Genomic DNA, 70,784 nt, shown 5'->3' with positions numbered 1-70,784 from the left:
GAGTGTCTAGCGCACCACCTTCCCTCCAATAGCTCCACCTGCTCTGAGGGAATTCCCAAGCGATTAGTAAATGAGAGCGAGCATGCGTGCGCCCGAGGCATCCACCGTAGTTGATCCTTGTGGCTATAAATTGGGAAAAGTGGTACAATAGTGGAGGAAACATTCATTTCAGGTCACCTGCTCTACCACTTGTTCATTCTTGTTCTTGTGCGCTTGTCGTTTCCTCTTCGCCCATCGTGATGGATCATGGCAAGCGTCCATGGGAGGAGTCGCCGAAGGTCGGTGGGCCACCGCCGCGTCTTTGAGCCTTCCTCTACGAGCAAGGGTAAGTTTCTAAGTGACGTTTGGAGATTAGGATTAACTTGTATTGATCATTGGTGCTTTTCTAGGGACGTCTCTCATGCCGCAGCGGCGGCCGAAGGGTCGGCCCATGATGGCCATGCCGTGACCCCATCGGCGGGAATTCCGTGAGCTCATCCAAGCGGCGGATGAAGCACGGCAGCATTACTCTGATGCTACCTGTGAGGTGGGTGGTTGGAGCTCTATCTTGACACCGTTGGGGTGGCCCTTGCTGCCTCAGAGAGGGAGACCACTGCCACATAGGTGGCGAGCGCCGATGCCTAGGCCTGCATCATGGGTAAGGATCTCCTTCGTCTTGTGCCTTGGTTGATGCTTGTAGCTTGTAACCTTCACATCTTCTTGTTGCCATTGTTGGAGGAGTAGCTAGCGGCTACCCTCCATGAGACAGAGGTGGCTTGCCTCTGGGAGATTATCGTGGTGGAGGACCTCGAATGAGTTGTGGTGGTGGGAATCCGGTAGGGAGCCGGTGTTGCCCTCACCGCCATGCAGCTGCGCACCGGCCAGGACCTCCACCGAATGGAGCTTGGGTTCCTAGACCATGCCAGGCAAGAGGAGTGCGTGGAGCTAGTCGGTGACTTTGCCGCTGTCGCGGCCGCCATCGTGGCCACCGTGAACATGGAGGACATCCTCTGCGGCGGCGGCCAAGGGCCTTACATTGTACCTAGGGTCCTTTGAAATGAATAAAATGATCTTTCTAGTATATGTTTCTTGATTTTGTTTTTTTTGTGCGCCACTGGCTTGCCATGCTTGCCAATGATCTAGTCGTTCAAATGCCATAGTCAACGACCAAGGGCCTTAGGTTGTACCTAGGGTCCTTTGAAATGAATAAAATGATGTTTCTAGTACATGTTTCTTGACTTTATTTTTTTGTGCGCCACTAGCTTGCCATGCTTGCCAACGATCTAGTCGTTCAAATGTCGTAGTCGCGTGACCTTGCCCTAGGATCGACCCATGAGGCTTAGCCTAGTGCGACTCCATTTTCATGAATGAAGTGTTGTCACAAGACAGATCTGGCAGCATCGCACCCTCCTTCGACCTCCTTTCTTCACGCACGGGTGCGAGGCCTTGTCTGGAATTGGCTCTTGGGGTTCGGCTTCATGTCCCTAGGTCAGCCGACGCATGGTTCTTGCAAAATATAAAACTGCACATTTCGTATCCCAAGGAGTCAACTTTTCTCAAGTTTGACTAAGTATATACAAAAATGTATTGATGTTTAGATTAATCCCCCATTATCCTCTGGGCTTGAACTTGCTTGCATTTTGCAGGGCTTCCTCCATGGTGGTGCGGCCCTCGGTCATGGGGCTTACCCTCGGTGGCGCCAGAGAGTCGTCCCATCGTCGCTCGCCACTACCAATGTGTCCCTACAGAGCCCATGTCGCCCTCTGTTTCTTTAGTGGGTGAATCATCATAAGAGAGCAGATCTTCAAGGGAGGAAGAAAACCAAATGTTATTAGGGAATTACCACCAGGTCCAAGCATTGTACGCATCCTCCAATCAAAATGTCATGATGTTGTGCATTGAGCTGTCCGCCACATGCATCGTACTCAGCCTTGCCGAGAATGCGGCCTCCTAGGCGCAGGCCGACAAGGCGGCCATCGAGGCTAAGGTCGAGCACACAATGATGGAACTTAAGGAAGTGAACATGTGGGTCTAGAACCTGCTTGTGGACGCGACTGCCGCCTGTGATGCCACCTTCCCCATGGAGACAGCGAACAATCCGATCGCTGTAAAGGAGCGCCTTCGAGCCCTGCCGACCTGTCTTCAGGCAATGATGTTCAAAGCCATACGTCAAGGGGATCCCATGGCGCTGGCCGCTACCCAGCTTCATTTTGGCATAGTGGTGAACGTCCGGGAGGTGGAGCAAGGTTTTTCGCCGGAGGCTGAATACACTGAGATCATTGATCTAGTCGAGGAACTCGAGGATGCCGCCAATGCCGTCTTACCGGAGGTGAACGTGGAACGAATCCTACATGGCCACCTCGACCACCCTTGATCTGTGTGTACTAGTAGTCATGACTCAGTTGGATTTTGATCATGCCTATTCATACCCTTTGTTGCATGACTGGCTTAGAGCTGTGGGACATCACTGCTCATTAGTAGTATAAAGTCATGTTAATCATCTATGCTTAGAACTACTATGTCTAGGTACTAGTTGGATGACATTGAGTAGTGGGATGGCACTGCTCTCCTCTTACTATGGTAGATAAAGGCATGGTTATGTAGTTTGAACTCGTATCATTGCTGTAGTCCACATACATATGAAGTCTGGTTTGCTATTATATTATCTTTCTAGTACCACTGCTCTCTTCTTATTATGTATCTAATGTGCGCATTTGTGCAAACATTTTGGTTTCCCTCCTGCATTCACTTCACTCTTGGAAACCACGCAAGCATTGCTTTGTGCCTCAGTTTAGTGAACCAGACACGTATTACTAGTAGTCATGAGTGGCTTTTATCTATGTTGAACCCAAGTCATCTTTTTTGCATGTATGAGTTAAAATTAATTGAACTTGCAAGAACCATGCAGCGACTAGTTCATACGAACAAGTCTCACCTTGATCTAATGCAGAACGGAAGAGCCATAGCTATTGAAATTTTACTGCACACACAAGAAAGTCCGCCTATTGTATGTTTGAGCTCGTAGGACAATATACAGTGTCGTTAGTTTTGAATGTCGTAGCAATCAGTTTGCCCATACACTGTTGTGACTGCTTGGATTGGGCAACAAAGCTTTACTGGAGTTGTTGAAGACCGTGATTCTGGAGAAATCTTTGTGCTTTGCAGCACTATTGCGGATGTCCATCGGCTCTCTGAGTATAGTGTCAACGTCAGTGGACATTGTGTCATTTTCAAACTCATTCATCGTCTCAACTTCATCGGAAGTCCTAATGACCTCAACTATCTCAACAAGACCAAAAAGATTCGACGACATTGAGATTTTTGTGTGCTTTTGGTCCTATTCGTTGTCCACGCACCTAGTAGTGTAGGGACGTAGTGCAGTAGTTCGAAGTACTAGAAGCATGCGGTAGTTTGTAGTGTTTATGTCAATGGCCTTTGCATGTCAATGATCAGGGTCTGTTTATTTTGTTTGAGTCTGTGACAGGTGTCAACTTGTCATATTGGTGGAAATGGTTACTTTACTAGTGTGTCGTAATGGTTTGCTAATATATGAAGTCTTTGTAGGCATATTTGTGTCAAACTTTGTTAAACTTGCAAGAAACGTATCTGCACATGCAAGAAAGTCTGACCTCTATACATTTGAATGCGTCTGACAGTATACTGTATCATATGGAGAGGTTCCTTGTTTTGCTCTGATGCTTGTTACTGTGGCGTTTACTATTTTAAGTTTGACTTTAGACAATTTTAGAAATTTATTTATTATAGAAATCTATTTGTTCTTTCCTCCCCAACAAAGAAAAATCAAATTCCATTCTGGGAGAACTGTAGTCACTATGTAGTCCGCATCACAATCCATAACAAAAATCAATAATATTCTGTCCAAACATCTGCAGCGTGGAGTAGCAGCACGCAGATATATATATATAACTGAAACTAGAGTAGCAATTTTAACCCTACCTCCATTACTATAGTTAATGGAGCTGCAGCCATTACAATTTGAGCTAAATCAATTCTAACCATTACACTTACAATCAGTACGTGAGCTCAGCTTCTTCCATAGGAGACAAACATAGATTAAAAGGACAATAATCACAACAGTTTTGAAGGAGAAACAGGTTGGAGCAGCTGTTAGTTTTTGAAGACAGAAGTCATTATCAACAGCCAAGGGTGGATTTGAGTTGGTTCTTGAGTTGTAGGCTGCAATTCCATCTTCATAGGAATTGTACTTTTTATAAGAAGCACTAAGAAACCTATGAACTTGATCCTGTCAGGCAGGCTAATTGTAGTAAACTCCTGGACGACGGCCATTGAACATAGCATAGTTGGGACTCATCTAAAATCTTCAAAACACAAACTGTCTGCCTCAGTTTTGACAAGCAGCAACAAGTGTTGCATCCTAATACATCCAACAATGATGTAGACATCATTGGCACAAAAATATGGCGTCATATATGTTACATGTTTAAAATACCATAAGGACTCACTGGTGGCACTGGAGCATACAGAACAGAAATATAGAATCAAGCAAGCACTGCACGGAAAAATAGGTTAAGGTACAAGCAAAGGGCCTATTTGTTTGCCACTTTGCCTAGACAGATATGTATAATCAAGCAAGCACTTGAAAATTAACAGGCCTAGTTGCACATAGGCATTTTGAGCAAGAACATTGAACATATGCAGAAAATCAAGACATCAGCAGAGAACCAACCAGTGCCATCTTCTAATTCTTTTCATCATCATTGGCCTAACAAAATCTCCAACAACTCTCAAAAAAGAATTCTAGAACATAATTAGTATTGCTGAATAGTGGACAGCCATGGGACAACACCCATGCACTACCAACGCAAGAATGATACATGTATACATCATATTGAAGCAAGGACCACATAATGAAGCGAATAGGAAAGGGCAAGAAAGGAGACTTGCGGATATGTCACCTCTGCCGCGGCACACACTCAACGTGGACGCCAAAGCCGCCATGCTCTACCGGCAAAGCCCCACCACCTAGCCTCCAAAAGCATGCCTGAGCCACCACAGTAGACCAGGGATCCACCGCCTACGCCTCCGCCTTCACCACCACCGCAAGTTCAGCGGGCACAGATCTGTTTCCACTTGCAGGGGATATCTAATTTTTGTCAACATGTAGGGCATCCACAGAGAAAATAGAATACTATAACGATTCCAAAGAGGTATCAACACAGCAAGTCATCTAGCGTAGTGGTAAAGATGTTCCATACCTTGGTCTAGGTCCCCGATTCGATCCCCTCAATTGTCTCTCTTTTTTCTGAGATTAACCCTGGTGGGACCCATGGTAAAAAGTGACAGCAAGCCATCCGGTCCCACAAGGACCACGAGGAGACTTATGATGAAGTGGCGTTCATTCTAGTTGTTAAAACCGTTCGTCACAGATGACTGATAGTGGGACCCACACCTGACCATGCGGAGGCTTATGATGAATCGTTGCTTGTCACATATGTGTGATTTTGTTCAATGACGAAGTCCTGGTCATCACAGATGAGCGACAGCGGACCCATGGGGCCATTGGATGGAGAATGGACCGTGCGGAGGTTTATGACGAATTGTCGTTCGTTACGGTTCGAAAATCGTTCGTCATAGATGGGTAATTCGTTCAATGACGAAGTCCTGGTCGTCATGGATGAGTAATTTTGGGACCCACATGTCCACGTCGGAAGAAGAAAGGACCATGTGGATATTTATGATGAATTTTAGTTCATTACGGTTCAAAAACCATTCATCACAGATGTGATATTTGTTCAATGACGGAGCCCTGGTCGTCACAGTTCTAAAACAGGTCGTCACAGATGAGTATGAACAATCGCACGCGTGATCTATGATGAAACCCTATGTCGTTCAATGATGATTTCTTGTGAAGATATGTGATTTTGTCATAGATACGATGGGTCAGAGGATCGTCACCAATGATTTATGATGAACCAAAAAAATTTGTCATAGAAATCGATCTTCTATGACAGTTTTGGATTCGTCATTACGATTTTCGTCATAAAAGAGCAGATCTCTAGTAGTGTACCGTAGTTCTAGTACAGCAAGTTGCCCAGGTTTTTTATTTTGCTCTCATCAATACCTAGCTTCTTAACCATGTAATCTAGTGTGATTGATGACAAATGCGAAAAGGTATAGGCATTCAGTTCACTGAAAGTTTAGAGTAGAAACAAGCAGCAGTCAGTAACAACAGGAGAAGAAGAACCTCACCTTCAATGTTCTTCTTGACGTGGACTGCAATCCTAGAGCTCAGCGGGTACAGGGTGTGTCGATCCTAGAGCATGGTACATATATTTAATATAGCAAATAATTCCAATGCATCACATAGATACACATAATACTGAAACAGGTAGATCAGAACTCAAGCATAAATGTCTTGGTACAAAAGCATACCAGAAATAGGATTATAGAACTAATTCAACAACAGAATGGAATCTAGATTAACTAAGCCCACAAATAAGGAGTACTGGGTATTAGAATTAGATATGTAATGAAACCATAGAGAAAACATGGTATTAATATCAAGCAATCTAGCAAGATAAAGATAAAGATCAAAAATCAAAATGGGTTGCATACCGAGGAACAATTTAGTGTTGCAGTAACTGGAGAGATGAGAATCGCACAGGGGCAGATAAAAGAGCTGGTTCAGCCTCAGGCATTGGTGCCGCAGGAGGTACAGTGCAACTGGGAATGAATCATGTAAACCCAAGGGCCGAAAGGGCCCCCAACTCACGGGCCTAATTTACGTATTGCATATGGGCCATGTAAACAAAAGAATCGAGTTGGATTGGATTGGCTTGTAAAAAGGCTGGGCTATAGATATGGCCCGAGTCATTGCACGGATCACCTGAACAGGGTCGGCCTGAGGATCTTGGAAACAGATTCTACCTTTGGCGTCTCCATCGCAGAGTCGTAGTTGTTTACACCAAAATTTGGAAGAAGGGTCTCAGGGGCTCGAGAGCTCCCAAAATCATGTCAGCAAGGGATCAATTGTGTGCAGACTAAAAACAGTTGATTCGGATGCAGCACTAGAATCGGCTTTCTTTAGATAGCGCCAGCAGATAACGACAGAGGCTACGATCGGCGCTGGGACGGGACATGCTGGACTCTACAAAAGGGAAAGATTAGAGTCCAAGTTATCTTAAATTAGGAATGTTTTCATTTATGCCAAAAATTGTAACAAATCATGCTTGAGTAGGATTCATGTTTAGACTCCGGGTATAAATATCAAACCCTGGCTATTGTAAAGGACACAATCAATCAAATACAAGTCAATTACTTTTTTCGGCTCTGGCCACCCCTTAGGAGTAGGAGTAGAGTAGATCTCGGCGAGTTCTTCAGCAAGTACGGCTACATCAATCCGGTCGACCTCCACTGCTTGTTGTAAGTACCGTCATGGCTTATACATCTGTTCGTACGGCTGCATCGATCCGGTCGACCTCCACTACGACTCCGGTATAAGTTAGTTATCGATTCTTGTCTAGTTCAAGTATGGCTGCATCGATCCGGTTGACCCCCACTGCATGAATTAGATCAAGGTCAAGTTATCGGCTCTACCTTAGAATGACAGTCTTTGGTAGATTCATTAAGTTACCGATATTGCTTATTGCTTTCATCATTTATCTAATTACAGCAATATCACTCTGTCCGATTGAGATTGATTTGGATCGGCCTTATATCTTATTTAACCCATCGTTTGCTAATCTAGAACTGACCTAATCTACACCCTAAACGATGAGTTATGTTTTTATCGGCTGTTTTATATCAATCTTAATCGTGCATAGCGTGCGGTTAAGGCATGTTGCATCTTGAGTAGATATATTGGCTAGCGAAAACTGTTCCATGGCCCGTTCTCATGGCCTATGTGATTCTGCCTCACACCCCACTATTAGCACCGTAGAGTGGGGATCGTTATTTAGTAGATCTATTCCTGGTAAGGCATGACCCTAACTGTACACTATGCCTGAATCGGCTGTTTTAGCCGATGTCGAGTGCTTTCACGGATAATTCGCATCACGAGACCGTTGAAGTAAAGATAGGTTGAAAGATGTGTTAGCCCCATGATCTTATTATTGTGTTATGGCCTACATGATTCTGCCTCATGCCCCACTAATATTAGTAATGAGTTAGGGTCGTCAAGTCTATCGTTATTTCTACGGCCTGCATGATTCTGCCTCATGCCCCACTGGTCATAGCGATAGATGAGATCTAACATGTTCGCTATATTTATCTTTATTAAATGGTTAAATGGTGGTGAATTGTTTCTTTATATAAAAAGGGGTTCGGTTATTTGTAATCATTGGCTCAGCATAAACCGATCATTGTTGATATCTTATTGTCATTGATTAATATTTGTTTAAATAATGACATTTACCCTGAATGATAACCGATTCTTCTTATACAACCCAATCAGCTTTAACCGATTTATTCTCATGAATATGCTGGAATCGACTATTTAGTCAATCTCCTTTCATATCAGCTTTTATAGCCGCACGTTCAGGACTGTTTGGCAGCACCAGCAAGTTCTGCCCTTAATTACTGATAAATTTTCTCTCCTTGTCAATTGCAGGGTCAAATTGACTGGCACGCCTCGGGAGGATTGCGCAGGATCAACCATCCCTGCGCTGAAGCTAGGCGGATCTGCTCCATCGAGCGGACCCTTCCGGCTTGCTGCGTGTGTCCTTGGCACAGGACGAAAATTCCGTGTCGACAGCAGTCGAGGGGCGGCCAAGCGGGGCGGGTCCTTGGGAGCTGAGGGGTGGCGGCGGCGTAGGTTGAGGAGGAGGAGGAGGAGGCGGCAGCAGCAGCAGCAGCGATTCGGTGTCCAAGATGCTTCCATCAGCGGCATCGCTTCTCCATCCGTCGCCATCGCTTCCTTAGGGCGGCGGTAGCAGCAATTCCTCAGGCCCCATCGCTTCTTCATCCGTCGGCAAGATCCGTCCTCCGGTGCATGGGGCGCCTCTCCGCTGCCAAGTCCGCAAGGTAACAACTAATCCATCCTTCTGTCTATCTACTTGCAGTTTAGTCTTTGCTGTAGATCGAGTAAGGGCGCTGGGTAGATTGTACCAAGAACCTAGCGCTCCCCAGTTAGTTGTGGTGCCTAGATTCAGGGGGGAAAGTAGACGCCTTCCTCTTTGCTGTATCTACTTAACAAAGTTCTTGTGCATGTGGATGAGTGAATACTTGAATGCAGAGAGTTTGTTGTAGGGGGGCTCTCTGTCTGCTTGAGGGCATGGTTATCTATTGATACAGCTCGTCATGGTTATCTGTTTGCAAGTCATAATAATCAACTTTTATTTTTTTTCTTGGATTCATCGGATTGTATGGCCAGAAATTTGTAATTTTATTTTAGCATGTTGATTCATGTTCAATCCTAATTAGTCCTTTTAGCTACTTAATTAATCCTTTAGCTACTTCTGTGTACTATGAAACACATCCAGCATGTTTAGGATTCTACGTGCAAATGTTCTGTGTAGTGCCCAACGTCCAGCATTGTTTTTTTTACATCTACAGCATTGTATTTGTTTTCTTTCTTTCTTTTTTGACATCGGCAGCATTGAATTTCTGTTTACATGCAAACGTGCATGCATTGTATTTCTGCGCAAATGCAAGCGTGCGTTGTAGCCTGCACAGGGCCCAAGGGTATTTCTGTGTATATATACGAGCGTGCAATCTGTAGCCTGCACAGGGGCCCAAGAGTTGAAATAACGGATCCGGCCCTAGGATTTAATTAGGATCAGGATAGGAGTGGGACTTTATTCTCAAGGGGACAAGCTGGATTAGGATATAAAGCTGGCCAATGGATTAGATCAGGATCGGGCCATCCGCTTTAGAAAATAGGGTCGAGGTTGGATTAGGGGCGCTCATTCCCAGGCGTAGATGCAGGCGCAAGGGAAGCGGTCTTCTGTTCACCATGAGTGTTGGTCTGTTCTCTCGATTTCACAAAACAAACAATCATAAATCTCCTAGGCAGCAAAGATGCAATAAAAATATTTCACCCTGCATGCAAAGAAGTTATTGATGACAATCAACAAAAATTAGTGGTGACAACTGACAATCATAGAAAATTAGTGATAACCTTTGAAGCTAGTAAAAACTCCAATCGCAATTCGTAATACTGTGCGCTCATGTCAGATCCTCATCTGCATCCACAGTTGACCTCCAATTGGAACACCTCACTACCTCAAACTTACCTTTGTAAAAACCTAACTCATCAAGCACAAAACCCAGTTAAAAAAGCCATTGGAATGATGCAACTAATGAAAGAAGAATCCATCCCAACCACCCTGCCTCACAACAAAATAGGATAAAAAAACTATCAGGATAGTCGTAGAAACATCTCCAGTTTGAATAAAAAGACAACAACGATAAATGTTTTATTTTGAATCATCACGCATAAGGACCTTTTGTCATACAAGCCACCACAAACAGGGAGCACTGCCACCGTCACTTGCCCCATGTAACTGTCGGCCACCAGGGAGCACTGCTGCTGATGTGGAAGCAGCTCCCTCAAAACCTGTGCAAGGGAAGCTCACGGTGGTCATGCAGGGAGCTCGGCAACACCTTGAGTTAGTAGGCCGAATGTTTGGGTGCCTCGGGGCCGATGTGTCCTCCCGACAATCTACCGCACATCTCGTTTTGAGATTCGCGGATACAGATTGCTCATCGCGATTTTATTTGTCGCAAACACTACCATTACGGTACGTTATATCTGCTCCCTTCCCGGCCCCGTCACATACAGTAGCTGATGTCTATTTATTGTGTTCACTGTTCATCCTCTTCGCATTTGGCTGTCATTGTTCTGGTCTGCTCTGCTTCTTGTATCTTCTACACGAAGCACAGCTCCTGCCTGTATCCCCCTGCTCGCATTTCGCAAAGTTCGTTCACAACTGCTCTCCCTCACTCCGCCGTCTCTTAGGGATTCTCTAGATCTATTATCTGTTGGCATAGTTTCTTCGATGAGAGGTAACCGTAAGAGGATGAAATTGGTGCCTGCCCCTGTTCGCAAATCTAGTGATGGATTGGGTCCCGTTTTCGGCCAGAATCAGCCTCAGATCTCATCCATTGAAGGTCAACAGGTGCGTAACCTAACTGACGGCCTCGAGCTCGCAAGCTGTTATATTTCCAAGCTTTTTTTATCTTCGTCTATTTTCCTTTTTCGCATCCTGTTTTAGGCTTGTTTCTCCAATCCTGTCCACCCAAGGAGCATGGTCACAGTATGCTGGTGTAGTCAAATTCAATTTTTTGTAGAAAGTGTTGTATAATCTAATCAAATACTGCATGCTTAATTTCATTTTGGTTGGCACAGTAGTAGTTGTATAAAATCTGTTTGCTCTAATTTACGAGTAATCGAATTATATGTTCTCCACCTATGAAATAACTGATCTTTTGAGAGTACATTGTTGATTCTACCTAAACATGTTCCTCTTCTATGCAAATTTTACTTCAAATTATGTTTAACCGTGGCATTTTAGGTGTCTTCCATCTGGACACAGATGATATATTAGACATCAACTCATCATAGTATTTCACATATTTTTTCCCATATTGCAGTATGAGTCAACATTTCCGGTGGACACTTCAATGTTTGAGTGTGGTTCTTTTGCGTCTTGCTGTTCAGTTAGATTAATCCATGAGGTGGTGACCAAGTTCAATTCACAGAAGAGGGATCTCGTGAGGTCCATTGGGTTTCAAGGTATATTGCATTTCCGTGCTATCAAGCAGTTTAACCAGAAGTTTTCATTGTGGCTTATCAGCTGTGTCAACGAGAACTCTTCGACTCTCAGTATCGGGCAGCACATTAGTATCAGATTCTCCAAAGCTGATGTTGGGCATGTTATTGGAATACCCTCGTCAGGGAAGAGGGTTTTAGATGTGCGAGTTTCTAAGAGAGAAGCAAAAGAGAGGGTTCTGCAGCAGTTTCTTGGATCAGAATTCAAGGATCAAAGGAGTATCAAGATAGTCCAGGAAATAATCGAGCGTCAATACGGTTCTCCAATGACAAAAGCAGAGGCAGACACGTTTAAGGTTGCTTTTGTTGTCTTTGTAGTTTCGAACCTTTTATCTCCATCGGCAAAGTATGATTATGCATCAATTGACTACTGGAATGCTATCCATGACCCTGATGCAATCATTAGGTATGATTGATCTGAATATGTCATTGTCTGGTTGCTTGAAGCGGTTACCAAACTGAAGCAGGATGTAGCAAGCAATATAAAGTTCCCTAAAATCACCGGTTGTTCGATATTTCTTCAGGTTATGAAACTCAAACAATATTGTGCTGTTTATAATATGTTGTTATCTTTATTCTGCACCCAAACATTTATGGTCTTTTCACTTTGACCTTACATATTATTATCTTGCAGGTTCTCTACCTGGATAGCTTAAATTTAGAAGGTCTTTCAATGGCTCACAATACAAGAGTAAGGGACTTTCCATATGATAAGAATTATGTTAGACACAGCAAAGCAGATGACGGCCTCCCTATTGGGAAGGTTTGGACTTGCAGTTTCTAATTATTTTTGCTCGTGAATTACACAGAACTGAGTAATATTATCGCTAAACGTTCGAGGGATAGTTGCAATCAGTCCTCCACACTACAACTCGTATGGCCCTTGGGTATAGACCAGTTATATAAAATCTATTGTTTGATGCCCCAAAGTTAGGCTAACATGTATTATAACATTCCTCTTAGTTTCGCATATGTCATTTTTTGTTATGTTTATGTTAACTTATGTATATATTAATAAACCGTTGACTTTGTTTTGCATAATATTAAATAAATACACTTTCAGCTGCGGGATCCCTCGGAATGCATATATTCCTGGGCTATGGATCACCCACCTGCACACGACGACTCTAGAAGTGGATGTTTGCTTGCGATCTGGGAGTCTGCAGTAGCGATGGTCCATCTATTGAATATTCCTCTGGAGGTAATTTCACTCAATAGTTTCACAGATTAGCTCGGACTGACTTTTCACGTGACAGACATGCGCACATTATGGTGATATTGAACTGTGTTCAGGACGCTGTTACTTGTATTGGGCTACACGCATGAATGTAACACTGTTATATATGTTTTCGATCTCTAAAACCAGGCTGCTGGTCCTGTGTTCGTTGCTGCAGCCGATTTCTCTAGGACCAAATAAATTCGGGCCTTTCTGTCACTGGTACCCAGGCAATCAAATTCATGAATGTGCTTGTTTCAATTATGATTCCCAGGCAATCAAAGTGTCTTTCTGCCTGCACCACTTTCAGGTGGATCGTTCCACGGTGGAGGCTACTCTGCCATCCATTGCTTGATATCATATACCGTGCTATCATGAGCATGGTGAGTGAGCCATGCAACTTTACGACCAATTCCTTGAATTATTGTTTACACTTCCTGTCTCTCTTTATATCTATATATAACCAGTTGCCAAATTCAACTGTTTTTGTGCCCTCATTCATTTTCTTTCATGAAAATAGCCCCCATCTGATGATAGTACCTTGGAGCAGCAACTAGTTCTACACCGACCTATCGGATATATGCAGTTCACCTTAATGTTCAAAACTCCATGTCACCAGTCAAGGACGTTTTACCAAGGCGACCATTTGCGGCCTCAGTTCAGACTATGCATGTGGCCAGCCTTTGCCTATATAGTGGTCAACGTCTGGACTAATGATCTAGAACCAGATATGACGAGTGCTTTGTTAACTATATTGTAATGTACTGAGTGTTAGTGGACCATGTCGTTATCTCTTTTATTGAACTTTATGTCCCAGATTTGAACCCTATGTAATTTTCATCCGCTGCACTTTAAAACTTAAGCATGCTATTAATTATCTGTGTTGGTCAGTTTCCAAGTATTTGGTTTGCTTGTTCTCACTGCAACTGTGAAATGTGATATTACTAAATTTGAAGCTTCAAGTTTTTAAACTGGATAAACCAGCAGTCTACGTTGATCAGTTCATTGTTTGAGCATTTTTGGGCGATGTGACCAGCTTCTTTGGCTTTTTGTTTATTCATTTGTTTTCGAAGCTTGTCATCGTACTATCACATTGACAAGCACGTCATTTGTTGTAATGGTCACCTTATTAGAGCTTCATTCCATTATCTGAAACTACTCAGAGCTATTTATTTCGATGCTGTAGAGAAGTCACATTACTTACAGTTTATCAACAGCATCGCTAATCATATGCTTCGGTTCTACATCAAGATTGAATTGAAAGGATAGGTGCGGCAGAAAACCTGTACATCCCTCCTTATTTTGTTTCTCGCATCCAGTAGTAGTCTATTTTCTTGTTTTACTTAGGGATTGCACGTTTTCTTATCGACAGTTTATTGGGGGTGACACCCAGAAACTGATGCGTGATTTCTGTACCTTCCATGCTCTGAGGTTTGTTATATCCAATCATCCAAGATGCATACAGATAATGAACAGAGACCTATATGGGATGAGTGAGCCTTCTTGGCACAATTTCTGATTGGCATTGCTTACTTACATGCATAGGCAGTGCATTTCAATGGGGGTTATATTCACACACAAATGTGATTGGTCTGGGTCATTTTTATTTAGATTGTAGTCACGAACGACAAAGTAAGATACTAGTGCTTCACTGCTAACTGATACATCAGCACTACTCTTGCTGCATAAATAATCAGATGAGGCATCATAGTTAACATAAGAGAGTTAACAAATTGTTTGTCAACATAATTAAAATTCCTATACCAACATGGCACTGCATACACCATATAATCATTCGAGATCGGTCGGTTCAACTCGGTCTATTTTTTATTTCTATAGTCGCTGTCAGATTTGCACTATGTAACGTGCATCAAATCAGAAGCCCCGTTCGGCTGACCTTAAAAGTCGGTTTGTTCGGCTTCTTTTTTCAGCTGGAACAGTGTTTTCAGCCAAATTCAGCCAAGCGAACGGGGCCCCTTGTTCATCAGGCTGACATGTCGCGTTCTTTTCATCATCATCTGTTCTCTTTGCCTTCTCCAGTTTTGAGTGTTTAGTCCAACACCTGAGAGATGTGTCTCTTGGCCTGCCTGTTCTCTTTGATCTCGGAAGGCATGAAATCGACAATACCTGTGTGTTATTACCATACTTGTCTGACTCTGCAGATGCTTCTACTCTTCGCAGTGGAGCTTGGCTCCGTACATTAGGCACGATGCTGTCTATTGCACAAACAGCTTCTGAGAAGGCGTCGTCATCGACAGGTCCTTTTGTTTGGGACAGTTCAAGTGCTTTCATTATCAGCACACGCCTCTTCATTTCATTTGATTGCGCTGTTACCTGTTCCGTTGTTGAATATCCAGAGCTCTCAACCGAAAGGTGCTCCGCTGTTTCTTGTCCACCTTATGTGTATGTTGCCTTTTGGGGGCTCTGTCATGTCCAAGTGAACCAGTTACATATGTTCAATTAGTACGTGACGATTGTTTCTGCATTCAATATTTACGCGACGCGAGTCAACGATTACTCTTGCATCGACAGCAATATTAGTTGGGTCTGAATGTTACCTTTAGGACATGCCTGCTTGGCAAACCAGCATGCTCATAGAGGCCGCAGCTGCAATCGATTTTCTCAATTCCTGTTAACTCAACTCTGAACTGCATTGCATCGTCGTTGTCGAGATCATTTGTGTGGACTGTGGACTACCGTAAATCTCTGACCATTTACTGACTCATCCAGTATAGTGTAACCACCAGCTTCATAAAGCTCATTGTAGAATCTCTCATGCATTTCTCTTGTGTAAATAGCTTCAGCGTGTTTCTCTATTGGTACTCCCACTCTCTTTCGCCTTGATTTCTGCACTTTTTTTTCAACGCGAGGTCGAACCCCATTTCCATTTATAGAAAAACGGAAATACAAGAGTTTGGATAGCAGGAAGAATATAGAGAAAAAAGACAGCAACAGAATCTAGAGAACCTGCACTCTGTCTCAGAGTCAGATAACTACTAGAGTTACGGCTGGCCTGAAAGCCAGACAACCAGAAAAAGCAAACAGAGTTGACACTTTATTACAGTTTCATCCAGCAAGACCACAAGCGGTCGCATAAAGTTTTTGGATTTGCAGATGCCAAAAGATCTTGATCACACTTTTCTGAGAACGCCTTCATGGGTTTGGAGCACCACCATCCTGCTGATCTTCAGTCTTCAGCCGCTTCTGCTTGTTCCCAGCCGAGCCCATAGAGATGAAGATTTCTGTCGCCACCTTGAGCATGGTGTTAACGCCACTGATGAGCATCTCTCTATCTGCTTCAGCATACAACCGTGTCCAGAACCGCATTACAAGATGGACTCGTTACTCAACTTAGCATTGTTGGTATTACTGACGAACGGTGAGACAAGTAATTGCTAAGTTAATTGGTCTTAATGCCAGCTGCATTCATTATTCAGTTTATTATCTTATATTTATGTAACCCCCCACATTTCCCACATCTCTGATCATGTCACATGCTATCTGATCGATGTTGTGTATATGCGTCCCCTTTCATCTATCACTCACTGTGATTGGCTACAACCTGTACTCCATATTAGGTACTATCGAATGATTTCTCGTATCCTCATATTACTGCTACCAGGTGAGTACGACGATATACTATTTACAAAACTGCATGGATTGATGTTTACTACTACGCTGTCATATGGAATTCAGACAACATAGTAATTGACCTTATACTCTCCCTTGCCAAAAAAAAATCCGGTATCAACAGCAGTTAATAGAAACACCACAATCTGTAAACCGCCCCTCTCAATGAAGTCTAAATTTTTATTTTTTGGCAATGATCATGAACCTGATAAAAAAAAGGGCATACCCAGTGCAGAGAGCTCCCGCTCTGTGCGGAGTCTGGGGAAGGGTGACCATGAACCCGATAAAAAATAAAAATCTGGTTGTTGCTATGTACTTATTCCCATTAGTATGTGTTTGTATTGTTACCTGCTTAGTCAAGTGATTCTCCCATTCTTCCTTTTGGTTCCTGTCGAATTGGAAATCCTTGAACTTTGAAACGAATATATGCATTGGTGCTGATCGTTGAATGAATCTCTTGAGCATGTGATTAGCACTCTCACTCCTTTGTGTGCTTGTCATACCTGCACAGAAAATATCCATGAAGTAGGGTTTTGCCCACATACCTCGCATTTTGAATGCACGGTTCATGAACTTGTTTTCCTCGTGTTTGTACTCCACCACAAGTTCATGCCATTTCTTCTCAAATGCACTTGGTGATATCTCTTCTGTTATTAGCTTGTTGAACTTCTTCTCACACCCACTCTTCTTGGAGTATGGTGTTCCTATTTTTTGCTTAGCCTTTCTTAGGACATGCCATCTGCACCATCTGTGCCTTGTACCTTTCAGTGTTGACTTTATTGCAGCTGCCATCCCTTGACACTGATCTGCTTCACAATGATATCATGTTAGTGTAAGCTAGGTTATGCATATGTTAATTTCTAGCCGAAAATTAGCAAGGTATTTCAGAAGTACATAACAGAGATTCAAGTTTTATATCAACTAACCAGTCAATATAGTTTGAGGTTCCAGTTCCCTCAAAAAACAAGTATAGTTTGAAGTTGTGATGAGGACATCCCAGCTCGTTATGCTCGATCACATGAAGATCATTCACCTTCTAACACAAGTGATCATAATTACGGGCCACTTACACGAAGTTGTGCGAAGAACATACAAGAACAAGTGAATTCATTCCTAGCTGAAACTAACTTTGATATATTTGAGAATGTTATACTTCCTAAAATGTTCTACATATGTTTTACTAAGGTTTACACAAGGAGTTACTGCTGGACCAAAGGAGACAAGATGGTGTACAAGGAAGCTAAACCAACACACCATCTGGCTGACTGCACAAACCAGCAGAAAGAAACAGTCATAACTCTTGATAACTTAAAGCTTTGGAGGTCCATGAGGACTTGTTGGAAAGCTTATCTAGTTAGCTTTCAAATGAAACCAACAGCACGTCATTTGGACGTTGCAACAAGGAGTTATGACCATATTAGTACAGACTGCTCCGAAGCCCAAAAGTCTTGATAGGGACGGGGTTTCCGATCTTCCGTCAGGTTTAAGATAACTCTCGATTTGGTCGGAAAGCAACACACCGATCCGGCTTCAGATCACAAAGACCCGAAACTTGCAACCTTAGCACCACGTCTCCTCTGGTTATCAACCGTGTCACAGTCCGATTGACCTCGCCAAGAAGGCTAATCCCTGCTACGAATCAAAGAACACAAGCAAGAATAAGATAAACGCAACTCAAGTAAAGTGACAATTGCAGATGTATGATTAAGATCTCGAAGGTGGGGTTTCACAAACCGATAATGGCGACTATTCAAAGACAGATTGATGTAAAGCAACACCCCAAACCCTAACGATGACAGCAGCTATTGATTATATGGTCTAAGGGTTGTCGCTCTCCCTAGACGCGCCCCCTAACAGGCTCAAAGACGATACACGGCCCAACGGACCAAAAACGGTGACGCAGCACCCTAACAGATTCTGGATGCTAACTTGTTTCGATGATTTCTGTTGACTCTGGTGGAATTTGTTCCTCAAACCAAAGCCATTGGTTATCTTATGAAATTATCTTTCCATCCATATGTGGATCATCGAAAATGGAGTCCGGATGCATCCTGGGCGGCCGTTTTACTACAGATTGCTCCTGGAGCCCAAGATGGACTTGAAATTCACATGGATTGGGCCTCCAACTTGGGTTGGACGCCCTTGCTGACCTCCTAAGGTGGTGTCCAAGGAGGAGGACATCCAAGGGCTTTCCTGGTGTGTTCTCCATCTCCTTGGGGCGTGCTCCAACTTGGGCTAGGGTCCCAAGGATGAATATCAAGCCCATGACGACGTCGTAGCACCCGGCAGAAATAGTAGCAGATTGTCATGATGATTTGAAGACCTTACCTACGTGATACTGAGGTGGGACCAGATCTATTTGAAAGCTTATCAAACAAGGTTTCCATCAAGTGCTCATTGACCTCAGTTGCACTCCAGATGGATGAGTTATGGCCTTTCCAATGAAGCATTGTCGGGCTACCGACGAACCGAAGGTTGGACTTTGATGATCTTGCACTTTGAGACACATGTGTACCTACAAGCGAATAAAGACATGTACATGTGGAACCAAGTGAATTGTACTAAAAATCACTATGCAAATATAGGAGCGAGCTCACCTTATAATCAATGGTCATATTCAAAGGTGTCATGTCCTCATCATCCTCCCCTTCTTGACTGCAAACCGTCCTCGGTTTAAACTTAGTTGGAGGACAGGTTGTAGGTACTAGCCAACATTGCTTCCCTTCTTGAAATTTAACCTGCTTCTTTATAACAAAACTTGGGAATCTCGACATGACATGATTATATCTATTGCAGCCCTCTAATTGATCATATTGTTGCACAACAAAAGGAGATTTCAGATTTAAACAAATATAGACTCGGTGTACCATATATTCTTCTTTACAATTATATTTTCCAATAAAGTGATATGTACATCTAGATAACCATGGCAATTCAGCGCATAAAAATTTCTCCCTCAAACTACTTAGAGCACACAGAGTATCAAACTCAATATAACCCAAAGTATTTAAAGAAGACAACAATTTTAGTTCATCTTGTTTAGTGGCAATTGGAAGCAATTGTTTATTTTTAGCATAAGTATTTTGTTATGAAACAAAAGAATCAATCGCATTCTCTAGTTGTGGCATAGGTATAATGAAAACACTATCACACAACTCTTCTTTATCACAATGATTAGCTGAACAATTATTTCGTGACAAAGGTAAATCAGATTTAGCGTCCACTAAATGTTGCTCTATTATAGCATGAGTGGTGGACAAATTCAGCACATCATCACCAAGTTCAACAATATCAGATTTTGTAGCAAGCATAAAAGAATCTTTCAATTTAGGTACTTGGTGAATTTCATATTTAATATCAATCTCTTTGTTCGCACTAGTAGCACTGTGTCTATTAGGTTGTATAATTTCAGCATGGATTAAAGTTTTACCAGGCTCCTGAACCAATATGGGTCGTGGTGGTGAAGACGCTACTGCAACGGTGGAAGTGGGCACTTGCCTGCTTATCGTGATCTCGACCTTTGCAAATGCTTACTCCATCCTTGCTAATACCTGGTTGGTCTGGTTGTCGCCAGTGTTGCTTTGGTTCTTTTGCTGACATCACTGCAATTCTTTTTCTGCAAGCATAGCAAGCTGGAACAAACGGTTGATAGTATAAAACTCTTTATGATAAACAATATCCTGAATTTCACATCTCAAACCACCATAAAAGCGAATAATTGCATCTTCCGTGTTCTCTAGTATCCCACAACATATTCTACACCTTTGAAACTCTGCATAATATTCCTGGACAGACATATTACCCTGTTCTAAGCGCTGCAATTTCTTATGTAAATCACATTTATAAGAAAAAGGAATAAAACGATCACGCATTGCTTCTTTTAGTCTATCCCATGATTGAGGTTGTAGATGCAAATTCCCTAGTTCTTGCCACCAAAATTAAGCAAAATACTTGAATTCACTAGTAGCTTGTTTAACTCTATGTATCTTAGGAACTAGGTGGGAATCAAATTCTTGTTCAACAGCCATCTCCCAATCAAAATATTTTTCTCCATCATACAATCCAACAAAGGATGGTATGGTAAATTTGCCTCTCGTACCTTGATGACTATCATCTATATGTGATGGTTGATTGTTGTTCATTCGGTCCATCCTTGCAAACATTTTATCCATGATTTCCTGTAATTCAGTCTTAAATAGAAACTCGTTGTTCGTTATTGTTAGAAATCAAAATAAATCCCTATCAACTATTATATGTTGGTAGAAACACACTCTCACATGTCTTACCAAGTTCTTACAAAGTTCTTACCAACGCAAAGCAATGGATGGTACAACCAGCGACTAATTCGTGATATCTGTGAGGGCGTGGTACCGAGATTGCAAGGATCATTTTTGTACAGGTCTAAAGTATATATGTGGAGCTTGGGAGGCACACAAAAGAACAAATATATGTGTATGTGGCACACAAGTCAGAAACAGATAGCAATGTTGAATAAATGTCCAGAGCACTTGTCTTAGTTGCTGGCCTATACTTGTTCCTAGTACTGTTGTGACAAACAAGGGAGTGAAACAAGTATGAATGGTAGCAATGGAAACACAGACAAGGCAAAACGGCACCACAAACAATAGAGCTTTTGGGTGTTCCTTATGTGCTCCTTTTCTCTTCTCTTCTCTTTTGTTTTACTTTTTTCTCTTTTCTTTTTTTATCCTTTTTTTTTGCTTTTGCTCTTTTGATATTTTTTGCTCAGCAAGGAGCACACAAGAACAAACCACAAAAAATTTGAGCTCAATTGGATAAAAGATGTGGCCTATAGAAAATTAGAATCGTGCTGCCAAATGCATGTCAAAACTTATGGGCCCAAAAACTCAATTTTCCTAATCGAAATTCACAAATCTAAATTTTGTGAACCTAGCTTTGTTGGGATAAAATGAATCTAAAATTTTCTAGCATTCTCCATAGATATAAAATTCACCCCGCTTCGAGTTTGGATGCAAAAATTATGACTGTTTTGAGGTAGACAGTCCAAATAAGGGTTTATATATGTGGACACAAGATGCAAGCTGATGGTGATACGGGATGACGGGGGTGGATGGATCAACACAAACTAGAAAATAATACGATCTAAACCAGCAACAAGACCTTGACCTAGGACACAAACTCAACACGACAGACTCTGAAATTGAAATATGCAAAGGCTACAGCATAGATGGTTCTAGGACAGGAAACAAATATGGCGGTGGACTATGGGACGAAGGCAAAACACTCGAACTAAAGGATAGATGTGAACCTGATGGTATACCTGAAGCTCTGATACCACTTGATATGGACGGGGTTCCTGATCTTCCATCAGGTTCAAGATAACTATCGATTTGGTCAGAAAGGGACACATTGATCCAGCTTCAGACCTACAACCTTAGCACCATGTCTTCTCTGGTTATCAACCATGTCACAATCCGATTGACCTCGCCAAGAAGGCTAATTCTTGCTGTGAATCAAAGAACACAAGCAAGAACAAGTTAAATGCAACTCAAGTAAAGTGACAATTGCAAATATATGATTATAAGGACACCCCAACTTGTTATGTTCGATCACATGAAGATCATTCACCTTCTAACACCAGTGATCATAATTACGGGCCACTTACATGAAGTCGTGCGAAGAACATACAAGAACAAGTGAATTCATTCCTAGCTGAAACTAACTTTGATATATTTGATAATGTTATACTGCCTAAAATGTTCTACATGTGTTGACACAAAAATGTGGCAATGTAATCAACACACAGCAAGCCGAATGATCTGATGGAGCAAGCCCGAAGATCTACTTAGCTTCAACATGAGGCCAGTTGGTCTTGAGGAACCAAAAGCGTGCTAGTCAATTTGACCCTACAATTGACAAGGAGGAAAGATTGATCAGTAATTTAAGGTGGAACGTGTCGGTATTGCTCCAGACAGTTCCAAATGTGTGGCTTAGAAAGCCAATGAGTAAGGTTATCGGCTAAAGAGTCGATATATCTGGCATGTCTATGATCGAATATGCCAAAACTATAACAATAAGCTATTTCTAATAATAATTATATGGAGCATAGCAACCGATTATCATAGATCATGATGAATTCACAATAGTTGGTTAACCAAGACAAAAATAAGAACAATAATCACAACTATATGTAATGATATAATAAGTGTGATATGAAGGCATGAGCTAATCGGCTAAAACAGCCGATTCACGTTATTCTAGCGTAGCAGAGTTAAACATGCAAGCAATCGACTGTTTGATATAAATGAGTCTATAAATAACTTGAATCTAATCTATTATCATCAACAGTGAGGTTCAACCGGATCGATGCAGCTATGATAATGATAACAAACTAATGCCAAAAAATCTATAAAACCATCTATATGTCAACAGATTCATGGAAACATGTTATATATGTGAGAGCATAGGAAATCGGCTAAAATAGCCAATGCAGACATAGCAAACAAACATAGTGCATATCCCAATCATGAACAAAACCATCAATCAATAATTTCCAATCGAAAGTCTTATCAGTGAGGTTCGATCGGATCAATGCAGCTATGGTGGTGTCATTAGATCAGATCTTATTAACTAATAAATCTATACTAGATTAAAACATGCCTTTAAATGCATACTATGCTTGATTAAGATAGAGGCAAAATAGCCGATCTAGCAGAATAAGCCATCAATCATAAGATTTTATACATGACCAAGCTATAAGACGACCAATTGAAGTAATATGATGTCGATCTATCTCTATCTTAATCAGGTAAAGTGTGATATTGTTATAATTAATAAAACATTAATTATAACAAGATCGATAACTAATGAATCAACCAAAAATAGTAAAATAAGTTCAACCAATCATGGCAAATTCGATAACAGGAGATTTTGTATTAAACAATAAGTTATTTAACACAAGATCTATAACTTTGATCTATATTATAGCTCATAAGAGATCAAACAACTGATACAGCCTTACAAACAATGATATGGATAGATAACTAACTTATATTGCAACTCGTAAAAGATCAAACAGCTAATGCAGCTTTAGAAGCATGGTACAAGTCGTGATGGTACCCATAAACAAGCTGGAGGTCGATCAGACGATGAAGCCATGCTCGCTGAAGAACTCGTCGAGATCTATAGTACTCCTACTCCTAGGGTTTTGGCGTGAAGCCAAAAGTTGTATTGATGTGTTGGTGTCCTTTTACAATGACTGGGGTCTAATATTTATACCCAAGGCCTAAACACGAGTCCTACTCGAATATGATTTGTTATAAACTTGGAATAAAAGAAAACTTCCTAAAATTAATGATAACTAGGACTCTACTCTTTCCCTTCTCATAGAATCTGACACGTCTTCCTCTTGATGTCATCACCAAATAGGAGTTGATGACATCACCACAAAATAGCCGATTCTGATTCAGATCCCAAATCAGCCAATGTGAGCTCCACTTAGTCGATCTTGACAGTTTTGGAATCTTGACTCTCCCACGTTATCCTTTCCAAAATTTGGTGCAAATAATATGTTTTACTAAGGTTTACACAAGAAGGAGTTACTGCTGGACCAAAGGAGAGAAGATGGTGTACGAGGAAGCTAAATCAACACACCATTCGGCTGACTGCACAAACCAGCAGAAAGAAACAGTCATAACTCTTGATAACCTACAGCTTTGGAGGTCCATGAGGACTTATTGGAAAGCCTATCCAGTTAGCTTTAAAATGCAACCAACAGACCTTGCAACAAGGAGTTATGACCATATTAGTATAGACTGCTCTGAAGGCCAAAAGGCTACTCAAGAAATTATCTTGGTACAACTTCCCATGCAAAAGTGTATTATTATGCAACATTCCATGGCACATACTATATATACATGGCTGGAAAGATAGTCAAGTTAACTTTCCAATGCTACAAACGGCTCATCATTTCGACTTCCCATGAGGGAGTAATGATCCAATTAATGAACAATGGGCAGAAGTTGAAACTGTTGCGCGAGTCTCCACGTGCTCTATGGTTTCCAGTACGGCTGCAACGTTTTGTGTGGATTAGTTTCGGATTGTGGTTCTACGGTCATACAGAGATCGAGTCGAAGTCTTCATGGTTTCGGTGCCTCTCTCCCCGTCGCTTTGTCGCATCCAACCTTTGTCAGGTATAAAGCTAGTTATCCCGCTGCTTGCAGCAAGTTATCTTTGGTTCTTCGACCTACTATCGTGAAGATCAGACCACCCTCAAGGAGGTTCCTTATCATGTTGCTTCCCGCCCATTATCTCTATGAAGTTTATGAAGGTCCACTCAAAATCTTTAGTTCTTTCATGGCTGAGCAGTACACCACCAAATATTATCGACTGGTAATGGTTGTTTCCACCTACAAATATTCCAAACAATATGTTGTATAGATTTGTCCTGTAAGCAGTGTCAAAAGTAACAACATCTCCAAAGTGATGGAAATCTATTTGATTTTTTTCCCGTGCACTAGAGCATTGCTTCAATCCTCCCTTCTTGATCAGTCTTAATTCGGACTTGCAATTCCTTGTCTTGTTCATTCATCTTGCCCAGTACGTCCTGTTGACACAAAAATGTAATGATGTGATGAACACACAACAAGCCAGAAGATCTGAACGGAATGAGACCAGAGATCTGCTTGGCTTCAACACAGAACCAGCCGATTCTAAAAACCCAACGACGTGCCAGTCAATTTGACCTACAATTGACAAGGAGAAGAAATCTTATCAGTAATTTAAGATGAAACATGTCGGTGTTGCTCCAGACAGTTCCAAATATGCGGCTAAAAAGCCACTTCAATAAGGCTATCGACTAAATAGTCGATATCCAGTGTATTCATGAAACAAAGATCTTTATATTAAGGATGATCAGTTAATGTTAAATGATGATGATGTAAATCAAAATAACCAATGCCCATGGATCATAGCATATTTATGGTGACTTATTAATCGAGACAAAAATAAGTACAACACACCCAAATACAAAATTTAGAATATCCTTCCTTAAGATTCCAATATATACTACCAAATAGTCGATTGATGTAGTCTTTGATTACAGAATTGGTAACCAGCAAAGAAGCGATATAAAAAAACATCATCGGCTAAATGTAACATGATCGGTATAAAGCGTCGAGTCGATAAGTTTGATGAAAAGAGTATAACATGCGAACAAATCGACTGTCTAATATAAATGAATCTACAAATAGTCTGAATCTAATCTATTATCATCAACAGTGAGGTCGATCGGATCGATGAAGCTATGATAATGATAACAAACTAAAGCCAAAGAACCTATAAAACCATCTATATGTTGATAGATTCATGAAAACATGCTATATGTATGAGAGTATAGGCAATTGGCTAAATAGCCGATGCAGTCATAGCAAACAAACAGAGTACATATATTGACCATGAACAAAACCACTAATTGATGATTTCTAATCTAAAGTCTTACTAGTGAGGTTCGACTGGATCGATGCAGCTATGGTAGTGTCATTAGATTATATCTCATTAACTAGTGAGTTTATTCAAGATTGAAACATATCTTTAGATGCATTCTATGATTGATTGGAATAGAGATAAATAGCCGATCTAGCAGAATTAAGCCATCAATTATAAGATTTAAAGCGTGACCAGATCAAAGGACGACCAATTAAGATGATATGGTGCCGATCTATCTCTATCTCTATCAGTTAATTTGTTATAATTAATAAAACATTAATTATAACAAGATCGATAACTGGTGAATCAACCAAAAACAATAAGGAAAATCCTATTAATCTTAGCAGATTCGATAACTGGTGATATTGTATTAAATAAGTTAGTTAACGCAAGATCGATAACTTTGATCTATATTATGATTCGTAAGACATCAATCAGCTGATACAGCCTTACAAATAATGATATGGATCGATAACTAACTTATATTATAGCTCATAAAAGATCAATCAGCTAATGTAGCTTTATAAGCACAATACAAGTCATGACGGTACTCATAAGCAAGCTAGATGTCGATCAGTCGATGCAGTCCTGCTTGCTGGAGAACTCGTCGAGATCTACAGTACTCCTACTCCTAATGCGATGGCGAAAGCTAGAAAAATTGTGTTGATTGAGTCTTCGTGTCCTTGTACAATAACTGGGGTCTAATATTTATACCCAGAACCTAAATATGAATCCTAGTCAAATACGACTCATTACAATTCTTGGAATAAAAGAAAACTTCCTAACTTAAACATAACTTAGACCCTAATTTTCCCTTATTTGTAGAGTCCGACACATCTTCCTAACGCCATTCAAGCATAGCCCATGGACGCCGTCTGCTGACGTCATCTATAAAATAGTTGATTCCGATATCGCATCCAAATCAGTCGATACCGATTCACATCTAATTGATTCATTGATGATACAATCTTGGAAGCTTCGAGTTCCTACGTTCTTGTTTCCAAATTTTGGTGTAAACACATGCTCCCAATTTTGGGATAAAAATGATTTTATTCCAAAATTTCTATTTATCTATTCATAGTGTTGCAACTGCTCATTCTGAAGTATACGTGCGGCTCCTGATTTCTAGGGCCGAATTCTATATAATACACCAACAGTATCATTTCTAACTTGCTTGGTCTGCTTACTTTTCCCTTCTTTCTCGAGCAAGCTTCAACAGTCTAAGCCACCACCACCAAAGCCTTAACCCTAGCAGATCTTCTGCTCTACCAAGCTGTTGTTCAAGCCACCTTTCTACAACCTTTCTCAGATTCAGATCCATTTCGGCTGCAATGGCGACCAGCGACCACGTTCCTGAGGTATGCTTTTAGATTTCTGTCTTTCAAGTATTAGCCACTACTCTGTATTATTCTTTCTTCTCAAATTCATCCCACCTAGTTTCTACGAAATGAGGAATGAAATTTTGATTCCATCATCTGTTGTCCCTAATGCCTATTATCTTGGACCTATGGGCGATCTTGATCCATCTAATTTTATCAACCAAGAAACCAATCGAATCCCCTTCAAACAATCTATAATAGATTTATGTTTCTGGAACACCAAAACTCCTTTTAGAAACTAGCCCAAGATGCCTAAAGGATGGAGAGATTGGTTTCGCAGGGTATCAGAAAAAAAAGCTAGAGATTAGGAAATTTTTGATTTAAACCAATGCTTGACACTCTCACTGTCTGTAATGGAGAGAAATGATTTACTTCTGATATTTGCATCTTATTTTTGGTTCAACACTTTTAATACTTTCTTTTTTGTCATGGTCCAATAACCATTACTTTGGCCGACATCTACATGTTAACCGGCCTTAGAATAACATGATCAATACAACCCTATGATTTCTTAAGTGCTAGATCCAAGAAATTAGCCAAAATATCAGACTGCATAGGATAGGCAAGTTATATTTTGAATCATATTGGGGATGGATCGACTGTTGATGATAGAGAATATGTAGCTTTCTTGAATATGTGGCTGTAAAAATTCATCTTTTGTGGGTCATCCTGTGGTCCAACCTATAATCATAAATACTTGACAGAGTGTTTAGCAACCGGTAATGAAATCCCCCTTAGAAAATATCTACTAGGATCTGCTTATCATCTGATGTACCAAGTAGCTATAGCACCTAGTTTTAAGGACAAAACCAGATACACACCATATGTGAGCCTAGGAAGTCAAATCTCATATATAGCTACAAATAAAGTAATATCAATAGATAATGTTTAATATATAACATACTTAGTATAAAGGATATAACCTTAGACAGCAAACAGCGGAAAGACAACTCCGATCTTCAAGTGAAGACTCTAATCTATAGGGACAACTGACTGGTTGATCACAAGCCTAACTCCTCCAGGCTAGCAATCTGGTACCCATTCTGGATTTTTCCAAAGATTTAAAAAGTAAATTAAGCATAAGTACATGTCGTACTCAACAAATATAACATGGGGTTCATGAGGCTCAAAAGGCTGACACTGGTTAACTATGATTAGCTTTTAATGAGTCATCTTTTGGTAATTGGGTGGCAACAAGTTTATTCATAAGCCCATATAAACACATGATCAGGTAAACATGAATAATGAATAGCATAAACAGTAATCATTAATGAGCATCTTCATCATCAGTATCCATTAGTGATCATCTATTCCGTAAGGGTTCCAAGGCTGCTCGTGACCATGAGCACGGCTGATATACCAGTTTTACACTCTGCAGAGGTTGTACACTTTCACAGTGAGTCGTGATTTACCCTTTCGCTCGAGGTAGTTAATCTCTTGACCCACTTCTAAGGAAGGTCGACAGGGTTCACTATGAAGCCTTTCAAAGGTTCATCTAACAAGTTAGGGACGCTAAGGTTTCCCCATCAATAAGCATGAACCCCCCTCCAAGGAGTGACTAACAAAATATCAAGAAACCAAAATGCACCCTCTTGGCAGGCCGAGATCATACAAATAGGAGCCCCTCTTGCGCCATAAAGGTAACCACTAACAAGTTAGAAAAAAGATCCTCATACTAAGCTAAAGCCAGAGCCATATAGCCCTCATAGCAATACTGTAAGTCCCGGATGATCACTTATAGATAAGTCCTTAGGGAGAGAAATCTAGAGCACCATAAAAACAGCCCAATGCTCTAGCCCCCTGATTCCATGTTGCTAAAAAATATCTTTTAATGTTTATTGCATAATCCATTAGTCAAGTTACAAGATCATGGCTTTAGTTGAGCACTAGCATCATACTACCCAATGCAATAACCCATAGGAATCAAGAAATCTAGGATATCAAATAGCTAGGAAAATTACTACGGTTGCCAATATAGACACATGCATATGATTAAAATGATATTAAGGTGAATAGGACAACAAGGAAGATCCCATGCTATACTTGTCTTAAACTTATATCCTTCTTTGAGTCCAAAACTTCAAAGATCTACTTCTTGATTCACCACATATAACTCACCGACTGGATAAGATCATAAAGCACCACACAAGCATCCAAGCAATCATACATGAAGCAAACAATAGATCTAAATTAGAACAGTACACCTAGCATAAAATCAAGATAAAAAGTTTGTAAAGCGAATCTACGTCTTGCTACGAACACACAGACGTAAAAAGCACACAAATCGGAGCTACGGTGAAAAAGATACATCTACCGATAGATTTGCTTTATCCATGAAAAAGAAAACTATAGGCTTCATTTATTTTAACTATATAAATTCATATATATATAAGATATTTTATAAATAATATAAATTGAATTAAGTCAATTTTAGATTTGAATTATAAAACTAAAGTAAAACAAATCATATTTTATTTATAAAGTCTAGTTGCATAATTATTAATCAAGATATGATTTAAACCATGAAATTTTAGAAATAGTAATATGGTAAACAATGTTACTAACGCGTAGATCTCATCGCTATGAATCTAACGCAACTTGAACAGGTCAAATCAGAGCTAAAACGTAGAAGATATGAAATAAACAAGATTTCTTTTATTAAAATAATAGATTAAATCTAACCTCGAATTTTAAAAGTTGAAAATATATCTAACAGTAGTATGAACATGTAGATTATGAAATTACGAACCTAACGCAAGTTGAACGGGTCAAATCGGAGTTAAAACGAAGATTTTATGGCCTATAGAAGATTGTGGCAATTCTGTAAATAAGTGGAACTTGATTTTTAAATTAAAATAAATAAAATCTGATTTTTAAACCAGTCAGGGACTGTGGATCCTATTTAACAAAAGCTCAGGGGCTCTTTGAAAGAAACCAGGGACGGCGGTTTATGATTCAAATAATTGTAATGGCATTTTTGCAAAACTACAAGCGAATGGGTATGTTCTAATCCTGACCCTTGATTTAGGATCGGACAGCTGAGAGCGAAGAGGGGAAGATGGGGGTCGCCGGCACAGTACCTAGATGGTGGCGCCATGGCCGGACCTCGCCGGTGGCATCGGCTTCGATGTTCCTGATCACCACAGGGCACGGGAGGACTACGGGGAGCAAGAGAAGCTCGAGGCTCGATGGATGGTTTGGGGGAAGCTGCGACGGCACGATGGAGGCCTCGGGCGCGGTTAGGCGGCGCGACTTAGGGCACATGCGGCGCTAGAGCTCGGTTCTAGGCGGCAGCACTTACTTCTAGGGTTCGAGGAAAGCGGTGCTGGTGCAGCTGCTATTTATGGGGGCGAGACGGCTTGCAGCGCACACAAATCAGCAGAGCGGGGCGGAGGCGGACACGAACACGCCCGAAGAACTCCGTGCCGGTTATGAGCTCAAGCTGAGGGATGAAGCTGACAGGTAGGTCCCACCTGTCGGCGAGAGAAGAGGCGGGGGTCAGGCTGTCAGCCAGAGAGAGACGGAGGAGCGCGCGCTTGCGCGGCTTGCTGTTGAGCTAGGCTGCGGCTACAGCCTTCGGCGGGGAAAGGAAACTAGGCCGGCTCAGAGGTAGCCCACGCGGGTGAAGGGGGAAACAAGCCGCGAGAGAGGAGAGGTGGAGCGGCCTGAGAGGAAGAGCGGGCCGACCCGACTGCTGGGCTCCGATGGCCTGTTTGGCTGCTGTGCTTTCAGGCCAGAAGGGAGGAAGGGAAATGCTGGGCCGCTGCGGAGTTGAGCGGGCCGCACGGGAAAGATTGGGAGGAGAGAAGTTTTCTATTTTCCCAACTCTTTTTCTATTTTTTTCAAAACCAAATTCAATTTTGAACCAAATCAAATTCAAATAGAGTTTTGAATATACTTTTCAATTCAAATAAAAGTGAGAAATTTTGGTAGGTTTCCAAAAATAAATTTTTACAACTTTTTAAATCATTTTATTTTCAAATTTTCTTTTCTTTCATTACAAAGTAAATTTTAATTTCATTTGCAAAAGCAATTTAAACCATTTTAAATTTTCAATCAAAACTACTCAACCCAATAAATCAAATGCAAGAGCATGTATGCTCAAACATGTTGCTACCTTATGATGAATTTTAATTTAACAAAAAAATTTGTTTCCTACACTGTCATGAGCACAAAATTCATAAATAAACAATTTTAAACTTATTTTCAAAACAGACAAATTTTAAGGTGTTACAATTCTACCCCCTTAAGATGAATCTCGTCCCTGAGATTCGGAAGACGTCGGTTAGGAGATAAGGATACTCCATCTTTGGATTCTTCTTTACTTCCTCATATAGTTTCATCATCGTGTAATTCCATCTTCTTGATAAGGATCCCGTTTTACTTTACATACCGGTTAATCATACTCCAAGTACCTTGCCAAACTGATTCCATGATCCAGACAAATACTGTCCAGCAAAAGTGTGTATCTGTCCGTCGGCATAAACATGCGTATGGAAATTCCTTCTACGCACCAGCAGCAATGAGCCACACGACTCAACCAGGTAGAGCATCCTCAACAAGGTCCGCTGATCATCAAAGTGACCAACATTGATGACCCGTCCAATCCGAGCAACCCATGGATCACCAGTATTGTCATCCACGCTGATGACCAGAGCCAAGAGGTCCTCATGATAGTCAACAACGTAGAGCTTCCCTTGGTAGAAAGCCATGTCAGTAATCCACAAAGACAGGTCCCTAGCAACTGACCACATGGAGCATCCAGGCCGGCACACTGCAATCCGATTGGATTCCTTACCTTGGAACAGTATATCAATGAGGTTGGGCGAGCACACCATTAGTTTGATCACTTGGGAGTATCTCACGTCCATGAACAACTTCTCTGACATGTCGGTGTCATGAAAGCTATCTGGTGGAGGAAGGGTCATGGTGGCACCAGAGAAGGGATCCAACAAGAGCAAGTCGTCAATGCGCCGGTACACCAGCCAGTTACCGCAAGCTGTGTAGAAGCCCTTTCTGCAGCCATCAAGGTGGCCGTTTTTGTAGCCAGCAAAGTTGAGCGGCTCACCCCGGGGCATGCTGTAGAAGATGTCCCCGGCCTTGAGAGCGAGCAGCGGCCTTGGAGGGGGCAGCTTGAGCTGCCGCGCGGCGGAGCGCCACTGGGGACACACAGCTGCGAAGCGGACGCGGTCGACGTGGGCGGGAAGACGCTTGAGAACGAGGCCCGCGAGATCCAGCGGGATGTTCGACCATGGATCCTGTGCACTCGCCATAGGCTCAGCCGCCGGTCCTGGAAACAAAGCAGCAGAGGAGCAGCACGCGAGTTAGTGAGGCTGCGTCTTTACATTCCCTGCCCGGAAACCGGGAACCACCGTGAAGGGAATGGTGCCCAGCGCGCGCGAGAATGCGCAGAGACAATGCGTCGAACACCTCTCGCGCGCGCACGGCAAGGGCGGTGGGGACGTAGCCGCAAGCCCGCAACGGGGAAGCTGAGATAGCCGCATGTGGAGGGGAGGGCGGGAGGCCGAAGAGGGAGCGAGAGGACAGTACCAGAAACCAACGGGAGCGGGGAAGCTGGCCCGTGATCCGGCGGCGTGCTCCTGCTCCTGCTGTTCCGGCCGCCGCGGCAGTGGAGGGCGTCCGGAGAGAAGCGAATCGCTGTGGCAGGCCGAGAGGAGTCGAGGGAGACTTGGCGATTGAGAATATGTGGACGTCTGGGTTCACTTGGGTCACGTATGGGCCGAGCCCAATAAGAAACGAGGCCGTTTCTTTGTGTTTTCCTCTCCGAATGAAAAACCACTATTTTGTATTTTTGTACCAAGCAACTACGAATCCGTTTACTAGTTCTACAAATTGTCCCATTATTGAGAACACCAAATCTTACTATAATTTCAATTTCGTAAGATTTATGTAGGATCGTGAAAAGATTTTATAAGGTTTGGAACAGCCAGAACTTATCGATGTCATGTAAATTTAAAACTTTCGTGTCCTCTTAATGAAAAACTGGCTACGTCTTGAGCGCGAAAAAAGAGCATGGATTTTTCCATTAAAAAACAAAGGCAGAGTTTTCAAAGCTGATGGATACGTCGGGACATGTGACTATGTGTGTAAAGTATACTACCATGTAGGATTTTATAAAATGATTCAAAATCGCAAAGGATTATTCCTTATGGCACAAGGATCTTAGCGCTTGAGTACACGTCAAAAGAATTCTTCTTTTACCGGAATTTTTCAAAAGAATTTCAACACTAAGTTTCCAGCTCATGTTGACAATTAAAAAAAAGTATGGAAGGAAAGTTTCCTATAATAATTTCGAGCATAATAAATCTTACATTGCATGGGGCACCACTCAAAAATTTCCTAGAGTTTCTATCATATTTCTAGATACAACTTGTTCCAAAGGGATATTTCTAGTGCTAAGCTATAGGCAATGGCATAATATCCCAATAACAACTCATGCTGCCAAGTTGGTCAATATTCGTCGGACACACCTTTCCCCAAGGGCCCAGGACCAACAATCTCTGGAGACAACAGAAGCATATCACAAAGAGCCACTGGATGCTTACATAAAAAGCCAAGCCTTAGTTCACACTTCACACAAGGACTGTAACAGCATGTACGGTACAGGCAAATTCACAAAGTTGAGTATTAACACGATCATCCAAAAGTAAATTAGAATTGTTGGGGCGCAGCAGGCCGCCACAGAAATACAGATGCACTTCAAAGCTTCCATTGCCACATCAATTTGGAGGGAAGAGCCACGCTGCACCTGCAAGCCCCTTGTGGCCCCTCCATGAGATCATTGGCAGATACGAGAACGGCTTGTCGTTTGCCACACCATCAGCATCGTAGCTGCTCTCACACTCGTCCCAAGTGTGATAGTCAAACAAGAAATTGCATTCAGTACCAGAACTCGACCTGCCCCTACGTTTGTGTCCTGCGTGATAATTCTTATAGTCATCCAAGAACCACACACGCTTTCCCAGCGAGTCACACTGAGGCATGCAAACAGCCCTGGAGCATGGCCCAAGAAACAGCACCTGATCTTCCCCAAGGCTCGTCACCTTGGCCCACCGTGATCGCTCGAAATCAGCCTCAAGGACCACAACCTCAGGCTCACACTGTTCAGCAAAAGTTTGTATCTGTCCTTTGACATGGATGTGCCCTTCAAAAATCCTTCTGCTCACCATCAGCAATGAGCCATGCGACTCAACTAGGTAGACCATCCTCATCAAGTTGTAGTCATCAATCTTAATTTTGGTCTTGCAATCACCCTTAATTATCACCTCGAAGCCAATTTCTTCACTTTCCGTAAACTGACATTCATTTTTTCGAAAGCACTTGGACAACTGGAAACAAAATAAGCCCAGATTCACACACTGCACATGCTAGGCAGCGTATGCTCAACAACAACAACAGCATAGCCTTTCAGTCTCAAATAAGTTGGGGTAGGCTAGCTGGGCAGCGTATGCTCAATGAAACAAAAATATTTTATCGAATACACAAGAGAGCTGTATTATAGAGAGGGAAAAAACGGCCTGTATACATTCAATGAAACTAAAATATAAGAGTATTGACGTGGATTAAAATATGATCTTGGAATGGACAGCCATCACCAACTAAAATATGCTCAGACTTGAATTAAAACATCATCGGCACAGACACGTCCTAAAATAAGATTAAAACATTGTTGGCATGAGCCAAGCTTAATTACTGCCATTTTAGATGATTAAATTATAACAGCTTGGTATCATACAAAAACCATGGCATATGCGCAATATAAATCCAAGAAATTTGGCATACTAATAAATAATGGTACATCATGTGTATAACACAAACACAATAATGGTATCTAGAAGGAGAAAAAAGAGAAAGTGCCTGGCCGACAAGATGACAGCGTTTAGTAGATCCGGCGTGTTTGCGTTTTGTTAGCATGTTTCTGCAACCAGATGTCATGGATTGGGTTCGAACCCCTGGGATTAAAGGTGTCACCAGCGAGAGGTGCTCTTCGCTCGCTGCTCGCTGTCTAGGTGCATCCTCGAGGTCAGCAATGCTCAGGCCTGTGACCTTGCACCTGGGTCTGATGTTGCTTGCCTTGTAGCAGGGTGTCATTGGCAATACCTTCACACTCTCCCCAAGATAGGGCCCATGGCAAGACCTTCGCACTCTCCCAAGATAGGGCCCATGGCAAGACCTTCGCACTGGGGCCCAACATGACAACTGCAATGTTGGCACGACAGTGGTTAGGCTGCCCTCAGAGGGGTGGTTTCAGCAGACGCCAAGATGAGAGCCTTGATGGCGACCCCTGTGGACATCATAAACGTCATTCCCTTCTCGGAGGCATCTGAAGTGCCTCAGAGTCCCACCTATTGTCACTGGAAACACGGTATGGTGCTACATTCCCTGTCCTGGGAACATGGAAACAATCTCACCCTAGTAGTGGAAAAACCTTTCTCTTTTTTTTTTTTGATACTAGAAAAACCTTTCTCAAGGAGCAAACCAAATTCCACGATCTGTGTTCCATGACCCAATAGTCCTGGGAACTTGGTCACTATGGTCCCACCATGTTGGATTCTTCAGGTGAAAACCCACTCCAGTTTTTGGGCTGGTACCATTGGTGTCGTTACCTTCCTGAAGGTGTTGTCGTGAAAGTTTGTCACTATTTAGGTCTTTCCTGATCGGGATGTTGTGCTCTCCTTCAGCGGTGACCTTGAGTTGGGCCGTGTTGTGGCCTTTGAGAAGTTGGGGCTGCTGGGATGAGGAATTTCGATGAGCTCGGTAGCAATGACTCATGCCGGTGCTTTCCCTCCTGCCGTCTCGATCCAGGTCAGGTCAACTTGGAGGTGGAGGCTGTAGCAGCGGCCGGCCAACCTAATGAAACATGGAGACCAGTAGTTCTTTCCCTTCTCTACCTCCCTGCTAATCTTTTTTCTTTTTTTCTTTTTTGAAAAACGCACCGACAGGGAAGGCCCCTACCTATTTGTTTTTGTATTTATCAAGTAAATGAAAGAATGTAAGATACAAGGTTACAAAGCCTCAGGCTCAAAAGGCAAAAAGAAAAGGGTCTAACTATCTGAGTAATTGTCTCGCCAAATGCTAGTGGTCCTTTCACTGTTCTCTAGATTTGATACAAACCAAGCCAAGTTCCTCCTATGTTGTTTTCCAATTCCTAATGGAGAGTGAGCCGTTATCAAATATCAAATTGTTTCTTGTCTTCCAGATGACCAAGCAAGCCGTAATAATTATCTCTCTGAAAATTTCGCTTCCAAACTGTTGCCTTGCTACTAACAGCATGTCTAGAGGCTGGAGACTAAGGTTCCAAACAATCGGGATGGAGTTCCAGCAACTCTGCCGAAAGGGCACTCAAAGAACAGGTGACCTGCTAATCTATCTGGAGTTACCGAAAATTTTAAAAACTTAAAATACCTTTTAATTTACCTCGTTGTCTTTGTCCATACCGTACTACATTAAGACCCTCCCTCGTACTGCAATTTCATTATTTTACTACATCTGAAATAAATTCGGGAAAGAAAAGTCGTGTGTGCAAAGTGATGGGAGTATTGGGTATAAATTCTTGTCAACATAATGGGAGTATTGGGTATAAATTTATTGTGCCAGAGATGGTTGTTGATTTTGTTTACCCCGTTCAAACGCGCGGGCACTTGTGCCAGACAAGCAGCGAGCGAAGTCGACAAGAATAGTGTACAATTAGAAATACATTGGAGCAGTAAAGTCATCCTTTGTTTTGATTTTACCCAGCACAAGAAAAAGGAGAGGGGGCGAGATAACTACGACTGTAGATCTATGCCAACCACCCTACACAACGATTTTTTGCAAGCAATGCAAAAAATGGATTACTCGCCTCTTTTCGTCGGGCAATCGGGCGACCTAATCTGAAGCCAAACCCGTGCACCTGCACACAGCACAGCAGAAGGGCGACGGTGAGGCCGAGCTACGAGCCTACGACGGCGAAGTTGATCAGCAGATGCAAGAGGCGGGGGAGGGAGTTCTAACTTATAAAAGAAACCAACGGGGACGGGGGAGGAGCCTGCGGATCCCGGTGCTCCGGCGGCGCAAGCTCCGCCTGCTCCCGTGCTCCAGCCGCTGCGGCGGGCGGCGGAGCGCGTCCGGAGAGAGAAGCGACAAGCGAGTGGCGGCGGCAGGCCGAGCGGCGCGGGTGGAGTCCTGGAGTGACCGAGCAGGAAACTGACGCCTTGTCTGGGCCCACAGCGACACATATGGGCCAAGTCCAACAATAAAAAACTCGAGCAGCCCACTAGTCCACCGAAGACCGAAGCTTCCTCCTGCCCGCTGCCCGGTCAACCATTCGGCGACACGGGCTCGCGCGCGCCACCCAACCCGCCCCCACGACACCCACTGACAGTGCGGCCCCATCGGCCGCGCTGGCAGGCCCTGCGCGTCATCCTCCCGCGGCTAGCCCGCCGCCGCGTCGCGGAAGAAGGCTATACCTCGCTTCGCCGCTAGGCGCTAGTCCACCTCCACCTCCACCCGCCCCGCACGCACACACCTAACCCCAGTTCCTCCTCTCCAACCTCCCCGTCCCGTCCCGTCGGTTCGATTCGGTCGAAGCGGGCGGGCGGAGGTGGCTAGGGATTCGGATGGGCGCGGAGCCGACGAGGTTCTAGAGGCGCCAGCCGAGGCGGTGGTTGGGAGGGGGAGCGGCGGGCGGGCGGCGATGGAGGATAAGGCGTCGTCGCCGCTGATCCCGCCGCAGTCGGAGATCGACCTGGAGGCGGGCGGCGGCGGGGAGCAGCTCCAGTGCCGGATCTGCCTCGAGACCGACGGTGAGGGAGGCTCCGCGGCCCCGGCCAGACTCGCGCGTGCCGTTGCTGGCTGCGTTTTTTTGTTTGTTTCCTCTTATTAGTTTGGCCGGAATGGCAGGGCGGCGGAGATCTGACTGGTTGTGTGGGTGTGCGTGCGCAGGGAGGGACTTCATCGCGCCCTGCAAGTGCAAGGGGACGTCCAAGTACGTGCACCGCGACTGCCTCGACCACTGGAGGTCGGTAAAGGTGAGCGCTCGCTGCAGTGCTTACTCGGTTACCGCTCCTCCCCTTTCTGCGGGTGGATGCTCAGGAACTGCTAGATGATGTCGCTTAGAGTTGGGGGTGGTAGGGGTTTGTCTGCATTTTCTGTTTGGAGCTGTTTCAGTGGCACCTGACTGCAGGAAGTGGTTGAATTGCGTTCCTGTATCCGTCCAAGGTTGAATCTGTGACTTGATTTGCCTGATCCTGTGAAGAACTTAGATGTAGTAGCTCCTTTTTCCTGTTTGTGTGCTGTTTAGGGCTGTGTGATATTTTGCGAGCTCCTGATGATGCAATTTGAGAAGAACTTAGCTGCATTTCTTGTAGATTGTCAATTCTTTTCTTGTCAATCATCATGATTTATTGGTTTAGCTATGCAAATGGTGGAAGCATCACACCTTTGCCTTCTGGAGATGTGTTGTGCATATCTATAATTGTCAAAATGCTTCGTTGTTTTTTGTGTAGTAGCAAGTTAGTGAGTAGTTGCAATCACTTAGCCAATAGAACATGAGGGATGCAGACCTTTGTTCCCTCCATATTTTGCCTATCAGATTGGTTGAATTAGCTATTGACCTCTTATTGGAGCCATTTTTTTGCTTATGTTCCAATGTTTGGTTAATGCCATATTGATTCTCATCTGTCTAATGGGCAAATGGAATTGGCTCATGTGTTTATGAAGCTTTGCTAGTTGCCTGGTTTAGTGTGTTTGCTTTGGCTGGGTCATTTCATCCTTTGTCACAGGCGAGCTGGATTGCTAGTAGCATGCTTTTTGTGGTGTTAGTGTGTGTGTTTGTAGGGCTCTTCCCCTATTTTTTCCCCCTTCATTGTTATTACACCTGATGAAGGGCAGGCCTGGTGCAGTGGTGAGCTGTCTCACTGAGTCACCAGGTCGTGGGTTCGAAGCAGCCTCTCCGCAGATTTTGTTGGGCGAAGGCTTTCCTCGGTTTTTCCCTTCCCCAGACCCCACTTATGTGGGAGCCTCCGGCACTGGGTCTGCCCTTTTTATTGTTATTACACCTGATGTAAGTAAAATTTCAATTTGTGCGTGCCAGTTTGACAGGACAGTAGCATAACTATAATGTATAATTTGTACTTTATGCATCAGGCTACTGTTTCTCACAAATATCTTAAGCTATTTGTGTTTTATCAGTTGGATCTATGATTACATCAATAGAATTTTTTTAAACCGTTACGAATAAGTTTATTCAGACAAAAAGTTATCTCAATCAGGCTTGCTTATTCATTGAAGTCCATTGAAGACTAGAAATTTATTGTAACTATTTACACATGTAATAAAGATCTAGCTCAATATGGTTGAAACACAAAGTTTGACATGACTTGGCTTCACCAAAAAGGGGTTTTCTTTTAAAGCATATAAATGTCTTTGTATAATGAAAACTGGTCATGGTGGATTTTTTCTTAGATGAAAGTTATTTGATTTGAGTCGTAACAGGTCAATCATTTTCCCTGTTCTTTAGCTTATATTTTACTCTTCACTTGGAATTCCAATATGTGGGTGCCAGTGGTTAGACAGGGTTTCCCAGTTCAAAATCTGGTTGGTAGTATTGCAAATTCTGCTTTCTGTTAGGATGTTGGAATGTCTACATCCATATGGAAGTTGTGCTGCTAGGTAACCGCAGATGCAGATTTGGATGGGATTTTAGGTGGAACTTGGATGGTTCAGGTTATGCCAAGAAACATGTTGATGAACTGAGAACTATAGTTTAATGTTTGGGTTAGAAAGTCTACACCTTTTTCCCGCCAAGTCATCCCTTGAGATGTGAAATCTTTTGTGCAACACAAACTAAATAATGTCTTTTCCTGGTGTAAGTATAAGTATGAAAAAAATTCAGTAGTTTGTGTTCATTTTGCTGCCTGTCTTATCTGGAGCTTGCTTCTAAAAATTGATTGTTGATTTCTTTGCGAGACCAGTAAACTAACCATGTTTTGATGCTTCACAAACAGGAGGGATTTGCATTTTCCCATTGTACCACCTGCAAGGCTCCATATTACTTGAGGGTTCATTCCCACACTGACAGGAAATGGCGAACACTGAAGTTTCGTTTCTTTGTTACTAGAGATATATTATTCATCTTTGCTCTAGTCCAGATTGTAAGTTTTTGAAACATTCTTTTATTCATATCCCCTATCTACATTCAATTGATTGACCAGTGGTATTTTCTTATTCCTTCATTCAGGTCATATCTGCATTGGCATATTTGGTACATTTTATTGATGGGTACCAGCAATATTGGTTAAGGACAGCCTGGGGTTTTGATAATGAAGTTAGTTTTTATTATATATGTGGTAAACTGCTTAATATTTCCTTTGTTACTAGTTTCACCTGTTTTTGCATGCCTGTTTGATAAAAATCCTGGTTTCTATGATATCTATTGTCACCATGGATCCTTAGAACTCATTAATTGCATGGGATTTTTTTAGGTTTCTAAATTAATGTGAAAAAGAACAGGAGTAAAGAATAAGGAAAAGCATTAGGATTGTGTTCTTTGTCAGAATAAATATGCAATTATTGGGAGTTAACATGCAAGGTGCCATGAAAATCTTTGCTTGCAACTTAAACATCTATCCATGGCCCAGATCAATGTGTTTGTTATTCTTATAGAAGTGATAAGATGTGTTTGCAATTATCAGACATGTGACGAAACTGAGCTCAGAGAGCAGCTGCTGAAAGTTGTATTGTCATTGATATATAGAAAGTTTTATCATTGACATATATGCTTCAACAATATGAGCCAAACTGCTCAAACTTTTATTGGAACACTATGTTGCTAACATTTTAGTCAATTACGTGGCACATAATGTTTTCCTTCTGAACTGATTATGAGCTTATCTCTTGATTACAGGTGCATTGTTGTTTTTTGCTTTGTTGGGACTATCGGGATGCTTCATAACCTGTTATGACCGAAGAGTACGGAATGACTTGGCTCAGCCTTGTCGAGAATTATGTCTTTGTTGCTGTCAACCAGGGTATGCGTTAGTTAGCTCACTCTTCAAGTCATGAAGTACGATCTTGTACTTAAAAAAACATTTGTGAAGACAGTTATTGTGGCATAGGAAAAATACACGCAAAAGTAGCATAAAGAGATTGTATTTTTTATCTAATTATTTGAATGGATGCTAAACTTCATAAAGATACAGATAGTTTGTTGCAGCACTTACCCAATTTCACTGGATTGATAAAGCATGTTCACTTGTATACATACGCATTTATACTGTGTTCATCATACATTCTCACAGGTCATGTTTTTCATGCTTGTACTGTTTTGATTGTACTGACATGTGTTCTATTTGATTCAGGATGTGTGCAGATTGCCATCTACCTGGCACGCTCTGCATGTGGACTGACTGCACTACCTGCTTCGAAGGCTGCGCTACCACAGCCGGCGAGTGTGGTGGTTGCTTGGGAGGTGCTGGGGAAGCCGGGCTACCGCTGCTCCTCATCATGGGGGTTATTGTGCTTGGGCTTTTCACGGTTATCGGCGTATTCTACAGTGTCCTGGTCGCTACAATGGTTGGCCAGCGGATCTGGCAGCGGCATTATCACATTCTTGCCAAACGAATGCTAACCAAGGTGAGTGCTACCACCGTGTATTCATCAGCTGTCTCATCTACCATGGTTTTACACTTTTACTCATGTTTGGTGTCATATCTTCCAGGAATATGTTGTAGAGGATGTTGATGGCGAGCGCACAGACTGGTGTCCACCGCCACTACCGGCAGAGCACATCAGCCAGCTGAAGTCTCTGGGGCTTCTATAGCTCACGCCATCACGTCGATGGCAGGTGCTGACCATAAAGCTAGGACTCGGCGTGGCAGTACCCAGCTGTACAGGAGAGGCGATACAAAGCAGGAAGTCAGGCATTCTGCGTTGAAATGTGACAATATTGATCTTTTTTTTTTCTTTTTTGTACATTGTAACGGCAAAGATTTCTTCCTGACAACCAAAAGTTTTTATACCAAGTGAAATACTGAAGTCTGCGTGACCTCTCACCTCTGCAAGTGACTTTTTCATGTATGAGTATGAACTCGTGTATCAGACTATCCTCTCATTCAGAATGACAACTGGGATTCATTATACGAACCTCGAATTCTATAACTGAGACCTCCGTAAACCATTATTCTACAACTCGATTCTGCTTGCAGAATATCAAAATGTTTTACTGCTTCATTACTGGACGACTTCTTCCAAAAAAGAGAGTAGAAAATACTCTTTTCCAAAAAATTAAACAGTAGAAAAAAAGAGTAAAAAGGATTTAAAACTTACAAGGCCAACTGCCCAAGTTCTCTCAACCCAACTTCGGAAGCGGGCCTGTTGGGCTTAATACTTCGGTCCAGTGGGCCCATTTCCATTGACGCCTATGATCTATGAAGAGCTTCCAAGCCACCGAGGCCTACTAGCTCACTTCGCTCCGCTCTTCTTCCCCACGAAACCAGAGCAAATCCGGCGAGCCGGTGCGGCGGCGGAGGGGGAGGGAGACGCCGGCGCGAGCAGGAGCATCAGGAGGAGGCAGCGGAGATGGATCCGGACGCGGTGAAGTCGACGCTCTCTAACCTGGCCTTCGGCAACGTCATCGCCGCCGCCGCCCGCGACCTCCAGAAGGTGACTGACTTCTTCTCCCCCCTCGCCCCCCCACCGCCCCGCCCCCCCCCCCCCCCCCCCCCCCCCCCCCCCCAATATTCCGGCGCCGCCTTACGCTGCTGGCCTGCCGCAGCTCTGCCCTTGGTACCGCCACTGTATCGCAGAGTCTGATTAGGAGGTAGCTAGCGCCCGCGCTCCGGATCTCAAGGCTGGCGCGCGCGTAAGCGGAGTTGATCCAGGTTTTTTGGTCAGAATAGTAGCTGCTGATTTCGGCCTGCGAGGTGCTGAATTGCGCCTTAGGGAACGCTTGCATGCTTGCCCTGGTATCAGTTCCTGGTTGCTAGTTCGAATGTAATCTGGTGTATGCTCGAGAGTGTAGTGGGGTGTGATCCATGGGAGTAATGGAATGGACATGATCGAATCCAGAATACCTTGCGTTTCAGGTGTTCGATAGAGTGATGGTGTTCAATGCACAAGTACTTCTTGTGAACAAACCATTTCATGGGTGTGTGCAAACGAGCTCTGTCTAGCTGGATGTACTGGATTTTGCGTGGTGTGGAGTGTGCTTTAGGAAATATGTAACTGAATTTTCCTGTCGCGGGACCAGAGTTGTATCTGTTGTGAATCCTGGTATTCAAATTGCTCTTCTTGAGTTCTCAATCTGCTCAAAAATATGTTATAAGTGAACTTCCTTGTTTTATAATGTTTGGTCTCGGGGATAGTGTATTTAATCATTAATATTGTACTTGTGGCGCTTTGCATTGTCTCCGGTGGTTTGTGTATGGCAGTGGGTTTTTAGTTTAAGGGCTTATTTCAGCAGTGAGCATGAGCTAGGAATTGCTTGAAATTGGTAGAGTTTAGAACTCTTAGCCTGTTGGAGGACCATGTATTGGTGAAATTTGTTTTTTTTATAAGCCCCCTCACTCACTTTGTACCCCTTTATATAGCAGAAGATGGACCCAATTGACTCCTGCATATAACATTGCCTGGCTACCATGGAAAACTTCATATATCAATTTTGTTATTTTTGACATTTTTTTGTGGTTCTGTTAACCCACATTAATTGTTTATTTGTTGTATCATTGTTTTGTTTCCATCATTGTACTGTGGTTGGCAGACTCCCCATTTTGTTTCTATCATTTTCAGTTGTTTTCGACTTTCCATTATGGTATAGAGAATGTTTCCCCTTTTTTTTCCTTTGAATTTCACTTCTGACATTGTAAATGGAGCATGTTTTCTTTGTGTTCCATTATGGATTTTAATTTTGTCATGCTGACATTGCTGCACATCATCTTAGGAAATGGTGGCTAAAGACAAGGCTCAAGCAGCACCTGCAAGTCATGATGAAGTTGATCTTGATGAGTTGTTGGATGTGAGTAGAAGCAGAAAAAGTTTATTTACTTATCCCTTGTATTTGTCTTATTTGTACGGCACATAGTATTGTGTCATATTGTGGGTTGTCAAATTCATGGAACTTATCACCAGGACCCTGAACTTGAGAAGTTGCACGCGGAGAGAATTGCTGCCCTTAAGGTACTGACCTCCATCTTTCACTTATGAAGCTTATGCAACTGTCATGTTCTTTCTATTCCTGATGAAAGCTGCCAAAGGGCGCCTAGCTCAAACGGTTAGGTGACCCAGCGGCACTCCTCAGGTCCTGGGTTCGACTCCCCGTGGGAGCGAATTTCAGGCTGAGGTTAAAAAAATCCCCTCGTCCGTCCCCATAACCAAAGCACTGGGGGGCACCGGCCCAATTCTCACTTGGGCGACGGAAGGCCACCGTGTAAGGGTGGGGGCGGGGGTTCGGGGGTTTTCTCGGTCGGGTGAGAAGGTCCTTCTTCTTATTTGTAATGCTGCAGGGCAGTCTTAACCCCCCCGGTCGAGTTTTTTTTTAATTCCTGATGAAAGCTCTGTTGGCTACCAGAGGGCAGCTTGGCCAACAGGCCGCTTGGATTGTATTGCAAAAATGACTTAGATACAAGAAGATGCTAACCACTGCATATATAAGCAAGTGGTGTACCTACTCCTTAGCATATTCTAACTGCATAAAGCAGATGCTATGATTCCTACTTGGTTGCCAAGGCACCATGATCAACTTAGTTGCCAAGAAACCTGAAACCTTACATGACAGTGAATAGTAAATAGCTATAGTAGGTGATTGGAAAACATCAACACTAGGCTAACTACTGACAATTCTCCCCTTTAGCCTTGTGGTCCTTGGAAGTGATCTGCTTGAGCCCAATTCTTCCCCTCATCTCTTCAAATTTTAATCTTCCAAGAGACTTGGTTAGAATGTCAGCCAGCTGATCAGTGGTGGATATGTGATCAGCCCTGATACTTCCATCTTCCAAGCAGTTTCTGATGAAGTGATACTTGATCCTGATGTGCTTACTGCGCTCATGAAAGACTGGATTCTTGGCTAGAGCAAGTGCAGACCTGCTATCAACTTTCAGTTCAACCACTTCCACATTCCTTCCAAGGAGGTCTGCCAGCAGCCTAGATAGCCAAATTGCTTGTTTTGCAGCTGTGGTAGTGGCAATGTACTCAGCTTCACAACTAGATAGAGCCACCACCTTCTGCTTCACTGACTGCCAGCACACAAGATTGCTTCCCAGAAAGAACAAGGTGCCACTAGTGCTCTTGCTGGTGTCAATGTCTCCAGCCAAGTCACTGTCGCAGTACCCAACAAACCTTGCTCTCCCTGGAGCCTTAGTGTAGTGCAGGCCAAGCTCCAGAGTAACAGCCACATATCTCAAGATGCGCTTGATGGCTGCTTGGTGTTTTGCAGTCGGCCTCTCCATGAATCGACTGACAAAGCCTACTGAGAAGGCTAAGTCAGGTCTTGTGTGGACCAAGTAGCGCAAGCTGCCCACCAATCTTCTGTATTGGGTAGGATCAACCTCTGCAGCTGCGCTCTGCCTGCTCAACCTCAGCCGCTCCTCCATTGGTGTATGGGCGGGGTTGCAGGCATCCATACCTCCCAGCTCAAGGATCCTCTTGGCATAATGGGTTTGCCTCAGAGTGATCCCAGCTGAATCTTGGTGTACTTCGACCCCCAGGTAGAAGGACAGGAGGCCGAGGTCGCTCATGTCGAAGACCTTCATCTGAGCCTTGAAACCTTCTATGGCTTGAGCGCTGGCACCGGTGATGATCAAGTCGTCAACATAGACGCCGATCAGCAGCAGCTCCTCCCCTGTTCCTCGCCTGTACATTGCGGCTTCATGGTCGCTTTGCTGGAAACCCATCTCCTTGAGGGTGGCGTCCAGCTTGGCGTTCCAAGCTCGCGGAGCCTGCCGTAGGCCATACAAAGCCTTGCGCAGATGGTACACCATCTTCTCCTTCCCGGCGACGGTGAAGCCAGGCGGCTGCTTTACGTACACCTCCTCCTTGAGGTCGCCGTTGAGGAAGGCAGATTTGATGTCCATATGGTGGACGCGCCATCCTTCTTGGGCCGCCAGCGCGAGGAGGACTCGGATGGATTCTATGCGCGCCACGGGAGCAAACGCGTTGTCGAAGTCGATCCCTTCCTGCTGGACGAAGCCCCACGCCACCAAGCGCGCCTTGTACTTGGTCACCGCGCCCCGCTCGTCCTTCTTGAGCTTGTAGACCCACTTCAGAGTGATGGGCCGGTGACCGGGAGGAAGCTCCACAAGCTCCCAAGTGCAGTTCTGCTCAACTGCCTTGATCTCCTGCTCCATGGCGGCCTGCCAGGCAGGATCGCCTTCAGCCTCCGCGAAGTTGGCCGGCTCGCCGGCGTGCGTGAGGTGAAGCTCGGCGAAGAGACGTGAAGCCGGCAGCGGTGTGGGTGCGTCCCCGATGATGTTGGGCATGGTACGGTACCGCAGCTGCTCGTCGTCGTAGGAAGCATCAAGGCGATCGTCGTCGTCCTCGAGCGGTGACGCGAACTCAACTGGGTCCGCCTGCTCAGTCTCTGCTGCTGGTGAAGCAGAGGAGGCTGGTGAAGCAGAGGAGGCTTGTGGATCGTGCTCCCCTGGAGCTGGTGACGACGCGCGCGGCGGAGCTCCGTCTGTGTCGACTCCCCAGAACTCGATGTCGAAGTCGCTGGAGGCGGAAGCAGACGTCCCGGCGGCCGAATTGGACCAATCCCAGCCGCGCCCTTCATCAAACACCACGTCGCGGCTCACCTTAACGCATCCCGTCGCCGGATCGAGGACCCGGTAGGCCTTGGCGCCCTCGGCGTAGCCGATGAAGACCCCAGCCTTGCCGCGGTCGTCGAGCTTGCGCAGCTGCCCGAGCTTCCTTGTGTAGGCGACGCAGCCGAATGTACGCAGGTAGCTCACCGCCGGCGCTCGTCCGTGCCAGGCTTCATAGGGGGTCTTGCCTTGCAAGCTTCTTGTCGGCGCGCGGTTGAGCAGATGCACCGCCGTCATCACCGCCTCCCCCTAGAATTTGGCCGGCATGGACCTCTGCTTCAGGAGTGCGCGCGCGGTCGCCACGACCGTCTGATTGCACCGCTCCACAACACCGTTTTGCTGCGGTGAGTGTGGTGCAGAGTAGTGCCGCTTGACTCCTTCGGCGGCGAAGTACTGCGCCAGCTCGCCGACGGTGAACTCTCCTCCATTGTCGGTCCGCAGTACCTTGAGCTCACGGCCGGTCTCCTTCTCTGCTTCGGCCTTCACCCGCTTCACGGCATCTGCAGCAGCATCCTTGGTCGGCAGAAGCACCGCCCACATGAAGCGGGTGGCGTCGTCCACCATCAGCAAGAAGTAGCGGCGCCCTCCTGGCGTCGCCGGCATCACCGGCGCGCACAAGTCGCCGTGGACGAGGTCCAGGGGCGCCTGCGCGCGGTACTGCGCCTGCTGCGGAAACGGCTTGCGGCGGAGCTTGGTGGTGACGCAGGTGTCGCAGACTTGCTCCGCATGCTTGATCACCGGCATCCCCCTCACCATCTCCTTCTTGCCGAGCTGGTGCAGCGCCTCAAAGCTGAGATGCCTGTAGCGCTCATGCCACCTCCATGACTCGTCCTCCTTCCTGGCGGCAAGACATACCGGCTGCGCGGCCTCCAAGTGCAGGATGTACAACCGACTGGGCCCGCGATGTACCTTGGCGAGAAGACGACCACGCCGGTCCCAGATGCGGAGCACTCCATGATCAATCTCCACCCTGGAGCCTCCTTTGTCGAGCTGCCCCAAACTCATAATCGAGTTCCGGAGCGCTGGGATGTAGAAGACGCCATGGAGGACGCGCTGCTCTCCGTTCTTGGCCTGGAAGACGAAGGAGCCGGTCCCCTTGATTTCCACTCGAGACGAGTCGCCGAAACGCACCGTGCCGCGCGCTGTGGTGTCGAGCTCGGCGAAGAGCTCCCGGCGGCCGGTCATGTGATGCGTGGCCCCGCTGTCGAGGTACCATCCGTCAAGCGCCTCCTCGTTGGCGCTGGTGTTGAGGAAGACACGCGCGCGCGGCTCGTTGATGTCAAGGGAGACCGTGGCCTTGGAGCAGACGGCTTCGTCCTTCTCGTCGAGCTCGAGGAAGCCGTGGGCGAAAAACAGAGCACCATCATCGTCCTCTGCTTCTGCGACGTGCGCAGCACCGCCACGCCCTCCACCGCGCCGTCCACCTCGATCACCTCCAACGCGGTTGCCTCCTCCGCGTTGGTTGCCACCGCCGCCGCCGCGGTCACCACCACCACGGCGCGGCTGGCGGCAGTCGCGCGCCCAGTGGCCGCGATCACCACAGTTGAGGCAGGTGTCGTCGTTCACCCCGCGATCGTCGCCACCGCCTCTGTCTCCTCCGCCGCGATTTCCCTTCCCGCGCTGCTTCTTGCCGCCGCGTGGACGACGTCGCGGTTCCTTGCCCGACGCGGAAGCGGCAGCCGCCTCCTTCTCCTTGGCACGCCACTGCTCCCTCGTCAGCAACAGTCCACCGATGGCGGCCGGTTCCGCTTCCAACGCCTCCATGTCGTCCACCGTCTTCAAGCGCCCAGACACCTCCTCGATGGTGAGGTCCTGGAAGTCCAGAAGCGTCTCGATGGCGATCCGGAGCTGGGCGTACTTTGGCGGCACGGCGCGCAGGAGCCTCTCCACCGCGCGCTCTTCATCGATGTCGTTGTCGCCGTGGAGAAGCAGCTGCTGCTTCAGGGCCATCAAGCGAAGGGTGAAGTCCTCGATCTGCTCACCTGGACGGAAGGCGAGCTTCTCCCAGTCGCTGCGGAGTCACTGGAGTGTGGCGCGGCGCACCCGATCGACTCCGATCCGCGCGGCGGCGATGGAGTCCCAGGCCTCCTTGGCCGATCCCTTCTCGGACAGCGGCATCTGCATCTCCTGTGGCACGGCGGCGATGATCGCCTCCACCGTGCGCCTGTCCTCATGGTATGGCAGGTCCTGGTACTCGATCGCATCCCAGAGTTGCCGCGCCTGGAGCTTCAGCTTCATGATCGAGGCCCACTCATGGTAATTTGTCTTGGTGAGCATCGGCCAGGTGGAACTTGCGCCAAAGTCCTTGTACACGGTCTGGATCACCGGCGAGCGGCCCCTGGCCCGTCCGCGGCGGCGATCCTGATCCCGATCGGGCGACCGCGTCTGCCTGCGCTCGCGCTCCGGACTCCTCCGCGGAAACGGGCGGCGATCGCGCGGCGGATCCTCCTCCACCAACTCTCGACGCAGAGCCGCGGCCGTGGCGGCCGCGTTCCGAGCTGCTGCTGCTGCTGCCGCGGCCTTCGCGGCCTGCTGCGCCTGCGCGGCTGCGGCCTCTGCCGCGGCCAGACGCTGCGCCCGCTGTTCGGCGGCGGCGGCGGCTGCTGCTGCTCTCTCTGCGGAGGTGGCCATGCTTTTCCCTATCTCTCAACCGGCTCTAGATACCAATTGTTGGCTGCCAGAGGGCAGCTTGGCCAACAGGCCGCTTGGATTGTATTGCAAAAATGACTTAGATACAAGAAGATGCTAACCACTGCATATATAAGCAAGTGGTGTACCTACTCCTTAGCATATTCTAACTGCATAAAACAGATGCTATGATTCCTACTTGGTTGCCAAGGCACCATGATCAACTTGGTTGCCAAGAAACCTGAAACCTTACATGACAGTGAATAGTAAATAGCTATAGTAGGTGATTGGAAAACATCAACACTAGGCTAACTACTGACAAGCTCTATATGCAACAGAAAGAGGCTGAGAAGCGTGAAGTGCTAAAAAGGCAGGGTCACGGTGAATACAGGGAGATAACTGAAGGAGACTTCCTTGGGGAGGTTACTGTCAGTGAAAAAGTGATATGCCATTTCTATCACCATGAATTTTATCGTTGCAAGTATGCCATAACTTGTCTTTCTTATTTTTTGAGATATTTTTTTGCTGTTGGTACTTATTGAAATGGTTTTCTGTGAATATTTGCTAGGATCATGGATAAACATTTGAAGGCCCTTGCCCCAATCTATGTGGGAACAAAATTCGTCAAGCTTGATGCTGAAGTCTGTATACTACCACTTGGCTATAAAGTCTTTTAATAAATCGCGAAGTCTAATGTTATCTATAACTCACTGTAGAATGCTCCATTCTTTGTGGCCAAACTGGCAATCCAAACACTGCCATGTGTAATATTGTTCAAGTAAGTGCACAAGTTTTTCATTTCTCCTGCCTATTTGATAATGTTTATTGCAATCTTCCTGCTTCACCACACTATGACTCCTGTCCTATTTCAGGAAGGGTATTGCTGTTGACCGGTTAGTCGGGTTTCAAGATCTCGGAAGTAAAGATGATTTTTCAACAAGAGCTTTGGAAAATATTCTCAAGATGAAAGGTAACCATGAAAACTATACGGCAGTCCTTGACAATTTTGGGATGACAAATGTGCTAACGTCCAAAAACAAATTCTAGGGATAATTGATGAGAAGAAAGATGATGACGACGATGATGAAGAAAGCGAGTCTAAGAATAGGAGGGTTAGATCTTCAACTGCTCAAGATTCTGACTCAGACTGAACATGAGATGAGGATTGATTTGTGTGACCCATGTATCGATACCAGCTACCAGAACAATAGCATGTACAAGAGATTCTTTACTAACTCCATCCATTTTGTGTAAAAGCTAGGGTTTGTGGCTGCCTTTTATTTTTTTCTTGCTCATTTGTCATAAGATGGTTCGACTGATGTATTTTTGTCTGCTATGTGGGCATCAGATTTATTTTTTAGCGTCCGCTAGAGTGAAAAAGGTCGCATGATCACCATAATGGCCTGTTGGCTGGTTAGATGTGTGGGCCCCACGCGCCCATCCAAATCCATGCGTACTTGAGATTCTCATTAGTATTAGGGTTTGAGCAATAATTGTCCACTGTGTTCAGTCACTAGTTCACTAGTCCGCTGTCCTGAGTACGTGACAACCACTCGCTTAAACTTGGGAGTGGTTCGAGGCGGTAGCCAGTAGATTTTTTTTTTAATAAAAGCTGCCAGTAGAATATTGTGTCGCATTGACCAAATACTATATGGTCATTTCTTATGGTTTGCCGATTTTTTACCACATATAATTTGACCAACAATTGACACTAGTTTTACTGGCTATTTGTTTTGCAGCCCCGTCAGGAACGGCATGTACTTATAGGTATAATTGCAAATACTTACTCTATGAATTCATGTACACACGCCGTAACTAACAAACACGTCTAAAATATTGAGCTGGCATATTTCAATTGACGAAGTAACATAGTTATCTCGCTACCAACGGATACATTGGCAACCATTAAAACATATAAACACACTATGCATGCACACACTGTACCCTATAAGCACCTTTGAATATATGGAGTCGGTATATCTAGAGATGGACGTAGTCACTGTAAGCAAAGAACACATTGTCTACACTAAAAAAATGCATCATTAGATCCTAAAATGTTTTTAAAAAAATTGTGAACAACCAGTTCAAACCGGGTGAGCAGGTTTCATCACCGAGGACTTAACTGATTGAGTTATACTTAGCTCGTGGTGAACTTAACATTTGTTTGTATAACTCGATAAAACGTGGATTCTATCACGCAAAAAGAAACTTGTAGGATTAATGTAAATCCATTTATCATCTTTTTATGCAAAACATGCCCAATTTCTAAAATGTGTTTTTGTTTCTTAGTAATAAATTTTGGTGACCAAAGTTGATCAAATCTATAGCAATCGATTTGTTAACTAAAGTTTGAACATACCAAAAATTTGGTTGATTAGGAGACGATAAAACCTAAAACACCCCTGTGTTTGTACCTCGAATCAAAAGGCAAAAAGGAAAGAAAGAAAAACGAAATAAAGATCTTCTCCTACTGCACTGCAGCGCCAGTAGCCAGTAGCCCAGTACACCCCACTATCAGCAATTCGAGATTCCTGCGTCCCACACTCCCACCCCCGCACCTCCATTACTCCCCAATCTCCATTGCTCCCATTCGCCTGGTTCCACTTCCACCCACCCCTGCCTCCCTGCTCTAGCGCTCTGTGCCTCACGCTGTCACACCACCAGACGCGCGGTCACCTCTCCGGCTCTCCCCTCGCCAAGAACCAACAAAACCCTGTGCCTGCCTACCTGCCTACTACAGTGCGCACGTGAGCGACCCACCGCCCTGCCCGCCCGGGATCGAGCCGCGGCGGCCGCATTGCCGCGTCCGTCCTGGAGTCGCCGCCGCCACGGGGTTTCGGTGAGTGAGCTTCTCTCGTCGTCGTCGTATTGATTAGTTGTTGGGCTGGGATTCTTGAGTTCGAGGCTACTGGACTGTGGAATCCGGTGGGGTAGGTAGGAAAGTAGGGTTCTTTACTGTGCTAAAGCCCTGGTGGTTTAGGGCGGGTTTTAGGTTCAATCCCAGGGCGGATTCTTTGGTCTGGTTTGGATTCTTTGGTGCGCTGCATTTGGTTGATCCGGGGATCCCTTGATTCGGGTTCTAGAGAGGTTCCTCCCTTGCTGATTTCTGGGGTGCCTTGGTCTGGACTGAAAACCACATTCTACTGAGGATGAGGCGGAGCGGGGGAAACATTTTTGCCCCAACTACCGTTTTGCCCATTCCGTCGCTGGTAGGAATGTAGGATAATTCAACTTTCAAGAACCGGATTTGCGTAGTGCCCTGGTCATCACCTGGGGATTTGGGGGCTGCATTGGAAATATTACCATGGTGCTGAAGTGCTGCTTTTGAGGTAGTATAATGGGTTTTATTGTTTTTTTTCTCTCTCACTATATGATACAGTTGCTTGATCAGAGGTTGGAATTGGGGAAAGGTCTCGCTTTGCTGGTTCCTTTTCTCACTCTGGTGTGCCTGCTTATCTGCTGGCACAGCCCATGCTTGCTTTAATCATAAGACTGCTTGCTTTAATCATGGCACAGGCTTTCAAGAAACACACTTTGACCATTGGCTCTGATGTGTTGTCAGTGTTTAGCGCTTGAGGTTGTCTTGTGAACCAACAAAAGAGTTTCTTTGCCTTATTTCCCTTGCTGTATGATTGGTTGGTTCTTAGACCTGTGCCATGCCCTACTCTGATGTTTTCGATCAATGTCAATTGCTCTGCCCTTTTATCTTTTGTTTACCAGATTAATTATCTGCCTGAAATGGCTATTGTGAGGCTGTGTAATGTTCCAGTTCAGCTCAAGTTGGCTGCAGATGTGGCCAACTTTTGTGGACGGTGGACCTATATTGAGTATCTAGTTATTGTCTTATTCAAGTGCTCTGAAGTTTGATTTAGGTCAATGCTGTTAAATTCATTTCTGCATCTGCATTTATATGTTCTGCGGTCTGACATATATTGTTTTTTTTTTCTGTTGATAGGATCAGAGGAGCAAAGAGCTGCTTATCATAAGCGAGATTTCTAATTGGTGGAAGCTTTTATCTGTAGTTGGACTGTGATGAATTTACTGGTCTCTAGTATACAGTAGGGAATCTGCAGTTTAGTGGAACTCAATGGGTTCTTCTCCTTCCAAAGCCACTGGAGAGGATGCCCTGGTTCTTTGCAAGGATCGGATGCGCCATATCAGGCAAGCCATTGACTCAAGAGATGCACTGTCAGCAGCGCACTTATCTTACACACAATCCCTCCGTACTGTGGGTACTGCATTGCGGCGGTATGCTGAGTCTGAGATCTCACCAGAATCATCACTCTCCATTTCAGAAGTGGATAAGTCGCCATCACATTCCTCTATGGCATCTCCCTCGCCTTCGCGTGCAGTAGAGAATCTTGCCTCTCCGGCGCATCGAGCAAGTCCATTGTCTACTCAGCCCTCAACAAGAATCCATTGCATGAAAGCAGCAGCAACCACTCCTTTGACCTTTGTGATTGATCCATCTGCTGCTGAATTTGTGGGGCATGAATCTCCAGTCTCAGCTTTTGTCCCACCCCCGCCACCATTGCCTCCAGAATTATGCATGTCGTGGGACTTCTTTGATCCCATTGATGCTGCTGGTAGCTCTTCCTCCAACAATGAGAATGGGGTAACCTTGAACTCCAGTAGATTGAAGGGTCTAAGTGAGTCACGGGTAGCTGAAGTAGTTCCATTGAAAGAAGGTGAAGAAGAAATCATGTCTGACAGAAGGCATACAGAGCTTCCTGATAATAATGCACCATCCAAGCAGGAAAGAGAGCCAAAGCAAGGTGGGACTAGGAAACCAAGTCAGTTGGTGGATACTTCAACCAAAGCTACTTCAGAGCAGGTTGCTGCAAAGTTGGAGGAAAGCGAAATGGAAAAAGAATTATGTGCAGAGGCAGAGGATCCTTCAGAGTTCATCACTCATCGAGCCAAAGATTTTGTGTCGAGCATGAAGGACATTGAATCCCGGTTCATGCGTGCAGCTGAAGCAGGAAATGAGGTTTCCAGAATGCTTGAAACCAAGAAGATCAGACTTGACATATGTGCTAAAATGCCAGGTGATAATCATGAGTGTTACATGTATCTTCTATGTCTTTTTCAGGATCGTGTCAGCATCTTTTTAATAAATTTTTAATTTGTTTTATTACCCAAATTATAGGTTCTCCAGGCAAGCTACCTACTGCTCGATTTGTGTCAGCACTTCGAGTGTGCTGCAATCGTGATGTTATTCTCAACCAGGGTAACTGGAGTGTTTTCACTATTCTCTTCCCTATCATAATGTTTTCCTGAAGTACTATTTTTAAGGTCTCTGTAGAAACTGCACAGCATGTCTCAAAGGTTGTCACATGGAAGCGTTCTGTCTCATCTCTTTCATCATCATCTAAGAGTGCACTTATGACATCAATAATTAAAGATGATGTGGATGACAGTAATAGTGATTTTGTTGAGGAATTCGCCATGGTATCTGGAAGCCACTCTTCTACGTTGGACAGGCTACACGCATGGGAGAGAAAACTATACGATGAAATCAAGGTACATCATAAATACATATTCAGCAGGCTCATCAAATATGCTGTCAATCTCAAACCTTTTGCTAGCCTCATGAATACCTCTACATGGAATGCCTGTTCTTTTATAGATGTCAAGTAAAAACTGGTGTGTTTAATCTTGAAGCGCTTATGACTTTACTTTTGAGATAAGTGGTACATTGTCACAAGGGTTGATAAATGAGAACATGTAACACATGATCTTTATTAATATTGCATTTTTTAATCTAATAGTTCAAATGTAGTCTGTAGATCGTTTATTGTGTGCTAAGTGCTAACTACTCTCTCATATTCCAAATTATAAGACGTTTTGGCTTTTGCTATGCACTTAGATATACACTGTCTAAATACATTGTAAAAACAATGTATCTAGAAAAGCCAAAACATCTTATAATTTGGAATGGAGGGAGTAGCAAAGAAACTAGGGTGTGGGCTATGAGGTGTTTGGACACTTGCTGGGCATATCGAATCATTGTTACTGTCTTACCACCTTGGTTTATTTAGGCAAGTGAAAATGTTAGAAAGGCCTATGATGAGAAATGTAACCTCCTCCGGCGCCAATTTGCACGAGGCCTAAATGCGCAGCTGATTGATAAGACTAGAGCTGTTGTGAAGGACCTCCATTCCAGGGTATCTGTTGCGATTCAAGCTGTTGATGCAATCTCCAAAAGAATTGAGAAGATAAGGGATGAAGAACTGCAGCCACAGCTTGTCGAGCTAATTCAAGGGTATATATCTGATAGACAGTATTTCATTTCTTATACCACAATTTCGAATGCAATCTTCCTGTTTCATTTTTTTCGGTATATGTTAGTAAAGATTTTTTTTTTTCTCGAACACATAGGAGAGTTGCGTGCCATTCCATTAATAGGTACAAAATGGTCAATTACATGCCGATTCCACAGCTCTGGTTAATATGACACCAAGTTTAGTAAATATTTTAACAGTCAATATCACTCCAAATTTATTTTTGGAGAATGATAGTTCACAACCTAATTGCTGAAACATTCTGATGGCTCATAATTCTACCTTCAGTCTTAGCTGATCAAAATCCTATTTTTGACATTTATTGTCTACTAACCTTGATCTGACTTCATATAGGCTAATCAGAATGTGGAAATTGATGCTGGAATGTCACCACAAACAGTTCATCACGATCACATTGGCATACCATGTGAAAAACTCAACCCCAGTGCATCAAGGTGAGCACCGCCGCCAGGCGGCAATGCATCTGTGGAATGAGATGGACAGCTTCTCCTCCAGCTTCAGAAACTGGGTCACTGCTCACAAATCGTATGTCGAGGCCCTCAATGCATGGCTCCAGAAGTGTCTCCTGCAGCCACCCCAGGACCGACGCAGGCGCAAGCGCAAGGTCTCCTTCCCTCCTCGCCAGGCCGTCTCCCCTCCCATATTCATCCTATGCAGGGACTGGCTCGCCATGACAGAATCTCTCCCTGCTGACGAGCTATGCAAGTCCCTCAAAGATGTGATGCAGCTCCTCCGTGACTCGTATGAGCACCACGACGCGCAGAACAAGCCCAGAAGCGAGTCGCAGGAATGTGGGATGCTGGAGAACAATAGCGAGCAGGAGGCGGTGAAGAGTGGGAGTGTAGCATCAGCTGAAGGGCTGCAGTCGAGACTAACGGCGGTTCTTGACCGCCTGACAAAGTTCTCAGAGGCATCACTGAAGTGCTACGAGGAGCTCAAGCAGAACTATGAGATGGCCTGTGCTGACTATAAGAGAGTTGGACCAAATGCTCAGCTTGCTTAGGATTATGTTGATTGTGGTGTTTGACTTCTTCCTATCTGTTCTGGATGACAAATTCTAGTGTTTTGGTATATATTTTGTGAACAATCAGGTTATAGTACAATCTTTGGCCTAATATTACTGATTTAGTGTTATCAGTTATGTATGCCGGAGTGTTGGGCAGATTTTAAGCTTCATCACCTGCCCTGATGCTTGGAAAGGCATATGAGAAACGTTTTCACAAAAGATATAACAGGCAAGATATCATGATTTCTGCGCGCATGTAATTTCCTACTCAATTTGCAGCTATGGCATAGGTACCAGGCATTACTTTTTACAAGAGTTCTGCAAGCATGTAATCTCCTACTCACCTTGCAGCAATGGCATAGGTACTGGCATTATTTTTTACAATGATGGAGAATAAGCGACGTCATATGAAATTTATCGAACCAAGTGAAAATTAAGTATATATAGCCATTTTTAGCTCACTGATAAAAATCTTCATTCAAAACAAATTGAGCCAAAAAACAATCTGACAATTTATTCACAAGGAGCCAGTGCTTTACAATTACTGTTGACATACTAGTACTGAAGCTTATTTGCTCATCTATCTACATACCGTATATATGAACTTATCCGACCTTTATATACTCTACTAGAAGCCAACATACTGGGTGTACTGTGCATAGGCCTCCGATTGCATACCAATTGGCGCACGGATGATGAGATCTGGAAGGTCAAATGCGTCGATGAGTTCTCGTGCCACTAGCCTCACTTGGTAACTGAGGTAGTCTGTCAGCTTATGAATAGCCTGCAGACATACAAGGGAGTACTGCTGTCAGGTTCTGGACTTCAGGTTACAGTGTGAAGCTAGAGCTAAAATTGCAGTATGAGATGAGACCACACACCTTAGCTTTGTTTGGGGCAACATAGTCCACATTCCGATATGTTCCAATATCTTTCCAGATCCTGTCGAGCGCATAAAGGTCACATACCAGCTTCAATGCTTCCCGCGTTTTTTCATCAGGGCAACTGCATATATGCATTGTAAGTGGTTGCCAATTGTGGTCATAATAAAGAGCCAGAATATTTCAAAAGAGGTATGAAACATCTGAATGATGAGCTGCCTTAGATATAGTTTAACTTCAGTTTATTTGTTGTGGTTTGCCCGTTCAGTAAAACAGAAAAGCTAGGATAGCAAGGCTTAAAACAAAAAAGGAGTTCCAAGTAGCTAAAGTCCGGTGTCCATAACAGAACAATATAAAGAGCTAAGCACTCCATGGGTTCTGCTATTCAGTGATTTTGTGGCTTGATTCAAAAAAGAATTCATTCGAAGCACAAAGAATCGGAACCAAAGCGGGAGCAAAAATGCAATCAGAAGAAACTCAGCTAGAAGAATTTACCTTTTCACTGATTCAATGAACTTTGCAAGGATGACAGACTCAATGTGTGATTCTGCAAGTGTAAGCAGATGATTCAAACATCTATTCCACGCACCAAAACCTCCAAGTGTCTTGCTATGTTTCTGTAGCCGAGCAGCGACACTATGTAGCAACCGAGATGTTCGGTACTGAGAAGAAAGGTTGCCCAATCAGTACTGGAAGTGAACATGACAGAACTCTCAGTAACTAGGAAGAAATGACTCACTCTGAATGCATCCAGCTGGAAATTAGGATCCCGCAGATGATCTTCGCCCTCCCATCGGGCAGTGACAGGATTAGGCTGGGCCAAGTAAGTACCCATGGAGTCTCTCAAGTAATTCCAGGTAACTGAAAGTGTCCCTCCCTTAAATTTCTCCTGGTATTGCCTCAGGAGATCTCCAGCAACCTACAAGAGCATGAGAAGATGCACATTGTTTAAGGAAAAGTAACTTCATAGCATTTTTAGAAACTGATCCCAACTTCCCTTGAGCTCAGCTTATTTCAGAAAACATGCCCGTCAAATATTGTCAGTCTGAAAACAAGCTATCAGCTGGCTTTTATGAAGGATGCTGATCAGTACCTGCTGCAGAAGAACAGTGTTGTCGCCCTCAAATGTTTGGAATATATCATGGTCATTGCGCAGAGCTCCAAAACGATTTACAGCAGCATAGCCATGGCCACCACATGCTTCTCTGCAGATGCTTATAGACTTCGCTGTATATGAAGTTATGTAGGCTTTCAACCCAGATGAAAGAACATGTACATCAGCAATAAGATCCTCATCATTGGTTTTCTTCATTTCCGAGTACTTATCCACTAACATTACCGTGGCAAAGTGAAATGCATATGACGATGCTAACATGGGCATTAATTTGTTCTGGTGAGACTGATAGTCCAACACGCTGATCTCGGGCTGCTTAGGTGGACCGAATTGGTGGCGCAGAAGAGCATACCTCACAGCAATTGTTACTGCGACTTTGAGAACACCCACAGAACAATATGCAATGCCAACTCGTCCACCGACAAGCTCCCCAAGGGTTGCTGCAAATCTTTTGTTAATTGTGGGCAGACTGCTTGTGTATTTTCCATCCCGTGACACATCACCGAACCGATTCAGAAGATTATCTCTGGGTATCCTAACTGAGCGGAATCTCAGTGCACCATTGTCTACACCATTTAGGCCAATCTTGTGCCCACAATCATTGATCTCGATTCCAGGAAGAACAGCATGAGTTTCAAGGTCCCGTATGGGGACGATAAATGCATGGATGCCCATATCAGCAGGTTCCCCTCCTTTTCCTTGAAGGGGTAAAATTAACCTTGCAAAAACAGTAGCAAATTTTCCATGAACCGCAGCATTGCCAATCCACCACTTAATAGCTCCATCATTTGGGGTGTTAATAATGAATTCATCAGTGACAGGATCAAATGTAGCGGTAGTCTGTAGGGCTTGGACATTCGATCCTATTTGCAGGAAAAGAGTAATAATGGTAAGGGGAATTTAGTGTCAATTATTTTGAATATGTAACAGTGCGTTAGGTGCTGGGTACAAGCCCTACTGTGAGCCATTCAAAACAAACAACGCAACAGCACTGAGACACTGTAGCTGTACTGTGCATTGATGAATTGCTAAGCAACAAAAGAATAGAGACAGCACTAATTAGTGGATTATAAATAAGTGGAGAACCTAACCATGATGTAGTTCTGTCATTGCAAAACAGCCTGGATAATCCAAATTGTCAATTCCATCAAAGTACTTATCTCTGTGCTTTTTGGTTCCTAGATTTATGACAGAACCACCCCAGAGGCTGCATTAGCAAGAAGGTTAAGTTAGTAGTACATTTTTGCATGGGATTGTTGTCCTGAGTAATTAATGCATCTTCATGGTAATATGTTAAGCAGGCCCCCATTCACAAAAAGGAACTAAAATCCTATGTACACCCAAAATAAAAAATTTCATCACAGTAAAAGAAGGGGAAATAATGGAAAGGAAAAAGATCTCAAACTCTGTTTTCATAAACTCTATCCCTGAAAACCACTCGCACTAATACAGGTGAGGCTCTGATGGAGCATAGTTCAATTCAGATACTGATAGACCCAACCTCGCTCTCACAGCAGTAAGCATCCTTAGAATCCTTTTGAATATGACAACAGATTGCATGTGAAGTCTATAAAGAAAAGGTTGGCTAGGTACTTGTACAGACAGCTGGATCGGTTCAATTGGCCCATAAATTAGGTAGCATGGTCTATGTACCCCTGTCCCCCTATGATCGTCATTATTAGAAAATTTACGGCTTTCTTTAAAGCAGGCAGACAAAAGTCATACAGCCTAAAATGTTACAACGAATTGGAAGTGCAGGCAGATAATTTTTGTTCGTAACCGTCATTACCTACCAAAGTTAATTACCACGTATTTTTAGCCGTAAGCCCTCTGCAGTGCTGATTAACCAACAACTAACACCAATGGACACTGATCTAACTCCACCACCCACCGACATGAAACATGTGGACTGTGGAAGCATCGCTATCAACTGAAACATGCAAATTACTCTACCAAAGCAGCCAAGAACCCAAGATCACGAGGGGCGACGCGATCCTAATAACACCCACCTACCTGTACTGGACGCCGAGCTTGACGCCGAGGGAGATGTCGGCCCCGCCGGCGGCCTCCATGACGGCGAAGTACTCCGCGGGGTCGCTGGCCATGAGCGTGAGCGGGCGCACCCCGGCCTCGCGCACGAGCGCGCAGCAGCTGGCGGTAGCAGAGCTCGCGGTGCGCGGCCGTGGCCAGCTCGACGGGCGTCTGCAGGTCGGGCCGCGCCCGGAAGAAGTCGAACAGCCGCATCTGCGTCGCACGGTGCCGGCCCCGGAGGTACGCCGCGAGCGCCGCCGCCACGTCCGCGCCCCCCTCCACGCGGCGCGCCCGCCCCCCCGCGCACGCCGCGAGGGCCAGCTGATCGCCTGGGGCTGGTGGGGCGGCGGGCTGGAGGAGGTGCAGGGAGAGGCGGCGGAGGCGGCGCATCGCCGAGGACTCGTCTCCCGCGGCGGAATCGCCGGCGTGGGTCGCCATGGGCGCGCGCGCCGCGGAGGTGCTCGACGAAATCGCAGGGGTGGAGGCGTGCGCGCGAAGGGAAGGAAGACGGGGAAGTGGTGCCGTTACGGTAAAGACGGTTTGGCTTTAATAATGGGGTCTCGGCGGGCGTCGCACGGACGGGTCCCTGGAAGTTTTGTGATTTTTGTTTATGCCCTTGTGAGGTGGTTGGTTGTTAGTTTATAATTACGTTTTAGTCCTTATTGGGGTGCTCGATGCAAATATGTATTTATTTTTTTTCTGATACTAAATATGTATTTGTTGGAGGGTGCTTTAGGGGATTCTGATGTAGATAACATAGGAGTCTAGGACGGTGAAGGCAGCAACGACGACGGGATATGTGGAGGTGACGTGGCAGCGCATGGATGGTGATGTTGAGATAAGGCTCGGTGGATGAGTTAGCGTCCGGCCCTAATGACATGTGGGGCCAAACAAGCCATGGTACGTCTTGGGTCCACACGCCAATGACACAAGGCTGAGTGGTATGGTCCCGGTGCGTCTTTGCTTCTGTTGTTCGTTGCGGTGAAGAAAGGGACTGAGCGTGTGGGGTTTGGCCTTTTTGACTTTTTGAGATTTTCCGTGCACGCTTTCCAATGTCCAGATGACTAGATGAGGATGGTGACGCGCGAACTTCCCCCGTCCCGTGCGGTCCTTCCATGCTGTCTTCATCCAAAAACATAAACATACTTGCTTAGTTTATCTTAAGTCAAACTATTTTAATAACTTTGATAAAAAAATTCGACATCATTTGACAAAACTTCTTTATCACCGGCTCCCCTACCTAATATTTTTTTTTCAATTAAATGAAAGAATGTTCTGTACAAACAAGAAAAGGGAAACAAAGAACCAGCCAGCAAAAGAAACAAATACAAGGCAACAAGGCCCAAAAGATAAAAATGTGAAAGCTAATTGTAGCTCTCTCTCCCAGATCTAAGTAATGCATGTCTACTTGGCTTGGCCTTTACGCACAGAAGCCAAGTTTTCCTCTTTGAATTGCCTTTTCTAACTTTTATCCACGGATGGAGGGAGTATGTGCCTAGAAATATATTGAAAAACAATTGCATAATATCATAAACTTATTGTATTCTAAGACTATATTCTAAAATTAATTGAAAGATGTGTGTGCCCTTCCTCCATCTCATTCTCCACTATCGTTGCCGCCTTCTTGAGCAACGTGCGTAGATAAGGGCATGTTTGGTTCTAAATAAGTCACCTACTTATAAGTTAAAAAGTGAAATAAGTGACTGATTTTACCAAACACCACCAACTTATAAGTCACCTCTGCTTATAAGTTTTAAGTTGGTTCACCCATGCTTAAAACTTATAAGCCACTCTTTTCTGCATGGAGCCCACAGCTTATAAGTCATCTACAACCAAACAGGCACGACTTATAAGTTACTGGTTTTCAGTCACCTGACTTATAGAAACCAAACAGGCCCTAATCTCCTCCTACTTGCTCAGTGCAATGTCGTTGCCCGCCGCCTGCTCGAATTATATCCGCAGCCTGAGCCTGACCTCCTCCTTTTCTCCTGTGACGTCCATGGATGACCTTTCCTTATTGTGAGTTTCCCCTAGCCTTCTCATAATGGTCATACCCAATCGATGGATATGCATGCTAGACAGATAGATTGATTGACACGGTATGTTTCTTTTTTCCAGTTGCAAGGCTGACGCATAAGCTTGATTTTCTATTCATCAACGAATAAAGCTCGGAAGCGTTTCATTACGTACTTATTACACGCCCATGTTGGGCCGGCCCAAGTCCAAACGGGCACGAAGGACTCCAACACGGGAGACATCCATCACCCTATTCGTTGGTTGGGGCTGGGCTGGAAGTGGCTGAAGTGGGACTAGTCATTTCAGTCCAGATCAAGCTGGTATATATACCAGCTAGGACGCCGCTGGTCTCCCTCTCCCTCTCCCATTCGCTCGCGCCACCCTAGGGTTCCCCCTTCCCAGCTAGCCTCCTACAAACGCCGCCATCGCCCCCTCCCCTCCTGATCTCCCGCAACGGCCGCCCTCAACCAATCGCGCCGTCCCATCAGACCTCCCCCATCCGCCGTAGCCAATCTCGACGCCTCGCATCGGACCTCCCGCATCCGCCGTAGCCAAGCTCGGCCCCTCCCATCGGACCTCCCGCATCAGCCGCCTTCCACCTCGGCCACTCCACCTCCCGCATCCGCCGCCTCCAACTCCGGCAGTCAGCCTCAGTCGTATCCCCAACCGTGCTCACCCTTCAGATCCGCCCGTCTCCGAATCCGTCGTCGACGTCGTGCTCCTCCAAGCAGCTCCGCCCGTTTGTCGATCGCCACCAGGGTCATGGCCGCCAAGGTCGTCGTCATCTCCACCGCCACAACCGGTAAGACTTTCGGATTTGTGTGCATTTTCTTTGTGAAATGGTCTACCCGAGGATGGAGTATGGGGGTTACGATGGAGATTCGGATTTAGGTCTAGGGATTTTACAAAGTTATAGTTTTGGTAAATTTATTTATCTTTTCATTGGATTCTAGAACACTAATTCAAATTGTATTTAGAGAACTATTGAAGTCAGCTGCGTATGCATGCAGTCCAGTAGGAAATCCTCGGGGTGACCTTATGACTTACATTAAATATAGTAATAAGCGCCATTACTATTAACTAATCTAGATAGTAATATATACATTCTGATGAGGCTGTACGGTAGCAGCAGATTAGTGTCATGCATGGCCTATCTATGGTTTGCAAAGCATTTTTAGTTTGATAATTAATATGGTGCCTTTGATCAGAAAAGTTAGGATATATATAACCATGTTTTCTGAATATTAGGTCTCATCATTTGAGGTTAATCCTTGAACGGAAGTCTACTATATTTAATCTCTTTTATATTGGGTGGGGGTTTTATTTAGGTGTGTAAGGATATCGTTTTTATTCAATGCTATGAAGCTTCCTGTTCAACGTCTCTACATATTGCTTTTTCAAGGAAATGTTTCACTCAATTGTGCTTAGACATGGTCACATTACTTTGGTAAAGGCAAGTAACACATAGGGATGGGCCCCATGCTATGTTTTAGGCATACAATAGAGCATAATAAAGCAACAATGACAACTTGCTTTAATTTTTTATTGCCCTTGGTAAGCTTACAATTGAATCATGCCTCAGGTTTGTGCCTATATTGGTTATGCTCAATGTTGGGTGGTTGGCGAGATGATGGATGTTGGCCGCAACCTTTCTGTGACTAGTTGTGGTACATGGAATTGCATGAGAGGTAGACATGGTCCAACAAATGGACATTAAAATTGAGTTATACTATGCGTGCCCATGTAGTTAATATCATTTGGGTTATACAAAATCTTGGATAATACAACATTACGGTTTATGGATTTGTCAATGGAATTTTGTAGGCCCAAATCCGCCCCTGGTGCTGCGGGTTCCATTTCAGCATGTCCAGCTAGTTTTGAGGTCAAAATTAGGGTGCGTAAGAAACCCGTGCACTTGTGTTGCCTCTGTAATGCACATGTTAATACATTTCATAACTTACTTTGTCGTATTCCTTCATTGTAGGAACCTTTGTGCAGTACCACATGCGCACCGCTCCCTACGCTGGCACTGTCATCCTCGTCAGTCCTGCTCGCCTCCTGCACGGCCGCGATACACCCTCCGTCCTGCGGTCATCCAATCGTCCATTCAAGGTGAGTTCAACTCCGTCCCTTTCTCGTTGGACTTAGTTTTTGTGTGACCTCGTACGGCAACTACTTGCTACTCAAACCATGGTCCTACTATACACAACCGATGTGTACATTGCTGCTATTCAACAGATGCATGCTCCATGTGCGAACTGGAAAACAACACATGACAAACTGCTGCTCGACATCTATCAAAATGAGAAGAACCAATACAACTGGTGTAAACAGGGTCCAAGTAAGGAAGGGTGGAGGAATGTGTACCAGGATTATAGGAATGCGGGGCTAGCCGTACGACGAAGAAGCAAATCCACAACAAATTCACTGACATGAAAAAGAAATTCCTCAACTGGCAAATCCTTCAGATCAAAACAGGCCTCGGGCGGGACCCTACCACAGGGGCAAGTTGTGGCCGAGGACTTGGCACCCAACCACACCGAAGGAGGTAGCCACGAAGCGGTAATATGCCTCCTCCCTTTCCTTTGTCCTTTTGCACTAATCCCAACATGTGGTCTTATTTGTCCTTTTGCACTAATCCCAACATATGTTTACCATTATACAGGAACCGAGTGCATATGCAGGAAAGTTTGGAGACCCCCCCCCCCGCCCACTTCGATGAATTGTGGGCCCTTTTTGGGGATCATCACTAGGAGAGGGGGGCATTCAATGCTACGGGTGGTGTTGATGATGTAACACGCACTCCCCCTAGGACACCCTTCGTACTGTTTGCCCACTCTAGTGCCAGAACCTCCTCCAAAAGGGCCACGCCGGACAATGAAGTCAACAACCCAAAGAAAGGAAACATGTTGAAGGAAGTTGGAGAGTACTTGTCCGACATATATGACAGCATCAAGGCTAGGAGTGCAAAGCCCACTGTGGCAGAGGAGATGGCTGAGGTCATGCAAATGCTACGTGACGACGGTGTCTCCCAAAAGTCAGAGCTGTTCCTTATGGCATGTGACCTTTTCTAGGAGAAGGGGTGCCGCGAATAGTACAAGAACATCAATGACAGAGAAGATCGTATCACTTACATTAGCTGGACCTAGAAGAATGGCAGATATGCCGGCAGCAAATAGCGGCCCTGATAAGCAGTCACGTGTTTTAGTGAAGCCTACCTAGTTTGCTTTCATGCATCATTTGTTTTTGTTGTCAGTATGTAACGAACCTTCTATTGGGCACTATTTGTGTTCATTTGACCTCATGTATGTCGGACATGGTTTGAGTACTTGTGCTGAATGTTTGATGTGGTTTCAATCTAATCTATCTATGCATTAGTGCGGCTTTATACTGTACAACTGTTGTAGCTAACTTGTTCCATTTGCTGGTTTGCAGGTTGTTGCAGCAGCTGGGCATCATCGTGAGAACTGGTCAGCGCTGTTGTAAGGTTAGTACTTCTCTTCATAAACTAGAAACTTCAGGATGATAACTATTTATTTGCAAGACTGTGCAATTAATATGATGCTGTTTTGTATCAAGTACCGTTAGGGGACCGATTGCAAAGTGATTGAAGAGGCATGTCGTGTAGTGATAGGGCTAGTGAACATTCAAGTGATTCCAGCGCAAGTTACTGGGAGGATGTGAGATATGTTGCGGCTGTTGGTGGATACGCAGCCGCTGTAGCAGCTGATGTCTCGGTACCACCTCCTGGCTTCGGTTGGCAAGAGTTGAACGACAGTCAGTGGGTACTGTAACACCCCTGGTGTTAGTCTTGCATAATTGCACTTGCATTTCAGGAACATGGGCATCATTCATCCATGCATGAGCTTATAACACACGAAACATGAAATCGAAACATTGCAACATACTCTATATTTCATGAAGTGTTGTTTTAGGAAATGAATAGTGTGCAACACCCAAGTGCAACATGTGCAACTCATTGTAGTGGAACCTAGATAGTTAGAACTATGCAACAAGATCATGAAACATGTGAAACATGGCCTTGAAACAAATATAACATTTGTATTGTTTTTCATTGTTTCAGTGCATTTTGTGCTTGATTCTTGCGTGACCAATGCGTGGTATGGCTAAATATATTTTTAAACACCTTAGCTATGCTTATAAAGTCATTAGGAATAATGTTCATGTTGACCATTTTGACTAATTAAGTTTTCAAATAGTGGTTGACTTGTTTTGACTCCTGGACTCTTTAGTTTGACTGTTTAAAAAGTATAACTTAGAGTCTATGCATGTCTGAGCAACCTAAAACAAAGTTGTAGCAAACTTTATAAGGAACAAACTTTGTTTAGAAACCAAGTTATGAAAATGTGCACAACATGATCAAAAAGGGCCCACAAGCTAGAATTTGGGTTGGGTTCAACACTTAGAAATTTTCTAAGTACAAAACTCCATTTTTCAGTTTCATGAACACGACTTTGGCATGAATTTACTCTCTGTCCTTTGCGAATTAGCTTAAGATTTCTATAGAACAATTGTAGCCCTAACATAGCTTTGCAACTTTCATGTATACGATTTGCACTGATTCACCACGATTTGGGAGATCTAGCGCTATCAAGTAACGCTGTCAGTCAACTCGTTGTTTCAACTGATTGCTGAAATTTTGAACTCGGCACAGTGCCGACCGGTGACAGCTCCTGTCCGCCGCGTGGCTGCCACGCGCCATGGCCGGCCTGACGCCGTTGCTCGCTGGCGAACGCTTGAAGGCCGCGCCCGCCTGCCAACGCACTCGCACTCGCCCTCTATTTCTTTCTCTCGCGCGCGCTGGAGCCACCGAGAAAAGCCACCGCCGTGACATTGCTCCACCGAGCCCGGGAACCCTCGCCATTGCCTCGCTTCTCACTCCGGCTAGCCCGCGACTCCATCATCATCATCTGGAGCTCGTCCATCTCGCCACTGAGCAGGAGAGTCAAGGTAGGCGCTGTTTTTCTTCTTCTCCCGCAGCGGAGCACCATTTTCGCCGGCGTTGAAGTTGTGCTCGCCGTGGACAACCACCACCGGAGCCCTCTCCCTCCTTCCTCTCCCTTCCCTCGGTTTCCCTGAGTAACCTTGATGCTCACGCCAAGCTCTGATCGGACCGCCATGGCCGGAGTTGGCCGGCGCACCTCTGCGCAGCGCCACCGTGATCGCCATTGTCACCGGCGACCTCCTCCGCTGTAGCTAGGGGGTCCATTTTCTACTTCCATCGGTGCGGGACAACCTGCTGTGCACGCTGGTGCCACCCCCTTCGCCGGACTCCTCGCCGTCGTCGAGCGGCGGCCGGTCAACCGACCTCCCCTGTCTCCGGTCGGCTGACCAGTGGGGCCGGTTGACCCGCTGGGACCCTGCTTGTCTGTCTCCCAGTAGCAGTCTTGGGTGCAGATCTGGGTGCGCATAGCAGTTTAGGATCCAACTGATTTTTGTTTATAAAAAAAGGATTTTTCAGATTTTTGTTAAAGACTTTGGAAAATGTTTGAGTACTCAAATTTGCTCCAAATTTGTTGAAACAAATTTTGCTAGGTTCCTTATCACCAGATCTACTAGGGAAAATTATTGCATGCCATTTTTGGAATACTTTTCTGTGGAACTTTATTTAATCATGAATATTGCAGATAACTTGAAAAATATGTAGAAAAATCTATAGGATTCAGAAAAATATGATTCCAAGTTTGTTAATCTTCTTAGTGTCATGTACTTCTTAGGAAAAATATGTTTCATGCATGTGCTGTGGGAAAATTTTGAGGTGTAGTTCAAAGTACCTTTAATTGCTGAATTTCTGTTATTTTTGCTAGAGAGCAAACTTTGTATAAAACATGCATGTGATAATTTTTATACAGTCATTATATGCTATTAAGAACCTAGGAAAAATACTAATTCTGTTGTTTGACACTTTTCATAGTACAAAGTAATTTCATGCTCATTTTTATGCTATAGCTTGTCATTTTTGTGTAGGATAGTTTACTTATCCAAATTCCATGAAATTTTTATGGTAGTCTGTTTAGGGTAGTAGTATGCTACTGTAATTTTCTCAGATGTTTAGTAACATCAGAAATATATGTTGCTATTCAAACCTATTATTAATTAGAGTTAAAGCAAGTGTTGCTTTAAGTGTGATTAGGAAATTAGTAAAGCTTTGGTGTATCTTTGAAGCATTTCATAAGGTATGTTAACTTAACATATTAGTAGTAGAAGAGAATGCAGTAGATGACATGTGCTTGTAGTATAGTTCTTGGATGATGTTGACTACCTTGCATTTCAACATATCCATTACATTCATCTCCTTCGATGCACCGTTTGCATAATCACTTACGCGCATTGCATCATACAGGATCGCAAACCGAGAACCCAGTCGTCATACCCAAGGAGCCCGAGGAGCAGCTCGAGGTGCAGCAGCAGGAAGTGCCAGAAGTCGACGAGGAGGACGTTGAGGAACTTCCGGAGTGCCCCGATCACCGTCCGAGCTCCTTCGAGAGAGGCAAGCCCCGGAGCATTTTCTCCCGGTTTGCGATTATTTAATTAAATACTTTACTTTAAATTGATGCATTACGTTCAGGAGTTGTTTGCAACCGTTGCTGCATTATACCTTGCTTACCTTTGTTATACTATATCCTTGTTACCCTGGTATCCGCAGTCGAGTCAATGCTTAGCTGGCTTAGACCGGTAGAAGTCGGGTGATTTCCTGTCACCTGTGAGCTATAGGTGGTTACCTGGATCTGCTTGGATGACTATGAAGTCATGGTATAACTAAGTGTTAAATGAAGTTGAGACCGGACGGAGACTTGCAGAGTTTTGGACTGTAGTGTTTCCGTCTGTGTCGATTAAGGACCGACCTGTTGTTGGGCCTCGAGTCATGTTGAACGCATGCCTTACATTTAGCTGGCCAGGATAAAGTACCTTCCGACCGCTGAAGCTGGGAGATTTTTCGGGCCGAGTAGATTGCCCGCAACGCACTGTACCGGAGCAGGTGTGGTAGGACACGGGGGCGGGATGATAAGACCAAAGTGCAGTCGGTCGGCCCCTGGGTACATGTGGTTCCTGGCAAACTCGAGATTCCTAGAAAGTTGACTCGGTGATCAATATCTCACTTTAGCGGGTGAGTGAGGTTTGTGTAAGGAATAAATCACCAGCTGGTTAGGAATCGATTCGAATCGCCATCGCTCCTGGATAGTGAGCACTTGACTTGAGTTACTTCATCGTAGTAAATGTTATGGAACACTTGGACAGTTATAGTGAATATGACAGTATGGAAGTTGCTTAATGATCATTGGTTATCATTATCTGCTTAATCACATGTTTACTCTAGTATAGGTGCAAATCTAGTTGACAGGTTAATAATAATTAACTTGGCAATAATGCTTTTAGAAAGGTTCTTGAAATGCTAAAAATGCTTCTTTCTGCAAATGAGTCAGCTACCCTACTATAAAGCCCTTCATAATCCTTGGTGTCAATTATTTTCGGTTATGTCGGGTAAGTCTGGCTGAGTACCTTCTCGTACTCAGGGTTTTATTCCCACTTGTTGCAGATGGGCAGATGTACTATAGGCTACTGTA

The 70,784-nt window shown here is 44.4% G+C and overlaps 5 protein-coding genes and 1 pseudogene across 7 annotated transcripts; 3 read left to right on the top strand and 3 right to left on the bottom strand.

Annotated features, from left to right (window-relative positions):
- Positions 1 to 14,619: 14,619 nt before the first annotated feature.
- On the bottom strand, positions 14,620 to 25,146 carry LOC136489397 (protein FAR1-RELATED SEQUENCE 5-like; annotated as a pseudogene).
- Positions 25,147 to 31,617: 6,471 nt separating this feature from the next.
- LOC136485458 (F-box protein SKIP23-like) lies at positions 31,618 to 33,070 on the bottom strand. Its single transcript, XM_066482334.1, has 2 exons — positions 32,972 to 33,070; positions 31,618 to 32,711 (listed from the first exon to the last, which is right to left on the bottom strand). The coding sequence occupies exon 2, from the start codon at positions 32,692 to 32,694 to the stop codon at positions 31,822 to 31,824; it is 873 nt and encodes a 290-aa protein (XP_066338431.1). The 5' UTR covers positions 32,695 to 32,711; positions 32,972 to 33,070; the 3' UTR covers positions 31,618 to 31,821.
- Positions 33,071 to 37,893: 4,823 nt separating this feature from the next.
- On the top strand, positions 37,894 to 42,570 carry LOC136487040 (uncharacterized). 2 transcript variants are annotated; one of them, XM_066484157.1, is made up of 7 exons: positions 37,894 to 38,226; positions 38,324 to 38,451; positions 40,429 to 40,575; positions 40,662 to 40,770; positions 41,328 to 41,451; positions 41,782 to 42,055; positions 42,141 to 42,570. In XM_066484157.1, exons 1-7 carry the CDS (start codon positions 38,118 to 38,120, stop codon positions 42,240 to 42,242), a joined length of 993 nt encoding a protein of 330 aa, XP_066340254.1. In that variant the 5' UTR covers positions 37,894 to 38,117; the 3' UTR covers positions 42,243 to 42,570. The 2 variants fall into 2 exon arrangements, with proteins under 2 accessions (XP_066340254.1, XP_066340255.1); XM_066484158.1 differs by having other exon boundaries at positions 37,898 to 38,226; positions 38,366 to 38,451; positions 42,141 to 42,568.
- Positions 42,571 to 42,871: 301 nt separating this feature from the next.
- On the top strand, positions 42,872 to 51,205 carry LOC136487041 (thioredoxin domain-containing protein PLP3B-like). The gene is made up of 8 exons (XM_066484159.1): positions 42,872 to 43,084; positions 44,361 to 44,435; positions 44,549 to 44,596; positions 50,184 to 50,326; positions 50,414 to 50,486; positions 50,562 to 50,623; positions 50,718 to 50,815; positions 50,893 to 51,205. Exons 1-8 carry the CDS (start codon positions 43,001 to 43,003, stop codon positions 50,994 to 50,996), a joined length of 687 nt encoding a protein of 228 aa, XP_066340256.1. The 5' UTR covers positions 42,872 to 43,000; the 3' UTR covers positions 50,997 to 51,205.
- Positions 51,206 to 52,396: 1,191 nt separating this feature from the next.
- LOC136485457 (protein ALTERED PHOSPHATE STARVATION RESPONSE 1-like) lies at positions 52,397 to 57,408 on the top strand. Of its 2 annotated transcripts, none has more exons than XM_066482333.1 (6): positions 52,397 to 52,684; positions 53,807 to 54,893; positions 54,995 to 55,075; positions 55,151 to 55,368; positions 55,887 to 56,110; positions 56,484 to 57,408. In XM_066482333.1, exons 2-6 carry the CDS (start codon positions 53,933 to 53,935, stop codon positions 57,151 to 57,153), a joined length of 2,154 nt encoding a protein of 717 aa, XP_066338430.1. In that variant the 5' UTR covers positions 52,397 to 52,684; positions 53,807 to 53,932; the 3' UTR covers positions 57,154 to 57,408. The 2 variants fall into 2 exon arrangements, with proteins under 2 accessions (XP_066338430.1, XP_066338429.1); XM_066482332.1 differs by having other exon boundaries at positions 53,801 to 54,893.
- A 236-nt stretch (positions 57,409 to 57,644) lies between these two features.
- LOC136485456 (acyl-coenzyme A oxidase 2, peroxisomal-like) lies at positions 57,645 to 61,699 on the bottom strand. The gene is given in 8 exon segments (XM_066482331.1): positions 57,645 to 57,940; positions 58,038 to 58,161; positions 58,533 to 58,699; positions 58,777 to 58,956; positions 59,131 to 60,014; positions 60,243 to 60,358; positions 61,165 to 61,295; positions 61,297 to 61,699. Coding segments are annotated over 8 exon segments (2,082 nt in total). The 5' UTR covers positions 61,621 to 61,699; the 3' UTR covers positions 57,645 to 57,784.
- Between the last annotated feature and the right edge of the window lie 9,085 nt (positions 61,700 to 70,784).

Source organism: Miscanthus floridulus, chromosome 10 (assembly GCF_019320115.1).
Source record: "Miscanthus floridulus cultivar M001 chromosome 10, ASM1932011v1, whole genome shotgun sequence".
NCBI classification, from domain to species: domain Eukaryota; kingdom Viridiplantae; phylum Streptophyta; class Magnoliopsida; order Poales; family Poaceae; genus Miscanthus; species Miscanthus floridulus.
This window is presented reverse-complemented; position numbering and strand designations above follow the sequence as displayed.

Excerpts from the sequence above, each read along its gene's own strand:
- LOC136487040 (XM_066484157.1), top strand. The coding sequence starts at position 38,118 with ATGGAGGATAAGGCGTCGTCGCCGCTGATCCCGCCGCAGTCGGAGATC. Across the intron at positions 38,227-38,323 it reads GATCTGCCTCGAGACCGACG|GGCGGCGGAGATCTGACTGG; the intron begins GTGAGGGAGGCT and ends CCGGAATGGCAG. Across the intron at positions 38,452-40,428 it reads ACCACTGGAGGTCGGTAAAG|GAGGGATTTGCATTTTCCCA; the intron begins GTGAGCGCTCGC and ends CTTCACAAACAG.
- LOC136487041 (XM_066484159.1), top strand. The coding sequence starts at position 43,001 with ATGGATCCGGACGCGGTGAAGTCGACGCTCTCTAACCTGGCCTTCGGC. Across the intron at positions 50,327-50,413 it reads CATGAATTTTATCGTTGCAA|GATCATGGATAAACATTTGA; the intron begins GTATGCCATAAC and ends AATATTTGCTAG. Across the intron at positions 50,816-50,892 it reads AAATATTCTCAAGATGAAAG|GGATAATTGATGAGAAGAAA; the intron begins GTAACCATGAAA and ends AACAAATTCTAG.
- LOC136485457 (XM_066482333.1), top strand. The coding sequence starts at position 53,933 with ATGGGTTCTTCTCCTTCCAAAGCCACTGGAGAGGATGCCCTGGTTCTT. Across the intron at positions 54,894-54,994 it reads CATATGTGCTAAAATGCCAG|GTTCTCCAGGCAAGCTACCT; the intron begins GTGATAATCATG and ends CCCAAATTATAG. Across the intron at positions 55,076-55,150 it reads TGATGTTATTCTCAACCAGG|AAACTGCACAGCATGTCTCA; the intron begins GTAACTGGAGTG and ends AGGTCTCTGTAG.
- LOC136485458 (XM_066482334.1), bottom strand. The coding sequence starts at position 32,694 with ATGGCGAGTGCACAGGATCCATGGTCGAACATCCCGCTGGATCTCGCG.